Raw genomic sequence first — 71780 nt, 5'->3', positions numbered from 1 at the left:
GAGAAGAAAGGGTTGTGAGGATACACAGGAACCGAAACAGGAGAAATCAGTGTGGCCCGAGTTGCAGTTGCAGCATTTAAACTAGAAACGGGAAGATCGGCAAGATGATGAAGAGTTGCTTACTAATTCAACTTGCCCAAGGTTAACCAGCTAGTAGTAGCTAAATTTAGACCCTAGGACTTCCCACTCCCACGCAGTGATTTTTCTTCTGATTTGCTGTGTCAAAGAACACCTGGCCCCTCTGTTTTGCCCTTCCCCCAGGAGGTAGGTGATCCGGAAGTGAGTGTAGACAGCAGCTTACAGTCTCCAGCAGGGTGATGAAGGAAGGTGACAGGAAAGGAAACACACTGTCTTTTCCAGATGCATTTATGTTTGCACGACCCATGAGGAGCTCCATGAGAATCGGCTTTAGAGTATCGAACCCCACGTAGAAAGAACACATTTCTCAGTGACAACAAACAGAAACTCCAAGTAACTTTATTCCTCCCATACAGCTGGAGGGAGAAAGAAGATGGGGAAGTACGAATTTGGGCAAGGGGAGAAGAACAGCCTCTTAATTACTCTCACTCAGGAGCTCTGGTCTGTCCTCTGGGCTGTTTTAAATGCATAGTCCTTTATGCTAAGCTTCCACCCTCCAAAAATTCCTATTTATCCCTCCTCTCAAAAACACTCTGTGGTTGCTTTCTTAGAGCATCTATCAGCCTATCAACAAAGGAAACAGAAACCACTATAGGTATTGTAAGCAGAAAAACATGATAGGTGTTTAAGGTTGCACAAATTTTGGGATGGGGTTGCAGAAAGAGCTCTAAAGCTTTAGGCCAGAAATTACTTCTGGAACTCTACAGTTTGATCTATCATAGGAGCTACTATCTCTGAGGCCATCATTGGAACTATTGAGTTCAAGCATCCACCACTGTATAACAGGAACAGAATCCAAAATCACATCAGCACTGGAGCTACAGCCTCTCAATCTCCACACAATGGTGACTGAGGACTGAGAGGCAGGAAAGCATCCTATGACCACCGGCCTTAATTTTATCAGCAAATAGCTAAACAGCAAGAAGAAGTCTTCTGCTTTATCTCCACTATCTAAATATTGCCTAAATGCCTATAATTAACAACCCTGATTGTCTTCTAAAACTCCAGCAACAAAGGATACTAAGAAACATAATGTTTAGCTGTCCGGTGCCTTAGGTGTTATAAGGAAACCTAGAAAGAGAGTTGAGAAAGTCAAACTTTATGTTCTACCACAGGAATTTTCCACATAATACCTACTATGTCTTTTGCAAGCATCTAACCACTCCTCAATTCCCAAAGGACAGGGAATGTAGATTTTACATCCTTCAACTACAAATGTTACAAATGAGGGGTCCTTGCTAAGGATGGACAGATAATTAAATGACAGAGCACCTTGCTTGATCTAGGTTTTATTACTTTCTTTCTGATTTTTTTCATACATTTAAGTGTTGCTTCTATGTTCAGTTTTCTTGAAGGCCATGCTGGTTGTATTTCTGGTACATTCTCAAGGAGGAGCCACAGGGCTGGATATGTACTACCTGAGATTAGTACGTTGACTGTGTCTTCAAAACTAATCTCCAGTCAAGGTTGTTGTTGTTTTGTTTTGGTTTGGTTTGGTTTCCCTAAGACACATTCTGCACCATTAGACTAAACCAATAGGAAAATAATTTTCTGCAAAAGTGTCAGGCTAACAAATTTATCTTAGACAGTTTATCATTTATTTTGACAGCAGACTACCTTCCAAGTGGCAGGCAAGTGCTCTCTGCTATTCTGCATGTTTGCTGGGAGGATTAACTAAGATAACACAAGTAACAACACCTATTATATAGTAGATACTCAGTAAATACTGGTTACTTCCTTCTCCCAAGAATCCTTCGTGTGTGTGTGTGTGCATGCACGTGTGTGTCCTGCTAAGAGACAGCTAATTTGATCCATGAGGAGGTATTAATAGCTAATACATTAATTATCTATTGACATGTTATAGATTGCTCAAATGTAGCAGGTTAACACAACAATAAACATTTATTACCTTCTCACTGTGTTTGGCCAAGAATCCAGCAGCGGTATAACTGAGTCATTGTGGTTTAGTATCTCCAGTGAAATTGCAGTCAAGGAGAGATGCTATCACCTACCACTGATTGGGGTTGGAGGATTCACCATCAAAGCAGCTCATTTATACAACTGGCCAACTGATGCTGGGTTTTGGCAAGAGGTCCCAGTCCCCCTCTGTGAGGAGCTCCATAGGGCAGCTTGAATGTTATCATGACGTGGTAGCAGTTTCTGCCACAGCAGGTGACCCAAGAGTGCAACACTGAAACAGCAGTTTTTTTCATGACTTAGTTTCAAAAGGTGCAGACCATCATTGCACAGTTCACCTCTGTGACTACCAGGGGCAAGGATCCTTAAGGACCACTTTGCTGACTAGCGGCCACACCTAAGGATAGTCTAATAATTAGCTCTTCTAATATGATTTACGAGGGATTTTGAATATCTTAATGCAATATTGTGAGATATCCTTAGAGATGCTTGTATCTTTGTCAATATTTTAGCTCTGGAGTACACTCATGAGACACAGAAAAATGTGAAAAATGAACAAATTTGTCATTTAAAGCATGCATAAACATGGAGCACTCGAGGGATACCTATAAGCCTTTCATTTGAACAGACACACACACACACACACACACACACACACACACACACACACATGGATAATGTATTATGTGCACATATGCATGTAATAAAATGTTTTCACCTACAAAATGAAATAAAAGAACTTAGGACCCTGCAAGTTATGATCAAAGAAATAGAAATAATCTCTCTTTCTGAATTCCTTTATACATAGTTATACACACACACAAACACACACACATATATACACACACATATATAGTCTTCTCTCTCTCTCTCTCTCTCTCTCTCTCTATATATATATATATATATATATATATATATATGTATGTGTGTGACAGCTGTGAATTATAATCATAGAATCAAACCTTATCAACCTTGACAAAATTAGAATAACAATAATAAATATATTTGTTATTAATAGTCATTTAGTGATATTTAACAAATTAGTAAATTAATAAATTGTTTAAATTTTGATGGCTATTAAATTAATCAATTTTAAATAGTTTTATAATTATTAAATTACTTTTGAGCAATTGATCATGTTAACTTAGAAATTTTAAATTTGTGTAATTGGTCAAATTTAATTTTAAGACAGTAATTGCTAAGTTAATAAATTATAAAACAAAAATTCAATAATTAATGATTAATAAATTACTGCCTGACAATAAATAAAATTATTAATAAATAATAAAGTTAATAAAGTCAGTAAAAAATATTTTAAAATTAATGTCCTCATTTTTCTTAGCAAAAAGATAATTGTTACTGCCAAAGTATGAGATCTGGATTTTTTAAAAAATATTAAGCTCTTCATGTTTTACAAAGTAGTTTTTCTGTTTTCTTAGCCTCACAGGAACTATAAAATCATAAAATAATACTGTTACAAATAAATAACTGAAGTTTTTTTTTCATTTTCACTTTAATTCATTTCCTTTTGAAAAGGAATTAAAGTGAAATTGGTTTGAAAAACCCAAGTAAAATTAAATATAATACATTCAAAGTTTTAAAATATTTCATGTGGCATAATCCTGTTTCGAGAAAACTCCTTTTTCTGTCCATTTATCTTACTGCTTGTGAACATGGACAGAGAGCTGGCTAAAAGGACCACCCTCTCACCTCACTTTCATATCCCCTTTTCACATTTGAAAAATGGCCGTGGTTTCTGATCTCTTTTTTGTATCTTTGGTAGTTGACCTCTTCGTGGTGAACGTGCAGATGTTTATAAACTTGATAATGAGGAGCTTAAAATTAAAGAACATGATTATTTGATGGACTCCACCGTCATCTGATTTTTAGTGCACACTTCAAAGAACGTCTCCATCCTACAGCCTCAAACATCCAGGGAGATGTTACACATGGGTCATTGGTGCTTAGAGGTGTGTTTGACCTGAAGGCTCAAGTGTGAGCTTTCTGAAGCCACAGATGCTGGGGGTCACATCCAGCTGGGCTCCTCATCTTCTCCCACATCTGTAATCCCCATCCGCAGCCCTTACTGGAGCTGAACCCTCTAAAGCAGCGTGCCACTGATCACCGGGGTCTGTACCTTCTGGAATCTGACCAAATCCCACTTCTCCTTAGTGCACAATCAGTGGCAGCAGCCTTGATAATGATGGATTTAGGGACATTATGTTAAAAGCCACATAGTTGTCCTGTGGAAGGAAATGCCCTAGGGAAAAAAAAAAAGATATGCCCATAAAATTAAAAAAAAAAAAAGAAAAAGAAAGAAACAGAGCATAGAACCCCTTAACATCTAGTTCAAAGCTCTCTTAAAAGCTGATCTTAGGGAAATGATAGAATTAAACATGTCTCCCCCGAAAGGCAAGTTCTTGGTTTTCACGGCTGTTCTCCATTCATGCTCTGCCAAGGCTTCTCACTGAGCTTCTTGAGTGGGACAATCTTTTCTGGTACAGACTTGTCATGCATGTTACAGGATGTTTAGCCTCCCTGGATTTTACCCAATAAATACTAGTGGTCTCTCTCAGTCATTGCAACAGCTGAAAGATGCCCTTCCACCTCCAATCCCCACCAAGCAACTAGTTGGAAGCCCTACCACCCCAAGCTTGGGCATTTATAATTACTTTGTTTCCATTAGAGCAAGAAGAGCTCTTTTTTATTCACTGTTGAATCCCTTGTGTGGACTGGGACACAATAGGTGCTCAACAAACACTGTTGAATAAACAGTATCCAACATGGGATCTACTTGGTGCTTTAGAAATTGATGCTCTAGAAAGATCAATCGTTCCAAATATTTACTTCTGCAAATCCACTCATTCAAACCCTGGTAGTTGGAGTCTTTAGAGCTTGTGACCAACCCCAAAAAAGATAGGAGGAGGGGTGGTAGAAACTGATACTTGTTGACACTTACTACAGGCCAGGCAGGGTGCTCACCGCCCCCGTTTCCCAGATGAGGAGGAGGCTATCCCCAACATGGAACCACAGGAAGTGGCAGAGCCGGAGTCTGGCTGCCCTGAGTCTATGCTCTTTGTTCCACCCGCTGTGACCACCCTGGTGGGTCTTCTCATCAACACTCGCCCTCCTCTTAGGAGACACTTCTTCAGAGATTTCACAACAAGCTCAGTTTATTTTCTAGTTATTTCCAGACAAATTCCACCTTTTCAGAGTCTTGACTGTTTAAATACAGCCAACTTATCTGTCCTGTTGGCTCAGCCAAGCCCCAGAGGGGAGAGATGGCGAGGACCTTGGCTCCACCAGCCTCTTCCAGAATGCATCTGTGCCTTAAGGCTCAAGGACGGCGACCTCGGGGGCTTCTTTGGGATTCTGAAGAAAGCCCATTTTGTAAATCTGATTGGGCGTGAGGGAGGAGAAAAGGCAAAAACAAAGCCGGAATTGTTCAGCTCCCGTCTCCATGCCAGGTCGCCTCTGGTTCTCTCTCTCCGGTGGCTGGTCCAGAGGCTGTTTGAAAGCCCAGAGGGTTTGCCAGGAGCCACAGGGTGATGGGAAAGAAGAGCCCAGGGAGACAGAGCACTGCTGGAGAAAGGGAAGGAGGCGGGAAGGAGCCTCGCCTGGGAGTCTTTGCAGCTTGAAGGCCGTTGTCCCCTCTGAGAAGGGACACCTGGCGCAGGAGCAGCCACCTGTCTCCCCACCCGTCCCCTCTTCTGCTCTCCTCCTCCTCCTCAGCGTGTCCGGTACCACGGGCCTGCAGCCTCCTCCTGTGCTGCTGTGGCTCCTCATTTTCATCTCCACCTCCTCTTATTATTCTTTTCTCTTTATTATCCTTTATTCTTCTTCCTTTTTCCTTGGGTTCTGTCTCTGAGTCCCTGATCCTTTCACTGTTTCCTTCCTTTCTGCCAACTTCAACTGCACCTATTCTCGCGACTTCCACAAACGTCCCTTCACACACCAGGTGGGCCCTCCTCTGATCTCCTCTCCTGGGTCTTGCACAGACTCACTGTTTGGGCACTTATGGTCTTTGCTAGTCCTCTGTGGTCCAGCGCCCACGGACCCCAGGATCCCCCCACTGAAGTTTGTAGCAGAGCTCCACAAGGTGCCTCCCTAAATTCTGCTGAGTTTGATTCACCCCAACATACCCAGGTCTGGAGGGCCATCCTCTTCAGGGCTGAACAAACCAGTAACCCATCTGGACCCTCCCTCTGCCGTCTCCTTCGGGCTTACAAAGCAAAGGCCAGCAGCCATGTATGCAGTGTGTCCAAAACCCAGGAGCCTCCATGCCACGGGCTGCACATTTTTATTTCTGAAATCCTGCACCACCCACAGCTGGCTTCCTCAGGAGCATGTCATTGCTGTGACCTGAACAGCTTGTGTGGAAAGCAGGGATTCAGCTCCCACAGGCCCAGACACTGGCTGAAAATCACTGGGGTGCTTGCCACCTCCTTTCATCGGGAGATAGAGGAGGTAAATAGTGCTTAATTAAAGTCATAAATCGAGCTTTTGTTTTGTTTTGCTGTTGCTAAATCTAATTGAGCTTTGCTTGTTTACTGCATATTTGAACCATAAGCAAAAATTCTGAAATCAGTGAAAATGGTTTTCAGGACCCCATGCTCCGGTCCCCCACCCCAATTCGTGGTACTCACTATAGCCGTACCCAACTCTCAGCCAGCAGTGCTGCCCAGTTCCAGGCCCAGGACTCTACTTTTCAGACCTGAAGAAGCAGAGGAATCCACTGGGCCTCCTTCAAATGCAGATCCTGTTTCTGGAGGTGGAGCCGAGAACCTCCCAGGTGAAGCTGATCCTCAGCCCTCACCTAGAATGGCAAGGAAGTAAAACGTGTGCAGTAGGAACACAGACCCAGGGACCTAGGCCAAGGCTTCTCCCTCTTGGGTGGACATTAGCATCACCTGGGGAGCTCTGAAGACATCCATGCCCCATCCCAGGGCACCCCAGACCAACTCAGTCAGAACCTCTGGGAGAGGGGCATGGGCCTCAGCATTTTCCAATCCTCCCAGATGGAGATGACCATGTGAGCAAGGTTGAGTGCCTCTGCTCTCAGGAAAGAGCTTTCACATCCAGCTGAGGGGAAAGGGAAAGGGCCTCAACTGGACAGAAAAGAAACCTCTATCACAGCAGGTTCAACTCCCAATGAGAGGCCAGCAGGAGATAGATCTTGGGACTGGTGGACTTGGAAAAGCTCTCCAGTACCGTCACTCCCTTGAATTCCAGGCTGGTCTTTTTCCGGGAGGTGTGTTTTGCTCCACCCTGGTCTCCCCCAGCACCCACAGATCCTCCCCAAAGCAGCAACCACACCCACTACTCACCCACTATGTTTTATACCAAGTCAGGCTAAAAGGGTTCCTCATGGACAGGGAGTGTGTGAGCATGGCCAGGTTGGAAGGATGGGAGGCTCGCTGGGGAAAGCCACTGCTGGGTGGCACATTATGTCATGTTTGGAAGCTCCATGAGCAGGCCCAAAGGAGGGGCAACCCACCATGCTGCACCAGGAGGACCCAGTGCCAGGCCCTTTCTTTATGCCTAAGAGAGTCTTAAGATTCCACCCCAGCCCATTAACTACCCCCATCTCACCTGGCACCATCTCCTGCCACTCTAATCTCCTCCCTGCCTGCAAGTGGCCCTTTCTCCCGCCCCCCCCAGGGGGACCTTCAGTAGTCCCCTAATTGGGTTTTCCTGACTAAGAGGCTCTAGACAGCTCCTGATTTGATCAGTCTCAATTTCCACACCCTCCCAGGGACGGGCCTTCTGTCCCACTCGACATGGGTGTTGCTTTTAAAATACAAGCATAGGCACAGAATCAAAGTCTTGTTGTAAAAGAAGCAGTGGGTCAAGGTCCTAAAGGACATACCAAACCAAGTCCTGGAGCCTACATCCCTGCACAAAGGAAGGAAGGAGGTCATGTGTCACCCCTGCCTGCACATGGGAAGACCCAGCTTCACACCGGGCCCAATGCCTGAAAGACACGTGTGCTCATACGCACGCACTCCAAAGGCCACAGGCTGCATGAGGCTGGACTCTGAGAGCATCAAGGACCCATCAGCTCATGGTCATTGCAAGAGACAGACATCCTTAAGGATGATGCCAGGGTAGAAAGAGCCCAAGTCTAAACACAAGGAGACTGAGTCAATCCCAGGTTCTAGTTCAACTTACTGTGTGACTTCAGGCAGGCACATTTCCTTCTCTGGACCTGTCAAATGAAGAGTAGCAACATCTACCTCTCCCGCTGAATCATGGGATCATTTAAGAAAATAAATGCAAAGTGTTCTGTAACATATAAAATATCGTGTGTGCTATGGTTCAAAAACAGGGCAGAATTTGTAGACTTCATAGTCTCCAAATCCCATGAATGCTTCACTCATTCGAGTATTTATTGAGAACCTACTGTGTGTAAGATTTCATACCACAAGGAAAACAAAGAACCTGCCCTTAGGGTTTCTCACCTGGGGGTAGCTACTTTCAGATCTTCTCAGCTTCTCCTCCTATATAGCCGCAACTTGTGGGAAGATGTACCCAAGCAGCCCAAGGGCACAGCCAGAAACAGTCACCTACAGATTCAGTTTTTCTGCTCAGACATTTTTATCTTTAAAATAAAAACTTTTCCATTCAACTATGTTATAAACCGTGTTTGCTTACCTATGTAACTATTGTTCTAATTATTTCCCTTCAAATCCAAGTAGCATTCAAGAAACTGCTTCTTTGTACCATGAGCTTCCCCCACCCCCTGCCTGCTCCAACCCCCAGCTCACCCTTTTGTGCCCAGAGATGAATGTGCCAAGTTCATCAGACTCAGACATGTAGCACCTTAAGAGACTCTGGAGCAATAGCACAATCAACTCCTTTTGTAAGATTATTCATCCATCCAGGCATGGTGGCCTGTGATACCAGTGATTCAGGAGGCTGAGGCAGGAGGATCACAAGTTCCAGGCCAGCCTCTGCAACTTAGCAAGGCCCTAAGCAACTTTGCGAGACCCTGTCTCAAAATAAAAAATAGAAAGGGCTGGGGATGTGGCTCCGTGGTTAAGCACCCCTGGACTCAATCCCTGGTAACAAAAAGTAGATAAATAAGATAACTAATTCATCCCCAGGGCAAGGTGGAGAAGACCTAGGGGTGGCAGTCAGAGAGTGAGCTAGACACTGACCTGGTCCAAACAGAGCACATGGAGGAGAACTCGAAGGTGTAGTAACTGCTGTTGATGGGATGCCATGGGGCAGGGGCACAATACAGAATTCTACAGGGTCACCTATTCTAGAAGTGTCCACTGAGAAGGGTGCCCCCACCCCCTCCAACGTCCTTCCAATCACATGCTCGATCTTCAGAAGGGGAAAGGAGGTCTGGTCTTGTCCCCCAGGGCCATGGCAGACTCCTTGCATCCTTGTGCCCGAGGGTCACAGTTCCCCGGGCCAGGCCTGGTTGGATTCTCAGCTGTAGCACTCCAGCCGCAGGAGAACCCAGACACATGGAGCCATAGGCCTGCTGGCCACCAGCCATCTCTCACCCAGACAGTCTGCAGATGGCCCCGAGGAGACTAGGCTGCCTCTGACCCCTGCCCCACCCAGCATGACCCCCTGGCCCTGTGAGTCAGCCTCCTTTCAGCTCAGATGGGTCTTGGGCCAGAGCTGCCAAGAAAAGCTCAGAGACTCCCCTAGTGAAAGACAGCCCTGAGCCAACCTCTTACACAACGCAGCCCTGAGAAAGGCCTCCGTCCCTTTAGCCCAGCTACCAGCCGGTTCACCCACTCTGCCTGGTAACTGGGCTTCTCCTGACCTCCCTGGGGTGTGGCCCACCAGCCCCTCACCCTTTTTTTAATTTTATTTAATTTATTTGTTTGTTTGGTACTGGGGACTGAACCCAGTAGTTCTTTACCACTGACCTACATCCCCAGCCTTTGTTTTATTTTGATGTTTGTGTTTTGTATTTGGAGACAATCTCTCTAAGTTGCAGAGGGTCTCACTGCCAGCTCCGCACACCTGATTTCTCTCTTCCAGCCGCCTTCCTTGGCTCAGTGATCAGTATACCCTGCCCCAGCATTCCAACTTGACTGAACAGGGTCCCCTCAGAGTGATGTTGTCCCTGTGATCCTCATGGCAGAGTGGCAGAGTCTGGGATCCTTGTTTCGTGAGCCAGATCAAAGAAAATTAGAAGGTTTCCCAGAGAAAAGAAAGGTTAGGGCCAACCTCTGAGGGGCTCTTGAGTGAGAAAGGGGGGTCTATATGTCCTGTGCAGACATCATGGGAAGAACAGAAACCAGCCCTGGGGTGTAGAGGTCAATTCCATGGATACAAGGGTATGCAACCATCAGGGCTGTTCACAACAAAAAACAGTCAGACTTGTGGGCTGTGGGACCCCAGGTCCCCAGGCAGCAGGAGACAGAGGTACTGTCAGAGGTACTAGAGAATGTAAGAGGACAAAGGACATCCCCCTGGATCCTAAGATTGTCAAAATGTATAGAAGCCTTCCATGCATCCATGGCAAAGTCTTGGACAAAAACAACCAATTCAACAAATATTTTTCAGAACCTGCTAATCACTGTTCCTTCCCTAGAGCTGCTGGAACCTCCATAATTCAGTTGGTTAGAGGGGGACATAAAAGAGGCCACTCTGGACTCACCCCCAGATGATCAGCTCACTGTTGTGCTTAAACCCAAAAGACCAGGAGACCACAGCTCTATACTAATTCACACCCACAACTTGAGAAACCCCTCACAGCCTGGACCCTTTCCACCCATGGCGGAGGAGCATGCTGGAAGGGATCTAGCCTCTTCCCTTTGGCCATGGGCAGGTTTTTTCATTTCCACTAAGAATGAATGGTCTTATAGAGAAAAGAGCCAAAGAAGAATTTTAAAATTAGCACAATGGAGTAGGAGACACATTTTCTAAACATTGGGAAAAGAATCCAAGTGCTTGGCTTCATCTTGGATTGCTGACACCCCTCTCCATTTGATACCAGGGTCCACACTGAGATTTCCTGGCCCAAATCAGGAATTTTCTCAGGCATTGCTTTGGCTACTGTGTGATTCTCTTTTTTGCCTGCTTAGCCAGATCTTGACAGGAAGGCTAGACCCTAGAGTCCCCAAGGTGGAGAGGACAAGGGCAGCCACTCTGTGCTCTCCTGGGGTGGACTGGCCCTGGCTCCCTACCACCCAAATTCAGTTTTTGTAGGCAAGTCCTGCACCTCTCAGCTCTGCTCTTTCCTGGGGAGCTCCTGGGTGCATAGTAGGTACAGACCCAACAAAGAGGACTCTTCCCAAAGAGAATGAAGGAGCCAGTCTGTTGGGTGAGACTGGCTTTCTGGAGAGATGTGGGATTGATCCAAATAGCCTTTCAGTCAGGATTTCTGAGGGAGAAGAGGTGTGGGCAGCCAAGGAGAGCGTGGGAGTGGGCCAAGGAGATCATTATATGTTCTTGGAAGTAGGTTTAATGGACTGGCTCTAAGCTGAGCTGGAAACGGGCTCTGAGGCCCTCAGACAGGACGTGGCTGGGCCAGGGATTCCATGTCCAGTTCTAACAAGTGGCGACGCCTTATGGAAACTCTTGAGAGACGTTGTGTTTCAGAGGAGCCAGCTTGTACTTCATCTGATAGCTCTGGCCATCTTTCCCCTCAATTTGGGAGCACAAGAAGGGAAATGAATATCACCAACTGCCTACTATGTGCCAGGAACTAAGTCAGCAGTTTTACCGTCCTGAGAATCCCAGATTGCCCTCTGAAGAGGGCGATGAGGAGGCTCACGCAGCTAAAGCAGCCAGGCTCCTTCCAAACACAGCGACCTTCTGTTTATGAGGCCATTTTTGCTGCACATCTCACCCTTGCCCTCAAGCCAAAATTCCCCCATTTTAACAGGATAAACATTCCCATGGCAAAGGAACACTGTGTTCCCTAGAGGAGATGTAAGCACGTCACGCCTGCTGAGGCATGTGGGCTTATGAAACAGAGGGCCGGGCTGAGGCCTGGCCACGGCCTCCAGGGCCAGACACCAGGCTCTGCGTGCCCCAGCTAGGCCCACAAGGCAGGGGGAGTCATGGGAGATCCCCAGGCAGGGAACGGGGTCTCATCTTGACCCCGCAGCAGCTATCAGTTCTCCGGGTCTCTACCTCTTATAGACCTTACGGTGAGGTGAGCTTGCTTTGGAAAAGTCAGAGAGTTTCAGTCACACGAGAAACAATTCCTGCTTTGCAATTTCAGGGCCTTGATTTCTCTGTAAATGGGAATAGTGTCTGCTTAGAGGAAGGACCCAAAAGTAGAGAAGAAAGTGCCTTTTTGGACAGTGTTTCAGAGAGCACTCGCTTTGTGCAATCATTCATTTCTTTCCTTAATTCATTCAAAATTTATCCAGGAATTAGGACAGGTCAGACTTTCTGCTGCTGGCACAAATACAGGACTTAACAAGCCAGCAGTCCCTGTTCTTAAAGGACTCATAATGTATACACATGTTTCATGGAGAAAAAAAAGTATTTCCAGTCTTGTGATTAGAGAGTAATTCCTGAATTCATTCATTCTCAACTCCTAATTGTAGACTTGAGCACATCCCTTAAACACCACCCCATGTCCTTGATTCTGTGATATATGTTGTTTTCAGAAATTCACATTCTGAGATCAAGATGCATCTTACAATTGTGATAAGCAGCGTTTTCCTCTTTCTTGTCGATACATATAAAGATTTATCTTACCGTTGATAACATCTTAAATTCAATGAAATATGCTTTTTAAATATTGTCATCATTATTTTTCGACTTGATAATAGGTTTTAGAGCCACTGAATTTAACACGAGGTCTTTCCAGAACATTTCCAGTTCATCCAGATGACACACATCCAATGTCCACATTGGATGTAGTGACCATTCCTCACTTTTCCTGAGGAAATTTTTACCAAGGGGTTAGGAGTGTTGTGTCACCTCTTGGCCACCAGAGGGAGCAAGCACATTGGAGAGGGACAGATTCCAGGCTCCTTGCAATCTACTGTCAATGAAACCTTTCCAGCATGATCCCTCCAGACCAGAGTGCAGCACCTCTCCCTGAAACCCCACCTGCAGGACCCAAGTAGAGGAAAGCACCCCAATTCCAGAGTGATGGCAGAATTGAGTGGGTTGGATATGAATGTTGTTAGAACCATACAAAAAATAGTTGTTGCTTAATGAGCTCTTCCTGGATGTGAGAACAATGTTGGTCACAAGTAAGGGGCTTCACTTTATAGAAATGCAGAGACAAAGCCCACACTCTTCTTATACTATTGGAAACTCTTGAGACCCCCAGGGATCTGTAAAGTTCTCCAAGGAATTGTTCCCACTCTAACGGTCACCACCTGTAGCCTCACTTACAATTCCTTCCTTCTTCCTTTCTGCCTTCACCCTCCCTTCCTTTCATTAAATATTTATTTATTGAGCATCTACTACAGGCCCCAGGCACCATGGTAGGAGCTAGGGATACAACAGAGAAAAGAGGAGGTCACTGTACTCGTGAATCTTGAGTTCTGGGGGATTTATATAAATTAGTACACAAATCTGCTGTAAGGAAAAACATGGGGTTCCAAAAGATGGGACAGGAGAGGGCTGAGGGAGGCTGGATCTGGGAAGGTTTCCCTAACAAGTTATAATTGAGACAAATTCCTCTAGGAAAGATGGATGGGGAGGCCTTCCAAAATGATGGACCCTGCCCACTGAGATTCTGAGCTGGAAAGAGTTCAACACCTTCCAGGGACTAATAGGAGACCCGCATGAGCCCAGGGTAATGCAGAGTCTTGCACACCAGCATAAGGGCGTGTTTTTCCACATGAAATTATTAAAGGGTTAAAACAAAGAACCAATTTGAGTGTATCTTGGTATTCATGTGACAGCTCTGTCCCAAGGAGCATGGCTTGGAAATTAAATCTGAGGGAAGGTGGAGGTATCCAAGTGGGAATTACTGGGGAAGTAGCAGGAAGTTATGGTAACTCCTTGGTGACAGTATGTTCTAGAAACAGAATTGCTGGGTGTGGAGAATAATATAGAAGGGACCATTAAAACTAACTCCTAAGTTTTCTGAAGGAGTAGCTTGGGAGAGGGGGAACTTGCTCTGGGTGGACACCCTATGACAGAGGACAGGATTTGACAAAGCAAAATTATGAGCCTCTTAACTTCTAGCCATTTCTGGAACCTCCACGTACAAGTACAGAGTAGACAATCGCATCTTTTAATCCAGTGCTCAAAACTGGGCTAGAAATGTCAGATTTGAGAGTCATCAGCACATACACGGAATACAAAGCCACAGTGACAGCTGGCATCAACTGGGAAGGAACAGCAGTGAAGAGAAAATGGTCCAGAACAGAACTCTGCAGGATGCTCACATATGCAGGAGGCAGAGCTAGCCAAGGAGAGGGGAAGAAGCAACCAGAGAGCAGATCAGCTGTAAAGCCTCACCATGTGTCCAATAGGGATGATGGAGTCTTGGACTCCACTAAGAGGTCTAGCAAGATGAGAACTGAAGCGTATTTGGATTTGCCAACATGGCGGTCTTAGGGACCTCAGCAAAGGCAATAGTAACACACTGGGATGAGGTGGGCTGAAGAGAGAGAGAAGGAGGCACTGGGTGTTTGTTCAGAAATGGAAATCACAAATACCAAGAGAAAGCAGCACCCAGGGCATCAAATTGATGTTTAGCCAGGTTCAATGGCTCGATGAAAACATGGAAGAGTGGGATCCCTGGGTCCATCCTGGTTGGGATCTCACCACATAGGCATGAGGGAGGGAGAGAGGAGGAAGCTGGCTGAAAGGAGTAAAACAAAATCTAAATTGGTCAAGGAGGGAAGGGAAGATAGGTGATGGGTGGAGCCAAGGGGTTGGAGATCTCCAGGAGGTCAGGGGGCTGGGTCAGAGGGGACACTTGAGCAGGGGAATCAGAAGGACAGGAGGTAATGACCAAAGGACAGATTTGACTTTTAAGACTTCAGAGCATGTGTGACATCAGGCCCACGCTGTGACTGTGGAAACCGGTGACTAGAAAGAGAAGGTGGAGTCAGTGGAGTTGAGGAAAACAAGGACCTGAGAAGCCAGAGATGGGGACAGTGGGTTATCTTCCAGGACACTGCAGTTGCTTAGAATGATTGGCAGGGGGATGAAGATGCCTGGTAGGTGCACCTAGAGCCTTCTGGAAAGTGACCAGAAATTCAGTAGCCACAACAAGCAGTTGGGAAGCAGGTGACCAGCTGGTGTTCACCTCTGGGATGACAGCTTCTGCACAGTCAAGGTCAGTGGCAATCTGAAAACAAGAGTGGAGAGCAAGAGTTCCCCCTCCATTGGAGGAGGAGAGTAAATGGCCTGGGGAAATGGTACCATTATAAGGAATGGTAGCAGCAGTGTTTGGAATCTGAAATCAATGTCCTAAGGGAGACTTTGAGCACTTCAGGACAGGCAGCTGGAGCAATGGGGAGAACCTTATAGACAGGAGCTGTGAGCAGCAGGTTCAAAACCACTTCTCAAAAACACAACAAAGCAAATAAAGATGTGACTGAGCTGGAGGAGACCAAACAAGAACGGCTAAAATAATAGAATGGGAAGGAGGGACGTATAGCACCACCATGGTGGCTGGTAGGAAACTGGGTGAAGCAGGAAACTGGGGGCCTTAAGTAAAGGAACTTCCACGAGCCCTGGTCCTCAGAGTGAAGGGAAAAGGAGCCAGACACAGAGGAGAAAGGACCTCCAGCCTGGATGCACACAGCTTCCAGTAGAACATGCCAGAGCTTTGTGCTCCTTCTGGGGAGGGACAGGGGGAAGGAGTTAGAAAGGGCTCAAAGGAGAATGGAGAAAGGGGCCATTGCAGGTTGACTGTAAGCAATGCCATCTCCATAGCAATTTGGAAAATGAGTTTCTTTTAGCTCCTCAATTGGTAAAAGATCTACGTGCCTACATCAAGGGGAAAATATATGTACAACTAACTACCACAATAAGATAGTATAAAGGGCAACATGAAAGGTGAAGAAAAAATATTTCAGTGATCAGCAAAGACAGAGAGAGAGAGAGAGAGAGAGAGAGAGAGAGAGAGAGAGAGAAGAGAGAAGAGAGAGAGACTTCTGCTAGGTATTGTGGCACAGAATTGTAATCCCAGCAACTCAGGAAGCTGAAGCAAGAGGATCAGAGGTTTGAGACCAGCCTTGGCAACATAGTGAGAACCCCTAAAAATAAAAAGGGCTAAAAAAAGCAAGAGAGAGAGAAATGAATTACAGTAGATGGGGTAGAGAGAGAAGATGGGAGGGGAGGGGAGGGGAGGGGGGATAGGAAGGGGATAGGAAAGGCAGCAGAATACAACAGACACTAGTATGGCAGTATGTATAAACGTGGATGTGTAACCACTGTGATTCTGCAATCTGTATATGGGGTAAAAATGGGAGTTCATAATCCACTTGAATCAAATGTATGAAATACGATATGCCAAGAGTTATGTAATGTTTTGAGCAACCAATAAAAAATAATAAAATAAAATCAAAAGGGCTGAGATGGAGCACCCAGTACTGCAAAAAAGAAAAATGGGGGTGGGGGAGAGAGAGAGAGAGAGAGAGAGAGAGAGAGAGAGACTTCTAGCAAGGTGGTTAGGGAAGTCTTTATAGAAAAAAATGGAGTTTCTTCAGGACTAGAAGTATGGGGAGATTTTTGAAAGGAAAAGCTCACATGGCTAGAGAAACGGCCCCAGCCCCCCGACAGCACAAGCTACTGAAACAGCAGACCCCACATGTGTCACTGTTCCCCCTCTGTCCCCCCAGACCTCATGCCTCCTGAGCTGTCAGTCCGGCCTCAGGCCAGTCCTCTGGACCCATCCTCAGTCACTGTCTTCCCTTTCCCTCTCACCAGCTGCATGACCGATGAGCAGCTGCCCCTCAAGGAGATGTCTGACAACCACACCAGCCCTCTCCTGCCAGAGCCTCTTCCCAGCAGACACAAACTCTACGAGTCAGAGCCGAGCAGCCCTACCTGGCCATCTAGCCCCCAGGATACACACCCGGCCCTGCCCCTGCTGGAAATGCCTGAAGAAAAGGTGAGCCATGTCCAATCCAGGGTGCTCTCCAGGTGAGGAGTTGCAGGGAGGGAAGTGAAAGGTGCTGCTTTCCGGGCCTCCCAATGGACTCCATGATCAGTCCTACCTGGCCCTAGACATAAAAGCGTGGCTGTCTGTGGAACATGACCGTAAAGTGCAAGCAGACAATGCTCACACTCACACTCCAGGCTTCCATCTGTCTCCAAAATCTTTCCCCTTAGATTTTCTCCCTGAGAAAGTCTCCAGAATAAAGGCTTTTTCCAGAATGTGGGCCCTGGCACTCTCTGGACACAGGAGCAGGAGGTGGACTGGATAACTTGTGACAGTGGAGAGGGACACAACACTGAGTCTTTCTAATGAGATAAAATTCATATGCCATAAAATTTATCCTTTAAAAGCTTATAATCAAGGGCTTTTAAGGATATTTATAGAGTTGTGCAAACATCACTACAATCTACTTCCAGTATATTTACCTTGTCTCAAAAAGAAAGCCCGTGACCATTAGCAGTCACCCCCCTTTCCACCCTCCCCACCCCCACCTCTAGCAACCACCAATCTAATTTTGGTCCCTATGATTTTGCCTATTCTGGATATTTCACATAAATCCATACAATATGTGGCATTTTGTGACTGGCTTCTTTCATTTAGCATGTTTTCAGGTTCATCTATGTCACAGTAAAAATTAAGACTTCACTCCCTTTTATGACCAAACCATATTTCCCTGTGTGGACACACTACAGTTTGTCTATCCACTCATCAGTTGATGGAGATTTAGATTGTTGCCACTTTTTGATTGTTATAAATAATGTTGCTATGAACATCCATGCACAAGTTTTGGTGTGGGCGTATGTTCTCATTTACCTTGGGTATAAAGCTAAGAGTGAAATTTCTGGATCAGGTAACTCTATGTTTAACATTTTAAGGAACTGCCAATCCTGTCAAAGCAGGTGGACCACCATACATCCTCACCAAGAGTGTCCCATGTTTCGGTTTCTCCACATCTTCATCAACTTGAACTGTCCATCTTTTTTTTTTTCCCTGATTGTATACAAAGATTGGGATGAAGAGGTCCCATATAGCCACTCATCACAAATTTTCAATTGTAAGAGGCAATAGATCTGATGCACACATACAGACCACAATTTTTTTTAAAATACTGTGGTAATTGCATTTCAATGTAATTGGTTTTCTTATTTTATTTTATACATTTCCAAACATTTTTCTGCAAAGAAGTTCATAGGCTTCACTAAACTGCTAAAATGGATCCCTGGTACAAAATGTTAAGACACCCTCTCATGAGGGATATGTGGCAGTCCCCGGAAAGGGGGGCTTGCATGGAGTGCTCGGGACAGCTTTAGACAATGAACATGTGTCCCACCCTTTGTGTCATGATCTTTTACCTTTATCAAAAAAAAAAAAAAAAAAACTGAAATGTCCCTACTCTCAGAAGAGTATATTCTGATGTCTCCTTGTGGCTTTTCTTGGAAGGATCTCCGATTATCTGACGAAGACAGCCACATTGTGAAAATTGAAAAACCCAGTGAAAGGAACAAAAGGAAAGGGAGCAAGGTGTCCCACAGGGGCTCTGCAGACCGGGGAGGCTTCAGCCTCTTCCAAGCAGTGAGCTACCTCACAGGGGAGATGGAGGAGTACAGGAACTGGCTGAAAGGTAAGCAGACGCCAGCGAAGGAGCCATGGGCCGGGCCAGAGACAGCCCTTGCTCCCGTTTAGAGGAGGAAGCTACTCCCTCGCACCCCATCCCAGGGCTCCCTCAGTTGAGGGGCGCTCCAGCCCCAAGTCGCTCCAGATACTCATCACATACCACACTGAGCTGCATTCCCAGGGTCAGAAGGAAATGTCCTCCACGGACTTTAGTCCTTTGTAAGTTATCCAAATAAAGGACAATGACATTGGCAACATGTAAACCCTTTCCCAGACAAACCATTTGAATAGCCATTCCTTCACTTGCTCCACAGCTATTTTTTACGTTGCTTACCAAGAGCCAAAAAAAAACAGGCATCATTTTTCCCAAGGTTCCAGGGTTTTTTCCTTTTACTTCTTCCTGAATTAAATGCTACACCAAACACCACACCCTCCCCGTCCCCACTTGCCCCCCACCAGCATGGGTTGTCCTAGAAACCAAATCGGGGAAGGAGGCACACTGTGTCTCCCCTCTTCTATACCCGGCTTCCTCTGGGCCCTGAATCAATAATGATTTTCACAGCTGGGCTAGAACAATTTCTTTTCCCACTTTCCTTTCTTCAGGCTACTTTCTTTGCTACTCAGATACCAGTCCTCAACTGAGTCATGCAGCACTACACAAAAAGAGTTTCCCTCCCTCCCACCCCTTCCCTTGGACCAATAAATTTTCCTTGGAGTGCTCCTGGGGTTTTCTTGCCAACCGAGCCAATGGCTGGAACTCTGTTAAATTAGTCCCAGGACAGTGCCTCAGTCTTTATGGCAAAAGGAACCGTCCAGTCTTGGGCTGGGTGACCCCCCGCACCCTTCCCCTTCACTGCCCCACCCTAGGCCAGGCTGAATTAGGAGAAACATCCTGGCTGAAGCATCCCTGTATGCCTTGGTTGCCATGCCAACCAGTGGTCCAGTGGGGCAGTGCAGGCTAGACCCTGCGGATGGCTCTGTCTGTCTCTTGCAGATAAGCCCCTGGCCTTCCAGTTCGTAGACTGGATCCTGAGGGGAGCCGCTCAGGTGATGTTCGTCAACAACCCTCTCAGTGGGCTCATCATCTTCATTGGGCTTCTGATCCAGAATCCCTGGTGGACCATTGCTGGGGCTCTGGGGACAGTGGTCTCCACCTTAACTGCCCTCGCCTTAAACCAGGACAGGTGAGTCCCTCTCTAGAGGTCTCTTGGAAAGATGTGTGGGGCACAGCCAGGCGAGTCCCCTGAGAGCTAACTTCATACAGGTCACTGGAGGTTCCTACAGAATGAAGTTCACAGGCAGGGATGGCACCCGGTTCAATGTGACTGTGGAACTTTCTGGAAACTCTCCCTCTGAGAAAGGTGTAGAGGACATGTAAGCTGTTCTTCCCTCGTGGGGCCTATGATCTAGTGATCAGTAGACAAGATTGACAGGCAACAGATGCCTCCGAATACTACAGGATAGTGCACACCAGAGATTTCAGAGAAGATAGACATCTCTGCCTGCTGGCAAGACTGGGAGGCACTGTTGAGGTAGACATGTTGGGTATGGAGAGAAGTTGAGAAAAAGGGAAGGGTGGTGTGGGAGGGAGCCTCTGAGGAACAGGACAGACAGGGGCAGCAGGAAGAATAGAGACAGACGTGGGGGAGCCAGCTACTGTGAGCCAGGGCAGGTGGGTGCAGAGCCAGGTTATAACAGCAACCAGCATTTGTAGAACTAGACTGTTTCTTCAGACTTCTGTTACGTTTTACTCCAACAGTTCCCAAACCTTCCTGATCAGAATCTCCTGGGATGATTACCAAAAAAACAGTTTCAGCCCCTCCTCCCTCCCTCCCTCCCTCCCTCCCATAGCTATTCTGATTCAATGGATCCAGGAGGAGAATTTTTAACAAAATCCACCCAGAAGCTTCTGGCATCAGAGAACTTTAGGACATGAATACAGGATTATCCCATATCTTAATGTTTTTCAATTTGGAGTTTATGGAATCGTTAATTAATTACTGACAGCAATTTTTAAAATTAAGACCAATAGAATAAAATTAATCTGACTAGAGCAATCCATGTGTGATAAAGGTAAATATTATTTTGTGAAATATTTGCTTGAATTCTGTTGGAATGTGGTGAGGGAAGAATTTGATCATAATATAAAAGGTCTTTCTTTGCATCACAGTGAATCTCACCATTGTGTCCATCCATAAAAATGGGGTCCTAATTAGAATAAGATATATTCCATGCTTATATTATTATATCAGAAAGGAATCTACTGTCATGTATGACTAAGAAGAACAAATTTTTTCTCTCAAAAAATTAAAAAGGGCTGGGGTTGTAGCTCAGTGGAAGAGTGCTTGCCTCGAATGTGTGAGGCACTGGGTTTGATCCTCAGCACCACATAAAAATAAAATAAAGATGAAAAGAAAAATTATAAAGCACCACTCTGCCTTGTCACCCAAGGCTCTTAGCACTGTTTACCAGGGCAGATGGTGAGGGCATCAGGTTTTATATTTTGCAGGGTAAGGGGGACCTGCAAGACAAAGGTGCTCATCTAAAGTGCCACAGGCAGGGGTGGCAGGACGTGGGCTTGGACATATGACATGTCATGCTTGAAATCATGCTGTCCCTGTCATTGCACCTGCAATGACAAAATGGCCAGAGGTCTCATGGTAAACACAGAGCAGTGGCAATAGTCTGAGCAGCCAACATCACGCCCTCCAGGCCCACCTGGCCTCCCACACACCACCGAGGCAAATGCTTGGGTCAGCTTGTCCCCATGAGGAGCTGCTCATGCACCTCTAAGGTGGCCAGAAGGCCCACTCTGGCAAGCTGGGCAGCCATGTGAGTTCAAGTGGAAGAGAGACTGCCTTCTTTGGAGGGCAGGGCTTGTAGGTAAGGAGACAGTGGGCTCCCACCAGAATTTTGTGTCAGCTTCAACTAGGGGCCCCTGTTCCTCATGCCCACTTCCCTATCAGCTCATGGGCAGCTGGCACAGAACTGGCCCCCAGATGGGATCAGCTCCTGCCCACTGCTTCCCCAGTGTTTGCTAGAACTTTCCTGGGCTGAACACTACCCAGTCCTCTGCCTTCTTCACTGTGACCAGCACCTCCCTCTTTTCCTATCATCCTCATCTGTCATATCTGTGGCTCTTAAACCCGTCACTTCTTGGTTTGACAGTCGCATGCTCTGCTTTTTCTCATGACTATATATACTGGTAAACTCGTCAAGCCATTCAGAGTTGCATCAGAGACTTCAGTTTTACACCAGGCCCACCGAATCCTCCCAGACAACCCAATTAAGAATTCAGATAAAAATCCAAGCCCTCAGCTTGGCTTCCAGAACCTTCTTTGAGGTCCCCTTGCTACCCAGGCCTCCGAGTCACTCTTATCCTCAGTTAAGCACTCTCATGATTTCCGTGATTGACACCTAGTATACCTCTTCCTATCCAATCCTGCCATTCCTTCAAATCTCTCCTCCTCCAGGGAGGCATTAGATTTTATTAGATTGTTCTTTGATTTTTTTTTTCCTGAGTCTTCTCTCCATGGAGTATTCAGGACAGCAAGGCCATTCCCAATATTCCATATTACACCACAGCACCTAAGAAAAACTCAAGCTTCCTTGCTGACAGGTAATCACCATGTTTTACCCCATAGGTCCAAAGCCCCAGGTCCCCTTCACAACACACCTGCCTATCTCCTTCCAAGGACTCCATCCCTGTCCCCAAAGAGCCACTGACACAGCTAGCTGTGTGTCCTAGCCATAACCTCACCCCACTACTCCTCAACACCCCAATGTCTCCCTCCTCCTTCCGCACTGGTCCGAGACTACACTTTGTGAATAAGAACTCAGGTCAACACACTGACTTCAGTGTGGCCTGATGGAGTTTGGACCTGGTGAGGAGCTTTTGGGCATTGGGATAGAACCTAATTTTATATCCCCAATGGTCAGGGTGGGGATGTAAGGCAACGGGTTTCCTTTTGATAATTAAACCCAGAAGCCAGCACTTTTGGCTAAAGAGAGAGGGCGTTCTGGAAAGAGATGGTCCACAGGAAGCAGCTGTCGAAGCAGGCTTGAGATGTCCCTCTAATTTTGTCTCCCCTGGACTCTCTCACCTTGACTCCTGCTACCCTGGCCACACCAAGCCCCTGGGACTGCAGAATCCCCCCGTACACAAAAGGGGCCAGCCAACTTTCAACAATTTCCCTAAAGCAGCTGGTATTGACACAAAGAGGACTCCATTCTAACAAGATACACAACTGGAAAATATGGAGAAAACAGAAATACACTATAGAAAAAGATTCCCCCCAAACAAGGGTTCTGCTCCTGAGGGGGCCCCAGATGTCTCTGCTGGTGCCCTCGTGCCCTCCCAGGCCCTGGTATGTCTCCAGCTGCCCAGAAACTGCCTGGCCTCGGGAGTAGCTAAAGATCCAGCTGGTCCTGTGTCCAGTACAAGGCACTTGTGTCCACAGCTCTCCTGGCAGGACCCCAAGCCTCACGCACTCTCCCATGTCTAGTTCAAGATCTCCTGGTTACTATGGAGGGGGAAGCTCCTCCTGACTTCAGTCCTAAGTCATGGCCCCCCGCTGGGCACAAGCCCTCCTCTCAGAATTCCCTCCCTTCATCTCAGGGAGCTGGGAGCTTCCAGAAGCCTCGGCCACCCAAGAGCAGCCAAAACGTGATTAGGATTAGTACTCACACATATTCATTCAACAAATGCTGGTTGGGTAACTACTGTATACCGCACACTGCTGAGGTAGGTATACCAGTGAACACAGACAGGCCCTTGCCCTCAGGGAACTTATAGCCAAGTGCCAGAGGACAGATCATAGGCATAAGGCTCATTCTCTGGCAGGGATCTTGTGTAGGATTTGTCCAGACCCTTCCCCCTACCCCCTTTCCTGCTCTCCTCTTCCAGCAGAGCTATTGCAAAGATGAAGGGCAATGTCACTCAGGATCAGGGAGAGAGGTTTAGTACAGCAAACTTCTCTGAAATAGAGACAATGGACCCAAGTTTGGTTCTACACAACTCTGCCCGCATCCTCCAACACATACCTGGGTGGGGGTGCTTGTGGGTAAGATGATTCAGCACCTGCACTCCCTGTAGACATACAGAGAAAGAGCCCAAAGCTCAGTCCGAGAGACCATGTCTCCATCTGCCTCCCTTCATTCCTCCGCCCTCTCTCTGGCCATTTTCCCTTGCAACACACACACACACACACACACACACACACACACACTTTCCCTGCGTCACACCTCAAACGTCTAATAGATTTCCTTCTGTACCTGGCAGAATGAGATGCCCCCAAAAGATCAAAGGAAAAGTGCTGGAACTGCCCAACTGCCCAGTATTCATTGATCGAGCTGACCTTTTAATGTATCATTAGTAAAGTTATCGTCTAAATTACCTTAGAATTCTGGGGGGAAGAGCCCAATAGGCTACACCAAATTTCAACTCCAACTTACTGTTTCACCCCTAGATCAGCCATTGCCGCAGGACTGCATGGCTACAATGGGACGCTGGTGGGACTGCTGGTGGCCGTGTTCTCTGAGAAGTTGGACTACTACTGGTGGCTTCTATTCCCTGTGACCTTCACAGCCATGGCCTGGTGAGGCGCCTCCTTCTTTCTGCATACAGATCCGTGGAGCCCCAAGATGTCTGTGCCTTTCACTGGACAAGGACAGGCCGTCCACTGTCAGTGGACACTGACACTCAGTGTCTTCATGAACAGGCTGATTTGTGTAGCAAGACACCATGAAAGCTCAGGAGCTCAGGAGCAACACAAGGGGACAGCATAGAAATGTGTTGATAAGCTTCCTTGAGTGACAGGCTTCATAATAAAGGCTAACTTTGAGTAGCTCCTAAAGGCCAGGCACAGCGCTAAGCAAGATGGGGGTGTGTGTGTCCCAGTTGACAGAAGGGAAGACCTAGGCACGAAGAGGTCAAGTAGCCTGCCCCAGGTCATGCTCTATGAATGTCTGTGATGCTTTCTTTCTGAGTCCAGAGTGGGCATATCAGACCCCAGGCTGCGTGGCAATCATCTATTATGTAGCCTACCCTAGACCCAAAAGCTGAAAATTCACTTGTGATAGAAACAGAAGGCTTTCTTGGGACAAAATGGCCCTCTGTAATCTGGAATATTTGAACTAGAAGTATCACTTGTGTCTTCCTCAAGGTGGAAGGGGTTTTAAAAAAAAAAATTCATTGAGTGCAAGGTATGTGCCTGTCACTCACACACATGACTCTTAGTTCATCTGAATTTACAGCAGGTCGGCAGAGGGCCCAGAGGGTCTCAGTAGTGTGCCTGCTGTCACGGTGAACCCTTGACCTCCACCCCTGACTTCCTGTGTGCATTCTACCCTGGCCTCAACTCCGCTCACACATGGTGATTTATTCCTGTTCTCAGTGATAAATCAGACATGGTGACTTATTTTTAACATCTCTAAGAAATAAATTCTTTCTTTGGTTTTAAAGTCTGGAGTTCCTAAAACCAGTTAGTTTCATTTAGCTTAAGTACTGTTTCATTACTTTTTAGTAGTGCTTGCAAATAAATTACTACATTAACCATTCTGGGCAATTTATTTTTCTTCTTCGGATTTCTTTCTGAATCTGTTGAGACAAAAAGATAAGGCAGTCATTTCTGAGGGGATTTCTTTAATGCTCACCCCCTGTGAGGAGCAGAACTTGTCCTCATTTGCATAAGTGTGCTTTATAACTATATAGATTAAGCCCCTCAGCCAGGTGGCACTAGGTGGCAGTTAGACTTCAGTGTCCCCCACTTCCCAATTTAAAAGAAAAACTACATTGATACTCTACCCTGGGCAGAGCATTGTGCTTCATTAACTCTACTTCATAATCCATTCATGTGGTCTTTCAAATGTATCTAAGTAGGGTGGGTATTGGTAATGCCATGTCCCGGATTTATTCAGTAAACAAATATTTGTGTTGATTTGACTATTGGTTGAGTGCAGGGATATTCTAGAAGCCGAGGATAGTAAGGAAAGGTAAAGAGCTCTGTTCACAAAGAGAGAAATGAACTCATAAGCTAATTAATAAAAGGAGGTCATTTCAAAAAACGCAGTATGTAGTTTGGAAACCAAAATAGAGTCAATGGAACCAAGAGTGATTCTGGCCATGGGTGGTCAGGGAAGGCCACTTTGTAGCTGGGACATTCAAAGATCTAGAGAAAGGGTTGTCACAGGTAGAAAACCCAAACTGGGGAAGTGTGATGTGTTCAAGAAGTAGAGAGGGGACCAGTGGGCCAAGGCCCCCAGAGTGCTGGAGGAGGCGCAGGAGGTGAGAGCGAGAGGAGATGATGAGGGCTGGCCCCCTGCTCCCTGGAGAGCCAAGAAGTCTTATGATTTTTATTACAACTGTAGTAAAACACAGGACACAGGATTGACGGATATAATTTATATTTAAACATATGCCTCTGCTTGCAAAGCAGAGCAAGAATGGATGAGGGAGCACAGTCCCGAGTCTGCTATAATGAGCCACAGAGAGATGAGAGCAGTTGGGACTGGAGTGATGAAGGAGAAGACGCTTCCATCAAAGGAAAGAGGCAGAGTATGTGGGTGTGAGGTTTGGTTTTGGTTTGGTTTGGTTTTTTTGGTCGGAAAAATGAAGCATTTCTCATTTTGTCATTTGTATTTTTTTTAAAGGAGTAAAACCCGGTGGTTGGCTGAAAGTAAAAGGGAAGCAGATATTAAAGATTTGAGGGAAAGCTGAAAATGTGAAATATTCCTTAGTGTGTTGAAGAGTTTGTGTGCAGGGGAGGTGCGGTAGGGTAAGGTAGACCCCCTTGAGATTCATGGTCATGAATTGAGGGTGGACTGTGCAGGCAGATCATGTGATTGCATGTTAGGTATCTAGGGTGGCTGGTCCCTTCCAGAAGAAATGAAAGTGAAGAGAGGTTCATTACCTAAAGTTGCTCATTTGACCTGTAAGCATAGTAATGAGGATTTGTATCCAGCTCCATCTGTCTCCAAAATCCATGCTCTTTCCAAGGAAGAGGCCAAGAAGACAGAAGGTACAAACAACTGAAGGCTCACTTCACCTGGCAGTTCTCAGAGTAGCTCTTAGTGTTCTTGCTGAGTCCGGGCTTCCACAGGACCCACACACCATACTAGCCTCCTCCTAGGTCAGACTCCTAAAATGCTATCACAGCCCAGGACAATAGCTGATTGTTGAAAAGCAAGAATTGCATTTTTTTTGAGAATGTATTGGTTTCATTTTCTCCATTTAAGAAACAAGGAAATGCTTAAATTATTTATAATGTATTCTATTTAAAATGTTTCAATATTTTCAATTTTTGTTTCTCATAGCTGTAAATTTAAGTTGAACATCTCATTTCCAATCCCAAAGCAATGGACCACTAGAATCTTGAGGGAGTCAGGAATGACTATAACAGGAGAGGGGAGGGCAGAGGGCACAGTGGCCAGAGCAAAAGGGACAGTGTCAAAGTAAGGGTACTCACAGTGATCGGCCCTCTGTCTCTTCCACCTTCAGCCCAGTTATCTCCAGTGCCCTGAGCACCATCTTCAGCAAGTGGGACCTGCCAGTTTTCACGTTGCCCTTCAACATCGCTGTGACTCTGTACCTGGCAGCCACAGGCCACTACAACCTCTTCTTCCCCATGACGCTAGTAGAGCCTGTGTCGTCGGTACCCAATATCACCTGGACAGAGATTGAAATGCCCTTGGTGAGTTTCCCAATGGCAATGAGTTGAAGCCCCTCAATTCCATGGCAGATCCTCTTGCTTCCCAGCCTGTACCTTCCCCAGGTGCTCAGCTTCAGCTTCACCAGACACTGTCCTTGATAGTACAGAAAGCATGGCTGCCACATCCGGATACCCATTCAACAGAACATATTGAGCATCTGAGATGTGCCAGGCAATTTTCCAGATATTGGGCATACACAAGGAAGAAAGCAACAGCCCTTTCCTCCTGAAACTTACATTCTATAGAGGGGAAGAGATAACACAAGTGAACAAATAAGGGCTACGTTGACAGTGCAGGATGGTGTGATTGTGTGAAAAAAAAAATATTAGATAAGATAGATAAAAGAATAAGAGACTAAAACAAATGTTTAAAATTAGGATGTTACAGGTGTTACCAGTAGAAGACAATGGTTAAATTTTCACATACTCTCTATACTAATGATTCTCAAGCAAAGGTGATTTTTGCTCCTTGGGGACATTAGGCAAGGTCTGAAGAAACCTTTTTTTGTCAAGACCAGAGAAGTGCTTCTGGAATGCAGCAGGTGGGAGCTGTGTACCCTGCTCAACATCCCATCAATCACAAGACTGCTTCCCACCACGCTCAGCAAAGAATTCTAGTCCAAAATGTCTATAGGACCCAAGTTGAGAAACTCTGCTTGATAGCCCACCATCACAAATGTACAGTTGCTGAGAGTATACTGTCACCCATCCTCTGGCCTTTGGGAATAAGGACCCATTGTCCCTGGCCCACATCCAAGAGTCACTATTTAAGCACCCACCATAGGAACATGTGGCTTGACCAGAGAGAAAGGCCCACTCCACGCTGGGAGGCCAGACAACCCAGTCAGTGCTGAGGGGACCTGTGTGATGTGGGTCACAGAGAAGAAGACCCTCTTACTCCTCCTCAAAATAAACAATGAGAAAGCAGGTGGACCAAATCGGGATATCCTGAGGCCCAAGCTCGCCCTCCAACTCCTCGGCAGCCCACCACTCTAACAAACAGCATCCTTCTCTCCCACATCCGCCAGATCTGAATTTTGAAGAATCCATGCCACTTCCCTGTTTCTCTAAAGCATTGCAGGGGAAAGACTTCGTTTTGTTTAACCAGCTTGTTGTTGTTCGTGAGAATTATAAGGAGTATGAAGAAGACCAGGTGCTCGGTAAATTTCCACCACACACCTGACTGCGCTTCACCCCAGGGTGTCAACCGGGCCTGGAGAGCAGGGTTAGGGGAAGACTGCACAGTTCACCAGGCTAAAATATGGACCCTGGCACAGGAGCTTCATTCATTCATCTGCATATGGCTCTATTCCAAGGCCCCTTGTTCCCTCATTCCTCTCATTCTTGATTGCTTGAGCTTACCACTGTGTTCCCGGATGGACAGGTAGAAGCTGGATTCCCCCCAGCACTCCGCATCCCCTAGACATTGGAAGGTCATTGGGATCTTTGTTGAGTAGACTTCTAGCCTGTTCCACATGTAAGCTGAGTTCCCTGGTCTGGTACAAAGCATTTTCTGGAACCAATATGTAACAGTGGGTAGGGCCTACCTGCCATTCCTAGCATAGGTTTATAAGCTAATCAATACATATTTTTATGCACATTTTGTATACTCAGTCATAAAACATCCTATCCTCTAAGAATCCTATGACTCAGAGAAATGAGCTACAGAATTTTAAAGATGGAAGGACCTCTGCTAGGCCAGCCTCTTCCTGTTGCAGAGGAAGACACCAGAGCCTGGAATGAGGAAGTGACACGCGTATGGTCACACAATGAGTTCCCTCTGGAAGCTGGAGTCCTGTATCCCTAGGCCAGTGCTCACCCTCCTCTACCCCTCTCTGTCTTTTCCCCTTTTGACCTCAAAGGATTGCAGAGATATGGACAATTCAGCCTGAACAGAGAAGGACTATTCAACCTCTGTCTCAAATCAGTCATCCCCAAGCCCTCCACCACCAGATCACTCTCAAGGCTCAGGGGTGTTGGGGCTGCGTGCCGTTCTTCAGCTGTTCCAGAACAGTACTTTATCACTCTGCTAAGTGGAAGAGCAGGGAAAACACCTTCTCCTCCTTTCCAGGGGTAGAATAGAGAGCACCTAAAAGGATGTATCAGCCATGTGGGGGTGGTAAAGACCTGACTAACGGTCAAGTTCAGAGGCTCTAGCTTAGGGAAACTCACTCATCAAAATAACCTAGGATATCTCAGCTATTTGTAGATATTTCTAGGATTCCAGGAGGTTGAAAGGAAATCCCCTACTGCCCTGAAACCCCAAAAGGCAGTCTGAGAAGGCCATGCATTCTGGTCCCCTCCAAGCAGAAGCTGTGTGTTCCTCAGAAGCATCTGTGCCTGGCCCCCATGTTGGGTCCTGCCCACCTGGGTGCATGAGGTTGCCAGATGCCTGGTAGGTGGTGGAGTGGGGAGCTATTTGTTCCAGTTTTTGCCCTCCCCTGTTCTCACACTGGAGGGCACGGTCATCCTCCCGTTCCACCTCATTGCCCCCTCCAGGAATGGCTCAGCAGTGGCCCACAGGCCCCGTCTTTGCATTATCAACTGATGCTCCAGTGACTCGGGTTCTGTTGATTTTGCAGCTGTTACAAGCCATCCCCGCTGGGGTTGGCCAGGTGTATGGCTGTGACAACCCCTGGACCGGCGGCGTGATCCTGGTGGCTCTGTTCATCTCCTCCCCGCTCATCTGCTTACACGCAGCCATCGGGTCCATCGTGGGGATGTTAGCAGGTAAAGCACGGCCCCTGCTTGGATCCTCAGAATAATCGTTGTAGGGTCCGTTCTCCCCACACACAGCAAATATTCTAGATGTACTCTCTTCACTGGAGTTTCAAACACGGTCAGGGGTAGGAACTTAGTTTTCCTTTTCCTGAGTCTCTAAAGGGTACAGATTGCAATGTAGGGAGACTGCAGTGGCCTGTGGGGGAGGGACACAGGAAAGTCCAAGCTGGACACACGGCCAGCACTTTGGAGTTTTGTGTAAGCTAAAAGGAAAAGTTTTCCCAAAATTGAATCAGCATTTCACAAGTGCGATTTCACCTTCCTCCACCTTTGTAAATACATAGCCAGATATGTTCTGTACCACAAGAGCCAGAAATGAGGAAGGGAACATTGGGAGTAGAAGCCTGTTTTTTACTTATTCCAATACTATTCCATATTCAAAGACATTTGGAAGCAGCCACTTGAAACATTTTTAATTGGAAATACTCTCACACTCATCAAAAAAAATCACAAAAATAAATGATACCAGAAGTGCCCACTGAGTCTTTACCCAGACTCACCTGTTGTTTGCATCCTACCCCTGTGGATATGACTCACCTCTACATGTGCCTATAGTTGTAGACTCATAATTTTCAGCCATTGGACATGGAATTTTTAAAAATCAAATCTCTCTTGCTAAAAATGAAGCTTCTCTGGCTAAAGGAGTGGGTAGGCTTGACTCCCACTTCCGCTGCCCATCTGTCCAGCAGTAGTCACACCTCTGTGTGAAAACCCTGCCTTTGAAAAACTGTTTGGAAACCACTGCTTTCTTGCCATTGTCAGTTTCCTGAGACCCGAAGCCATCTGCAGAGATTCCTTTGATAGACAAGGTTGTAGGTATAGGGTGAAAAACCAGAAAGGAACCTGAGACCTGGCACTATCCTCTGTGGTCCAGAATCACTCAGAAATACCACATCTCATTCCACAGCCCTGACGGTGGCCACGCCCTTCGAGACAATCTATATGGGCCTCTGGAGCTACAACTGCGTCCTCTCCTGCATCGCCATCGGGGGCATGTTCTACGCCCTCACCTGGCAGACCCACCTGCTGGCACTTGTCTGTGGTGGGTATTCGAGAAACTGACAACAAAGTCACTTCTCTATTCCTATTCCTAGCTCCCTTGTTATGTGCCTGAACAAGCTCATCCCCCAGATCCATAGGAACAAGATGTTTATTGTACCCCGGCTCCATGCAAGGCCATCATGGACATGGGGAGGGAATAAAAGAATGTAAGACTTTAATATCTTCTCTCAGAGAATGCACCGTCAGGTGGGAGATAACTGCAAAGATGTCAAACAGACATGCCCCATGTCAGGGCACAGTGCAGACACTGAGGCTGCAGGGAAGAACACAGGAGCCCTGCTCTTGGTCTGGGCTCTGCCAGGGCAGTGGCTGGAGGGGGATGCACAGGCTCTGGGAAGCTGACTGTTGGTCCTTGTAACTCCACAGCTCTGTTTTCTGCATACATGGGAGCAGCCCTTTCTAACATGATGGCGGTGGTAAGTTTGGACTCTCTCAAGCACCATCCTAAAGTGTTCCTGCCCTATCAGAGCTTCCGGATGCTTGGGTTCTTGTGCAAGGTCCTGAGTGGATTATGGCATCTGGTACTTAGTGCTTCAATCAAGGCTTCGCTAGGGTTTATCCAGAGAAGAATTTGTGCATGTACCTCTAGGAAGAGTGTGTGTGTGTGTGTGTGTGTGTGTGTGTGTGTGTGTTGAAAGAGAAAACAACAGAGAAGGACGGATGGCACTATAGAGATGATGTAGGAATCTATGTCAAGACCAATTTTTAGCTCGAGTATTAAGTGATTCTGATTTTGCCCAAAGGGACCACCTCAAATTCCTTGACCCACTCCTCAGACATTGAATCCAGGAACAGCAGTGCCTTCCCTAGATAAGGATCCCCACCCTCAACCCCTACCACATCCTCCTCCCCCAGTGTCTCTGGCCCAACACAGGAGCCTAGAATCATTCTTCAGACCCCGATGCTTTATTTCCAGGTGGCTGTGCCACCAGGCACCTGGGCCTTCTGTATCTCCACCCTCATCTTCCTGCTTCTGACGACCAACAACCCAGCCATCTACAAGCTCCCACTCAGCAAGGTCACCTACCCAGAGGCCAACCGCATCTACTACCTGACAATGAAAAGCAGTGAAGAAGAGAAGTCTCCCAGCGGTGACTAGCCAGCTCCGGGCAGAGATGCTCTGCCCGGACCTTCTGTTCTCAACTCTGGGTCAAGCAGCTCAGTGCTTCCTTCTTTGCCTTTTCTTGCACCTGTATGGAATCAGACACACCTGTCATTCCCCGTCCCTGCGGCTGATCTCTCTCTGTCCAAATCCTCACAATTGTCCTCCTAATGGCCACGTTCAAGGAAGTCAGGGATGAGACTGCAGAGTTAAAGGAAGAAGCATGTTTTGCATGTTGTTGTTGTACAACAAAAATATTAAGTCTTTTGGAAAGGTGACTCAAAGGTGATCTTCTTGAACGGTTTAATAAAACATAGCTGCTATAGAATTAAACTTGCTGAGCGGCTCCTGGGCAGACATGGAGTAGGGGACACGTGCTAGAGATGAAGGCACCCCAGGCGCAGAGCCAGTGGCTGATGGGCACCTCTGGCCACACTGCTGGAGTTTTCAAATCAAAACAGGGACAAGCAGGGGACTGAAAGTGTCTAAATAAGAAGTTCTGGTCATTCAGGTTTTCCCAAACTGGTGATTACTGCCCCTTTCCCAACACTCATGTTCAAAAACCTGTTTCTATATTATCATGTGAGAGCAAAATACCGGAGGGCTTACCCTAGCTGGACTCCCTGGGTCTCCAATGCCCCTTTCCCACCCTGAGGAATTTATAATTGCTTCAGGATCCACCCCCAGTGCCCCAGACCTTGGGACACTGGACTTCTCCCGTCATCTCCCACCCTACATTTCGCTGAGATCATTTATCCTTTTTAGTTTTCCTCTTGCAAGATGCCTTTTCTTTTTGCAAAGAATCCTATACCACACATTCCTGGTAGTTCTATTATTTTCCACTGGGGTTTATTGTGAGTCCTGGGATGTTACCTTTTATCATTCTTTCTTCTGTTTTCCATCTTCCCCTGCCTGACAACCTCTATTCTGGTTTGTTCGTTCCTTGTTTAGAACCCTTCCTTGAGTATATTCTTCAAATAATACAAGAGAAAATAAGGTAGCATATTCCTGGACTCTGTGTCCACAGAGTTTCTTTCCCCTGATAGGAGAATGGCATTTTGACTGGGCACTGAGCCCCTAGGGTGCATGCAGCCCTGCCCCTCAGATGTCTATACATGTTCTTTCATTTTCTCTCAAGTGTTAAAATGAGAAATCTGAAGCCAATCTCATTCTTTTTCTTTCCCCCCATCTCCCCTGTCTTCTCTTTCAGGAACTCCAATATCCATATGTTAGGCTTCCTCGAACCCTAGTCCAAGTTACTTATCTTCTTCCAGTTTTTACCATGCATAATTTTGCCCTGCTTTGACATATTTCTTCCACTTGAAATTTCAGTCACTGATTCATTTCCCAACACTAAACTTTCTTCCTTAGATTCAACTGATAAGTATAATTTGGGAAATAGATATATAGATATATATAGTCTTTGTTTTAGAAAAATCTTTGGGATTTGAGCTAAAATGAAACCCCATGTATGTTCATATTAGTCTTTTGTTTTTATCTGTCTCCTTTTGCTCCCCAAATCAGAGTTACCTTCTGGTAACTTGTAGCCCTAAACTTAGGCCCATTCCCCTTCTTCCATCCCAAATGGGCCCCTGTGCTGATGGCCCAGAATCATCTGCCAGTGTTTGTGACCTGAGAAACTATCTTCTGCCTGATCTCATTCACTCACTGACCGAGGAAACACTGTCTAAAGAAATATTAATATGTTACTAAGTCCCAGGCTTGACAGTAACCGAACCAGTCGCTGCCTTTGAGAAATTTATTTTATGGGGATTTGCATGACCAGGTGAAGAGTCTCACCTGAGATAAAGATGAGGCTGAGCCTGCTTACGTCCACAACACTAATCTTCATCTTGAGGAAATTATCTGGTCGGGTTGGTCTTTTGTTTAGGAAATGTATCAGGCGTGATTTTAAGGGTTCCAGGAAAATAACTGTGCCCCTTTTCCTGTCCCCTGTGTTCCCATTACCTGCTACCAAAGCATTTCCAGCCATCCCTTTGATTTAAGGCTTTGAACCTGTTAAAACGTAAACAGCCCTGGGAGGGTAACAGAGTAAGCATGATCAATCATTTGCATCTTAGGTGGCAGGAGCCATTTCTGAGAATAGGTTCGATGAAAAGGGAGGGGAGAGCACAAAGAAACATGAGCAGCATATTTTAAGATAGTCTTTGGGAAGAAAAAAGAAAAGGGCATCCTGAGATAAGGCCAAGCTGGGTGAAGGAGGGTCTGGAGCACATTGTCCCACCAGAATGACTGTGAAGCTGGTTGTATTTGGCTTGAAAAGAAGATTTGGCTGAGGTCATGGCTGTGTGCAGTAAGAGGAAACACGTGTGGAATAAGTCAACTAGACGTCCCCCCAGAACATGGGACACAGGGGTGGGAGTGGTGAGCAGGCCCCCTGAATCCGTGGAGAGGGATGCATCATAGCAATGGCTGAGCCTGAGCACAAGTGTCCTATGAGACTCTCAGTCCCCTACTTGGCATGGCAGGGCTGAAGGCCTGCAGGGGACATTTGCTTTGGGTGGAGTTAGACCAAATGACCACTGCAGGTACTCTCCTCCAACTCCAAATTTCTGTGATTCTGTGGCTCTGAGCTCCTGCCAAGGAATAAGGTGGAAAATCTCTAAGGTGAAGAAAACTCATGGAGACAAAAGTTGAAAATGTACATTTACATTTACAGCTTTTCCTAGAGCTTGACCAGTTAGCCATTTACCAAAATGCTCAGCATGGTTGCTTGTGTAGATACAAACTGGAGGACCAGTGTCACTCAGCTGGCCCTTCTGCCTTGACCTGCTCCTCCCCGACCGTCTCCCCTCTGGAGGGTTCTTCTTCCTGTCCATCCTCTAAGCTCTGACCATCACTTGGTCCTCCTGGCCTGTGTCTGTGGCTGCATCAAACGGATGTGCCCCAGTTTGTTCATGGTCCCTGTGTGAGTCTCAGCTTTGTTCTCTTAGGCCCTAAAGGTTGTGAGGGCCTGGGGACAGCTATCACATAAAACCAGGTGGGGAATGAAAGTTTCAGTGTGGGCATGATTTCTACTCAATAAACCGCAGTCTCACTTGGCAGCTTTAAAGGTATTCACATTTTATGTGAGATTTTTTTGACTTGCCTGGTTTTTCTCGCCTCTAGCCATTCAGAGCAGATAGAGGGACCCATAGGGACCCCTTCTACCTCTTGTGGAACTAGAAATTCTAAGGCCCCAAGGAGGGGGTGGGAGAGTGACAAGTCCTTTTTAACTCTTTGCGCATTGGTAACTAAGAGCCCCCAGTTCCCTGCTACAGCCACAGGGGCTGCTGGCGCCCAAAGAAGCAGCAATTTGCTTGCATTTTACAAGCTTGGGATTGGTTCTCTCCACAGGACCTTGGCCCGTTCCCCTGGAGGAATCTGCCTGCCCTGAGTTAACTCTGGGAATTCGTTTCATTATTCTCCCTCCACAAGGTCAGAAATGTAGCATTGTGAAGAAAACATCATTCTGAAGTGAATTCTGGTTGACTGAGCCTTTGAGGAAAGAGTCTCTTGCACAAACAGATCTCTTAGATAGTCCTCAATACCTGGGTTCCAGGCTTTGGAACAACCCACAGGGAACAAGTTTCCATCTCAGCTTTTTGCTGCCCGGGAAGCGCTGAATTACTCTGCCCTGGGTCTCATGTGCCAATGTGTATGACAGACACTACACTCCTAGGAGCTATGGTTCCTTTCAGCTCAGGACTCATGATGAGCTTCCTAGATGGCTTCTCCAGGGGACATCATGTCCTTTTCAGCTTGGTTCCATATTCTTCCCAAGTGGCATCTGTCTGTTATGTTTGGGTAGGTGGATGCTCAGGGAGCCAGAGTGAGCTCACTACAAGAAGTTCAGGAGCCCTTAGAAGAGGCCAGAGAAAGATGGCAAGGGGCTAGCATCAGGGCCTGAGCCAAGAGACTAAGTGACGGGGGACAAAGAAAAGGTGAAGGCTTGCGTTGTCCGCAGAATGCCAAGGCCCTGAGCCAGCACACCCAGGAAGGGCCCTGTGCTGGGAACCACCTGCTCTTGCACACTCCGCCTCTCCCTGGAATGCAAGGGCCTCCTGGATGCTCCTACCCTCTCCTGCCTCCAAAGCACTTCCCTAAGCAGGACCCCTCTTCAGCAGTTCCGAAACACCTGGTGCTGTGGGACGGGGACCTTTGACGTCAGCGGGGGAGTCTGTCTACTCAGGTGTAGCTAATTTCCTCAGTGTGAGGTTCTGTTTCTCATCCTGAGTAGGGCCCACACTCCACCTCTGAGTGTATATTTGGGGGTGGGGTGGTACGTCAGTCTGGGATTGATGACCCATCATACTAGCCAAACAAAGCATGTTTGGATTGGGCCCCCTCCCCAAACTCCAGCCCACCAGACCGCATGGCCTCATGGGACTTGGGAGGGCCTGCTTTCATAATATATAGACCTCAGAGTTCTTTCTTGACACAGGGGTTAGGTCATGCCCTTCTTGCTGTGAGAGGGTCCCGCAGAGCCCTCCCGGCCCCAGTCGGCAAGAGTTAGGAGGAAAGATCTGAAAATTTCCATAGAACCAGAAAGACAAGATCTAGCATAGGCTGTGCAAAAATTTCCATGGAGACGCTGATGCTAAAACTGCTCCCCAGTCTGCACCCCTCCTGGACGGGGAATTAAAGGAGCTTATTGAGGTTGGAAGGCAAATTGGCCCCCAGAGGAGACAACACTTAGATAATTGCTTTAAAGGCAAATGCTAGAGCTAGAATTCTAATGAGAAGAGGTGACACCTCAAGACAGCAGGGAGGCTACTAGACATCCCAGCTCTGCCCTTTAAAGGAAAGCTGCCTGGTCCCCCAGCTGGGAACCATGGTAGCTGGTGCTCACCTTCCCTTGGGGGCTTAGGAAGTCATCTTTTGGCAGGAAAGCCAGAGAGTGAGGGAGTGTTGCAGAAGGGGCATTTGTCCCTCCTGTTCCTACTCCTCCTCCATAGTGCCCTTCCCTAACTGGCAGACTTAACCAGAATGGGTTTAGGGGATGCACATTGGTGAGTTTACAGAAAGTCAGCAAGAGGATGCCTGGAGGGCTCAGGGAAGTGAGGAAGTTTGAGTTTAGGAGAAATCACAGCACCTGGAGCTGAGGACCACAGATGCTGCCCATTTGGAAAGAAGCTTCTTCCCGCGTCCTGATGGTCTAGATTCCTCCAGCCCTGTACAGGAAACCCAAAGGAGCCCAGGTAAGAGATGCTGGGGAAAAGAAATGGACCCCATAGATCCCCAGCCAACAGCAACATCGGGCATTTCAAAGGAAATGTTTTAACTCTTTCTTCCGTTGAACTGCATCTGGGAAAGACTGTCATGGAGTGAGAAGCTCACTAAGAAATCCAGACAGAAGATAGGTCTTGGAAACTTGGAGATGGAATGGCTCTTGAGTATTTGTAGCTTAAACCCTGTATTTTATAGATGAGAAAACCACGGCTAGCCAGAGATGTGTCCAGGGGACTAAAGAGCCTGAGCAAAAGTCCATGATCCTAACATGCAACCCTGGGTGCTACATGCTCAGATGGTGATGAAACCAGGCCAATTTACCAGCCTTCTATCCCCCCCCACTTGCCCACTGGAAGGGCTTTATAGCATTTGTCACCCTTCCCACAGGCTATGACCCCCAGCTCTGACATCACCAGTATGGCTCCCAGGGCTGTGCTGCATTGGGTTGAGCCTCTGGGAAGTAACTTCTGGCTAATGAGGTAGCATTGAAAATGTTCTGCAAGGACTCACTACCTGCTGCTTCCAGAGCTGAGCACTGCTCCTTGTCCCTGGCTTGTCTCCTTAGGTCCTATATGCCTTCTGCAGAAGAACAGGACCAATTAGTCTCCACGCACATCTTCACCTCACAGCTCCTCACAACCGAAGTCCTCGGTACCCCCCTCACATACCCATCTGAGATTACCATAGACTTATTCTGTGTAGCTACTGGGAAGATGTTTCTGGAAGACAGATGCAGGCCATAAGAAGCAACATTGCATGATATTGAAGTTATCTGAGTCAAAAGTGGATAGCCTATAAGGTTGGTGACCTCCTCCAAGACAGGCAGCTGGTGATATGAGCCTTGGCACACTTGCTGGCAAAAGCCATCCTGTAAGGCTTGGCTATGTCTGCGGCTCTGCTTGTGCTCAAAACCCTGGCTTCTATGTACCCCTTCTCTCAAATGTGTGTGAAATCTACAACCTTCTGTGAGGCTGGGAGAGAACTTAAGTTTACTCTTAAGTGTCAAATCTGGCTGATTGGTATTGGTTTTATGGATAACTGGGTTAAAAAGGATTCTTAGGCTGCATCTAAACTTAGTGGAAAAAAGCTCTGTACCCAAATAGCTATGTCTACCACAGAAAATGAGGGGAGGGTACAGAAAAGAATTGCAGGAGACAGAGTATGGAAATGTTTCCACAAGAAAAAAAAACTAACATACAATGGCCCAGAATTTTCCTTGACCTTTTCATGGGTGTCACAAAAGTGATGACACATGAGTGTTTATGATTTTGTGCAACTTTTGTTACTCCTCTTGAAATATGAATTATTTCATAATTTTCTTAATTTAAAAAGTCACAAACCCATTGCTATTATTTAGAAACCTCCAACTATCAGTAAAACACCTATTTGCAGGAATAAAGAATTAAATCAGGAGGTTGAAACCTGGTTTCATCACTAACTAGTTAGGTAGTCTTAGGTAAGCCACTCCTCTCTGGGCCTCAGTTTCCTTCTGCCAAAGCCTGGATATTCAGATCATTTGGTTAAGGAAAAACATGTATTGCAAAGTGATTTCTGTAGGTTGGAAAGTATTTATGGAGTACTTTTCATGTGTGTGGCAACTATCAGTATAAAACGCTACTGTGCACTTGCACAGGTGCTATCTAGAGTACTTTCCCCACACCATGGGCAATCGGAGAAAGTGGATTCATGTGGGCCAGCAAGTCAGGGATAGCTTTCTGGGGGAGTAGAACATGACCCAGATGATGAAGCATACCTAGAACTTAGGCAAGAGGAAAGAGGAGGAAGCACAGAGAGCAGTGAACAAGTCAGCATGGGCCCAGTAGGACGCATGTTGGAAGAAAAGATGGTGAAGTTCACCATATTGTGGAACATCTGCAAAGTCCAGCAGAGGTGTTGGAGCATTATGCTCTTGGCAACAGGGAACTATGCGGATTATTGAGTAAGAAAGTGACATAAAGACATGATCAAGCAATAGAAGAACCAGAATGGGTTGAAAGGAGAAAGACCAAAATCAGGGAGACTGGTAATGTGGGCATGCAGTTGTGAGGGCATGGTCTGGTGCAAAGCAGAGAGTGCAAAGCCATTCTAGAAGATGGGTCAGGAACCCACCCCAGTTACAGATGGGGTGCTCTTTGGACTCTCTTTAATTTCATTTATGAGGTTGTCTTAAAGTATTGTGAAGCTAATTGAGATTTCAACTCCTTTATGATTATTAATGTCTTTCCCATGAAGTAAATCAAAGACACCAAAAGAAATAAATCCAGGCAATTCCATAGGTCAGCTGGGAGCTGGGCAGGGAAGGAGCAGAGAACAAGTTGAAATCATCAAGTGTGAGGCTTATTTTACAGTTATGGTGACTCCTGTCTCACCTTCCTAAAAAATTTTAAAAATCAGGTACCTAAGAAGCTGGAGTTTCCAAACAATTTATCTCCAAATGTTCCTATAGGCCAGGTCTTCCTCTTTACCTCGCCTGCTCTCAACCCACCTCCATCCAGTTCTATTAGGAAGGTGCAGGCAGAATGTGGGGTTTTACTTGAGGAAATGGGACTACAGTTCTAGAAAAATAAATTCTAGAATATGCTATTGAGCCCTTGCACTCGAAAGCAGAATTAACTGACAGACCAAAAATAAAACCCTCATGGGAAGTAATGTTTAGGAAAATAAATCTTAAGACTACGAGGCAAAAGACAGAGCAGACCTATATAACACTTCCTCCTGGCCTTGTCAATAGCTGTGTGACCACAAGCAAGTCACTCCATGCTCTAGGCCTCAGTTTCCCAATCCATAAAAGCAGAGGGCTGGACTAGAGAATCAGAAGTCCATGCTTCTGATAGTTATCCTCCAAACTATCAACTAAATACAGAAAAAGAGGTCACAAGCATCCATTTCTTTGTGTGTGTGTGTGTGTGTGTGTGTGTGTGTATGAGAGCTTTGCACTAGCTTTGGGCTAGTCCTGGAAATTACATGCTCTAGTGCAAAGCTCGAATTCCACATAGGGAAACATCTGCCCTAATTGTGGCCAAAGCATAATCATGTAGAACATTTTGTAGGAAAAATCAAACTATATTGATGTGTTACCTCAAAAAAAAAAAAATCATTGACGTTGCAGCTAGGAAATTGCCCTGTAGTGTGTGGGTGTGTCCCCAAACAGCAGAGTGAGGGAATAAGAGGCCCAGGGAGCAGGGGCGGATGACAAACACAACTCAATGGTAGATTGCAGATGCTCCATGTGTCGATACTGCGTGTGATGCATGGCCAGCACTGATGCGCCTCCAGGAGAGGGCGAACCCTGATCCAAACCTGAAAGACAACCTGTAGAAGGTATGTAAGCGTTGGCCTTTTGGGGTTGATTTTAGAAAGGCAGACCAGATCATTTTCCTCCTCTGAAAGACATCAAATAGGGTTCAGGTGTGTTTTGTTACTTCAAAAAAATTGTAATAAGCCTCAAAATTTGATTTCACAGGTGGGCTCTTCCGTAGAATCTTTTTTTACCACTGATAATTTGAAAGGCTGGAATCTCCTGTGCTTTAGGGGTCAGTAGAGGCAGGAGCTCTTGGGGACCACTGTTCCCCAGAGAAGGCGTTTCTGAAACCAATCAGTGCAGCTCAGACTGTTCTCTCCTTCTGAGTCAATGGGAGAAAGCATCACGGGAGGCTTGCTGTTAAAACACAGGAGGAAGACAGTCCTGGAGGGCAGAGACCATGCCCCTAAAGTGGTCCTGAATGGCCCCTGTCATGAAGCTACTTGCATAGGAACACTTCATGAACCTGTTGAAGGAGGGAAGACGGGCCGTTTCCTGCACTAAGTGTCATGCCAGGGAGCAACTCGGCCACTGAGGTGACCTTCAGGTTACTGAGAACAGAGCTACACCCCTGAGTGCCACAGCACCTGTGTAGCCATGTCCAAGGAGCAGAGAAACAGGATGGTCAGTATCCTGGGGGCCCACATCTGTTTACTGAACCAGGCCACTTGAGTTCTAGTTTCTGTGTGTGTCTGATGTTTGGGAGAGGGGAGACATGAGAAAAGCACTTATTGAGCACCTGGTGTGAACAAAATTTACACTTGGGATAGAGGCCCAGCCCCACCTGCAAGCAGTCTTGGGCTTCACGGCTAGATGGAATACATCCATGGAATATCTGGTGATCGAAACAAATTGCATCAAGCCAGATCTCCATCTTCCTTGACCTGTTTTCTTCTCTCTCATTAACTGAGTTCTTCCAGCCCCTCTTATAGGACCACTTTATCCTCCACCATCTATAAACTTCCATCCTTTTATCCAATTGATTCAAAATAGTCATCCCTCATCCTACAACTTCCAAAACCTACACAACTCCACTATACATTCTGTCAACCTCCAAAAGACTTCCACCTCTATTTCAATATTTATCAATCATTTAACATTTGCCATAAGAAATATTATTTTTAAAACAGTATTCATACACTGGGGTACCCAACGACTCTACTATTCAGAAATTAAAATTTGCAGATTCAACAACACTTCTGAGTGCCTAAGGTATACCTGATAAGTACCAGGGATGCTAACGGAAGTTAGTATGATCCTGGCTGTCAAGGACTCACCACCCTATAAAGGTGACAGTCGGGAACAAACAATTAACCCTCAGCTAGGTAAAGGGCAGCACAGGTAGGTGTAAAATACCAGGAGCCTGAGACAGAGGATGGATCCTTCCAGTGCCATCTGAGGGGAGTTTGTCCTCCCTAAAGAGGTCCCCAAGGGAGACTCACTGCCAAATTATTTCCCAGAGCATTTTGCAAGCATTATCTCATTTTATTACAGAATGAAAAAGAAATGGCAGGTATGCCTCTGAGATGTCTGTCTCATTCACAGGTAGGATTTGCAAGGTCAGCCCGACAAAGCCTGAGCACAGTTTCCAGGGAGAATGGCATGCCTGCACTTGAGGAAACTGTGAGGTCACATGACTTGCAAAAGGCCAAGCAAAAATTAGTGACTTCTGGTTCTCAGTCAGTGTTGTTTTCTTTTTTTCCCCACCACACCAATGATACATCTCATTTCTAGAACTTTTGATAGACATGCTCATAATATTCTTGAAATTGCCTTTATCCATTATGAAAGTCTTGAGAATTTGTCCCAGAGGCCAGCAGTAAATTGCTATCACCTTCACTTTAAGGGTTTGCCAGCCTTGGGAAGCTGGTTATTTCATCTCCAATCTTCTTTGTGGCATTTGTTCCCACCTCTCAATCTCAACCCTCCCAGACACAGCCCGAAGGGCTGCAGCCCAGCACTTCAATATCACCCATATGACAAAGGTGCCTCTTAGTGTTTGTTTGGCTGAGGTTTTATTTTTATGTTGTTTTGTTTCATGGCTTCTGGGTTCTGAGCAGGCACAGAATCGGAGCTACTAAATATGCAGACCAGGGGGACAGAGGCTGAGCCACCAGGCTTCTGCAGCCACCTGTATGATGTAGGACAGATGAGGCTAGATGCCAGAGGAATTCTCGGGAAGCAGGTTTATTTAAGCTGCAATGGTCCAGAGGGGCTGATTCCTAAAAATCTCTGGATCCCAAGTCTGGAAATTCTTTTAGATTTCTACTCAGTGGGATAGTTACAGGACAGTGGGAGTGGGTGGGAACATAACAGTTACTCTTTGTCCCATATTCTTAGGCTAGAGAGAGGTTTCACACGTTTTGTCTACAAACCTGGCATTTACAAGAAAGAGGAAGCTTCAAGCCACATTTGAGCTCTCTGCAGAACTCCTGTGAAATCCTGTTGACAGTCTTGTAAAAGTCTTTCTGACAAGAGAAGCAGCTTAATTATGGTGGGGGAGGGTTCTTTAGGGTGGGGGGTACGTGCTCTGCTTTATGTAAGCCCTGCCTGATGGATAAGCTCAGCCTCACCCGCACCTCGGCCAGCAAGCCCAGCTCGCCCTACCTCTGCTAGTATATAACTCAGTGAACAAAATCTAGGGTATCTTAACAACCGGCAATTTTCCCTTTGGATTGACAAGACTTTTGGATAAATGTTGCTTTGGTTTGTTAAACTGAAGGACCCTCTTTGTACATATGAAAAATAACACAGGCTCATAGGCAGCATGTGTTGTGCCCTCTGATATCCAGGACCAGGTCCCAGGGTAAAAAGGAAGGTAGACAGGTCTGTGCTGCACCGTGCAGCCAGCCCTGGGTGGAGAGAGCAGCAAGCTGAGCATCAAGAGACCTGATTCGATTCGAAGATCTGCCGAGATTAATGAGCTGTGTGTCCTGGAGAGTTGATTTCCTTAGACAGGGGAGGCGGGCTGTGATCCCTAAATTCCCTTCAATTCTGTGTTTATGATGCTAAGGTTAAAATATAGCTCTGCCAAGGAGATGGCTGGGTGGCCAGCCTCGTTATACGAGGAACAAGAAGCAATGGTCCAACAGAGATGCCCTCCCAGTCTGACAGATGTGTGCCGGGGATTGACATTATGGGAGAACACCCTGCTTTGTCAGGTGGTGCAAGGATGCCCCTTCCATTCTCAGCCTGCATGAACCCTGTCTGCAGAGGTGTCTGGGGGCAAGCTGACTTCCGGGTGTCTCTGCGGTGCAGAGTTGACTTCCACTCCCCAGCTTGGGATGAGGCTGAAGGCTGACCCACGCACAGGATGCCTAACAGTAACTGCTTCTCCACCTTGAGCCAGAGGGAAGGGACAGTCTTTTGTTACCTTTCAATCTAAAAGACTAAGCAAGGCCTCATTCTTTGTTCATGCATACCCACAGACTCTTGAGGTTTTGTTCCTCCTGTTTTCTGAGCTTTGTTAAAGTTGTACCTACAGGGGCTGGGGTGGTGGCTCAGGAGTACAGTACTCGCCTCGCACGTGCGAGACCTGGGTTCGATCCACAGCACCACATAAAAATAAATAAGTGAAATAAAGGTATGGTGTCCAACTACAACTAAAATAAATAAATAAATAAATAAATAAATAAAGTTGTCCCTAGAACAGTGTGATGGAGACCAGTGTTTTCAGATTTCCATGTACCTCCAAATCAGCAGGGTTTCTTGCTTGAAAGCAGATTTCAACCCAGCAGGTTGGGGATGAGACATTCCTGGCAAGCTCCCTAGTGATGTCCATGAAGTTGGACCATGAACCAGACTGGGCGTTGAAGATGCAGAGAAAAGGAAAGAGTCCCCATTTGTAGGTTGCTACAGAATACTCAGTGCTCATGTGTCCCTAAGCTCAATTTACCATACCAAAAAAAAAGAAGAAGGAGGAGGAGGAGGAGGAGGAGGAGGACGACAAGGATGAGGGGGAGGAGGAGGAAGAGAAATCATCTTTAGCCTCAATTTTTCATCTTTTGGCAATATCATTTTCTATCCTGTGTGTTTCAAGGTACCATTGAAAGAGCCAACTGTGTTCACTTAGAAAATGTGCAAATGTAATAGTGTCAATGTTTTCCACTCTCCCAGGCAGCTACTGGAGAATGTGATTCTGGTATACTAAAGAATCTCTAACAAAGTGTGTTAAACTTGCATGCCCTAGGAATCACCAAATATTCCAGTAAACGGACCTTGAGCAGGCCTAGGCACATGCACTTTAACAAAGCACCCAGGTGATTCCATGCTGTGAGTTCTCAGACCATGCCTTGAAAAATCTGTTCCTAGTGGTAAGAGTGCATTTTCCATCTTTTGGCAATATCAACGCCCACCTATCCATTTCAAGGTGGGCCAAGTGAGTTCAGTGTGCAAATGTAGCCATGTGAACGTTTTCCACTTCTCTGGGCAGCCTCTGGACCACGTGCAGTCAGTGGAGTGCTTTATACAAAGACTGTCACTACTCTGGATTAGACTGTCACACTCTACTTCCCAGCTTCTGGGTGTGGTTTTTCCTGGCTCTCTGCTTGGCGCTCAGGGGTATGGACCAAATGAGGTGCTGACCTGTCTCTTTTCGCCCCTGGCTAGGTGGCAGTGGGGAGCAGTCACCACCACCAGGCCCAAAGGCGGAAGAGGGCTCTGAGGCTGTGCTCCCCAGGCACAGGAGCGTGTTCCACATCGAGTGGTCGTCCATTCGGAGGAGGAGCAAAGGTGTGAGCACTCTCCCCCTCGTGTGCAGTCCCTGGCTTCCTCATCTCTAATAAAACAGGGGCAGTGACAGTACCTGCTTCCCAGGGTGGTGGGGAGACCCATGAAGGTCAGGTTCATTCTTTTTATGTGACCACTGACCAAAGCCACCATTTTCCTTGGTCTGAACACACCCTGCCTACGGGCCAGGCTGTGGGCTAACACAGGGCTAGGCCAGGGGTCTCAGCCTGGCTGCATGTGGCAATCCCCTGTATCCCATCCCCAAAGCTTTAATTTAATTCATCTGAGGAGTAGCTGGGCTGGCCTGGGTCTTTTAGAGCTCTTTATGAGATTCTAATTTACCACCAATTCAAAAACCACTGGTCTGGGAGATTATACTTGAAAAGGCCTCATCTGAGACAGTGGTGGGAATACCAAGGCCAAGGGAACAGGTAGAGGGGAATGGCGAGGAGGGGGCCGGGGGAGCAGCCAAAGCTGAGCAGGTGAAGAAGCCAGAGACCTGGAAGATGAGGCAGGTTCTGGTAAACAGGGGGAGTCTGGAGAGATCAGCTACAGTGTGGAATAACCTAGTGGAAAGTCAGAGAGCCAATCCAACTTCACCCAACCCCCAGAGAGGGGAGCAGATTGCCCAGGGTTTCAAAGCTGGCCAGAGGCACTGCAGGGGGTAGAGATGACTCTGCAGATAGTTCCCCCCTCACAACACATGCCTCCCTGAAGATGCATCAGTATTTCCTTCCTCCAATTCATCTAATCTCACCCTTGCACACCAGAAGTCAGCAAGGCCAGAGAAATGGGCCTGGGGAGGTTATAGGAAGATTTACAAGGTGGAGAGAGAATTGCGGAAAACTGAAGGGCCCCCAAGCCCTTTAGTGTGTCTTTGACAGGGGCCTCTGACATGGTGTGAAAGAGCATTGTCTCAAAAGGTCAACAGCTTCCTTCCTAATATCTCTTGGGATGGTGAGCTGGGGGCATGGTAGAGTGGGGTCTCATGCAGAGGAGCTTGGAGATGGAGTGCTTGGGAATTCCACAGAATGGCAGGCAGAGGAATCTCCAGACAGAAGCGGTGGGTTCATCAAGAGATCACACATGATCTGAGTTATAGAACTTCTCTCTGTTCCTCCTTTCAAAACTTCGTGGCATAACTTCCCAGCCACACTGGTATTTTCAGCCCCTGCTCCTTCAAAAGTGGGAACACAGTCCCTTTGACGCATCCCTTCCTTTACACCCAGAAGTCTCAGGAGTACAGACTGGCAACCACCAATGCAGTCTCAAAAATACCGAGAGGGCAGCATCCAGCCTGCCATTCTCACACTTGACCACAAGAGGGAGCCATAGCACCAAGACGGAAACTTGCAAGGGCCATCATTCAGGGTGCCTAAAACCCTACTGAAATTGGTCATCCGCAAAAATAAGCTGTCCTCAATAATCAAAAATGTTTAGAGTCACATTACAAGAGTTTTCTAGAATTAAAAGTATACACAAAAGTGTATATGATATCTACATAGATATCTTATCCTGATCCAAACAGCAATTGCCATCTATTAAAATGCCTAAAATTCAGAGACAAACATCAAAAAATAGAGAATAAGAGAGAAAGAGAGAGAGAGAGAGACAGAGAAAACCAAAGACCAATCAGCCTGAAATCAGCCAGCTGAGGAGAGTCAGAGTCAATTTCAAACCCAGATCCTTCATGGCCAAGGCAGCCTACTGCTTCATAAGGAACAAGTGAAGGACGGCAACCCCATCCAGTCCCTTCCTCTTGCACTGACTTGTGGCGCAGGAGAAAGAACTCTGGTTTCAGGGGTCACAGGAAAGTCATATCCCTCGGGGCTCCTGTTCCCTCATTTAATGAACATAGGAGTCGAGCTACATTGGGGCTTCTTCATCAAGGGTCAGTGAACTCCCGATACTCCTCTGAACTCCCTATATTCCTTGTAAAACATCCTGTTTACATGAACATGTAAATTTTTTCCCAAAGGGAGGACCCAAATGGGCCTAAGACCAGTAAAGGAAGGTACAATATGCCCAAGAGTCTAACTCGAGCCTTGTACTAAAGTACTGCTGAGGTGCCCGAACTGATGATTCTCTTTCCTTCCTTCTTCAGTGTTTGGAAAAAGCGAACACCAGGAGAGACAAGCCAAAGAGCCATTTCCCTATCCATACCGGAAGCCCACCATTGAGCTGCTTGTGAGTACAGGGTGTCCCAAATCGGGGACAGCGCCTTCCAGTCACACAGCCTGTAGCAGATTGGGGAGCTGAGGTCTGTCAAGGAGGTTTTCTGATTTAGGCAAACTTTTCTTGAAATTCATATTTTCAGAAATGTAGGGACATTTAGATAAAATGGTCACGGTTTGCTTTGTGAACTTTCATATTCCTTTTATTTGAATTATCTCTTATCAGGTTTCCTCTAAATCAAGAATTTAGGAAATAAGATCATGCCAATTTTCAAAAATGGAATCTTCACCTATTCAAATTCATACCTTTATATTCATGGTCAGTTCAATTTTAAAGAGTAGACATGCAGAAGTGAAAACGATTTCTTCTAGAAAGAGTATGGTATATTTAAAATTCTACACATCTGTGTTTAACCTTAACCCTACTGTTTGACCTTGACCTTTGCAAATAAGAATCTCTGTATGTCTGAGCCCTCTACCACAAATGAGGATGAAAGTGTCCTCTCGTCCCTCATTAAATGAGGTGGCCTGTCAAACAAAAGAAACAGGTCCCTGAGGACCACCAACGTCAGTGTGAAAACCACAGGTGGTAGGAGGCTCTTGCCCCTCTCTTTTCCCTGGGCAGGATCTGAACACCATGGAGGAGAGCTCCGAGATTAAGGTAGAAACCAGCACGTCCAGGACTTCCTGGATCCAAAGCTCCATGGCCGCCAGCAGGAAGAGGGTCAGCAAAGCCCTCAGCTACATCACGGGAGAGATGAAGGAATGCGGAGAGAGACTTAAAGGTACAGTTTTGTGAGAGCAGCCCTAGATCTACACCTAAAAGGTCACCTTGGCCACCCCTGGAAATGCACTGGCATGGTGGGAGCTGAGGAGGTGTTTCTGTAGACTAGAATGAGCTCTATCCAGGGTCTTCCAGGAGAGCTAGGAATTTGCTGTTACATAGTCTCTTAGGATGTAAGTACAGGTACAGTTACATGTGCAAACTCTCATTTCTAAATGGCATAGTCCTGCGCTCCCAAATGTCCCACTCAGATAAACATTTGTAGTGCTGGGATCCTAGGGAGTTAGCAGCATTCTAGAAAAATGCCTTCTGGCTGACGTACAGGAGAACTGTCTCCCAGGTCAATAGATTCTCTCCGGCAATGCCCCTGAGCTCAGCTCCTGGGTGTGGCACCCTCTATGAAGCATGAGAGTTTTTCTGGAAACTTTATGCCACTCTTATGGGAGGCACAGACCACACAGGGGACCTAATCCCCACCGCAGGAAGGACAACCTAGAGACGACGTCCAGTTGGCAAGGGGTCCCGAGGTTTTGGGCAGTCAATGCTCTCCCAGGTTCTCCTTTGACACTCTTCTGTGGCAGGTGACAGCAGGTGGCTGGCTCCCTAGATGCCCACTTTGGATTTTCAGGGAGATCCCACACTCCCTGGGCCTGGCCACCAGGCCTCGCCCGGGACCTCCACACCGAGCCTTTGCCAAGTCCCTCCCTATTCTGTTTCAGACAAATCCCCAGTGTTCCAGTTTCTGGACTGGGTGCTCCGGGGCACGTCTCAGGTGATGTTCGTGAACAACCCCCTCAGCGGCATCCTCATTGTCCTTGGCCTCTTCATCCAGAACCCCTGGTGGGCCATCTCGGGTTGCCTGGGCACCATTGTGTCCACCTTGACAGCCCTCATCCTGAGCCAGGACAGGTAAGTCCCCAGAGACCCAGGGTCCAAGTGTAAGACCAAGAGGGCACTCCTTCGAGAGGACCCCTTCTCACCCCTCAGCTCAGAAACCCCTCAGAATAAGAGCACTGGTAGCTGAAGGCAATATTTCCTAGGGACATACACATTTTTCTAGAGAAAAATGCAGGGGTGATAGGGCTGTGTCCTCACCCAGTCACTCCCATAATGATGGCCTATGAAGCATGTGGCAGGAAAAGGCCCTGGGAGCCAGGAGTGGTAACGCACACCTGTAATCCCAGCAGCTCGGGAGGCTGAGGCAGGAGGATCACAGATTCAAAGCCAACTGCAGCAACTTAGCAAGACCCTTTCTCTAAATAAAAATATTAAAAAGGGCTGGGGATGTGGCTCAGTGGTTAAGTGCAGGAAGGACAACCTAGAGACGACGTCCAGTTGGCAAGGGGTCCCAAGGTTTTGGGCAGTCAATCCCCGATACCAAAATAAATAAATAAATAAATAAATAGCCTGGGAAAACCTCCACTTCACCAGCCCCATTTGTCCCCAGGTCAGCAATTGCAGCAGGACTCCATGGCTACAACGGAGTGCTGGTGGGGCTGCTGATGGCAGTGTTCTCAGACAAAGGCAACTATTACTGGTGGCTTCTGCTCCCTGTCATCGTCATGTCCATGTCTTGGTAAGTCCGTTCTGAGGTCATGGGTTCAAATCCAAAGGCCACTGTTCTTTTGACCTTGACCCTGTGACTGCCCATCTAAACTCCGTTTTTAAGTGCCTTTTGTTGAACTTGCATGTCAGAGACACCCATGGAAACCTTGACTGACATGCTGCTGCTGCAGCACAGTGCAGTACAGGTCACACTGCTGCAGCACAGTGTATAGGTCACCTATACACCAGGTCTCAGCTACCATCCTTTTTTCTTTTGTTAAGATCTAATGGGGTTTCTGCTTAACCCTGCCAGAGCCCAGAGCAAGAACTGAGGCCCACACAGGGGAAGAACCACACTACGGGGGCCTGTCAGTTTCCGGCAATCTCCTCCCTCCTGCTCCCACAGCTTTCCTCTGTCCCTGGGACCCCGACTGGGGTAGGCTGAAGGACAGCCATGGGGCAGAGCCCTCAGAACACCAGGCTCCTCTCTCACCTCCAGAAAATACTGGGCACCCTGGCCATGAGGCTAGTGAGCTTGGCCACTCAATAAACACTAGCTAAATGACTAAGTGACTGTGACTCCCTCCCCACTGCTCCCCCAACCTGTCCTCTCTCCTCCTGCCTGGGGAGGGAGCTGTATGAGGAAGTAGTGAGACTCCTGTCCTTTAAAACTTCTCCCAGAAAGCCCTCTTTCTGGAGGTGAGTGTGGGCATCCCTTCCTGTACCCTGCACAGGGAGGAGGCGCAGGGAAGGCCCTGGCCCAGGGCCAGTCATGCTCGGGAGGGACCCCAGCAGGCTGCTTTTCTCTGGGAAGGTGCAGGGGTCTCCTGCTGCTGCGTGGCCCGGTGGGGGAGCCAGGCAGCTTCCTGACCACCATGTCTTGTGCTTCTGCCATCAGCCCCATCCTCTCCAGTGCGCTGAGTACCATCTTCAGCAAGTGGGACCTGCCAGTCTTCACGCTGCCCTTCAACATTGCTGTGACCCTGTACCTGGCAGCCACAGGCCACTACAACCTCTTCTTCCCCACGATGCTGCTACAGCCTGCATCCTCTGTGCCCAACATCACCTGGTCGGAGGTCCAGGTGCCCTTGGTAGGTGTCATGGAAGGAGGAAGGGCAGTGTCGGTACAAGCTCAATATCAAAGTGGTATCTGTGTATTGTGCACACAAGGAATATCCTGAGTGATAATTCCTGACAGTTATGCAATCCAAGACATGCTTTGCACACATCTCATGACCTACCCTCCTTGCCTCCTTCTAAGGGCTAAAAGGGTTATTTCTGGTCCCACCTGTTATAATACAGAGAGCAGAATGGAGACCAAGTTTGGAGACCCACCTGAGATCACACAGCAAATTAGTAAGGAGCAAACTCCAGACCCCTGACTCCAGGCCTGGGTTCTTTTCTTTTTTCCTTTGTTGAAAAGTATTTGTGAGCAGGGCATGGTAGGAAGCACATGCCTACAATCTCAGCAACTCAGAGGGCTGAGGCAGGAGGATTGCAAGTTCAAAGCCAGCCTCAGCAATTTAGCAAGGTTTTAAGTAAATTAGCAAGACCCTGTCTCTAAATTTAAAAATGTTTAAAGAAGGGTTTGGGATGTGGCTCAGTGGTAAAGTGACCCTGGGTTTAATCTCGGGCACCAAAAAAAAAAAAAAAAAAAGTATTTTTGATGCTTTACTCTGATTTTAATGCAAGTGTGTCTTTTCTTCCCTCAATATCATTGAATCATTAAAAATGTGCACATTATGCTACCATGTATTGGCTTAAAAAGTCACAGTTATAACCTCCAGCGCTTATTTCATTTGCTCTTTGAGGCTGGCTCATGTTTTAAAGCGCAGGTGTTCCCCCAATATGAACTATATATAACAGAGCTTTCAAAATTGTTTTTTTTTTCCCTCTTTAACAAGTATTCTGTATAAAATGCTGACCTCTGGAAGTCTGCCAAGATAATGAATAAGAAGCTACACTAAAAGCACTAAATCAGCTTGAGAAACATGCCCATCAGCCTTCTTATCTAACCAGGCACGTTTTCCCCGAGGCCTCCTACTTTCCATTACGCTAAAAGGCCCCCCAGTCTGACAGTCACCCTGAAACTTCATTATTGGCCATTCATCACCACAACGCCACTTGGGCTTGTTGAAAGAACTTTCAGATATAATGAAGCCTGGTGTCTCTCCACATTCCACAACATGGGTCAAAAGAGCCCTCCATTTGCACTAAGAAGCATCATTAGTTAGCAAGGAAACCTTTGTGGTAGCCCCATTTTGTTGATTGTTATGTTTTTTCCAAGAACCTTCTTGGGTCAGAGGTGAGAAGAGGTGCTGTGTTGGGGTTCAGCTCCCCAGATTTCCCAGTCGTGGTATTTTCCCAATTCAGTTCTTTTGGAAGCAAAATTACTCAAGCAGTGTTATGAGATGATGTCAGAAGTTGCAAGTTTAAGATATTACATTCTCTGCACCACATTTTCAATTGGAAAAATATTTTCATCACTTTATAGAAATGAAAAAAAAAAGAAGAATCCTGTATACATAATTTAGAAATCCAAAACTCAAGGCAGGGGGAGCCAATTTGTGGTGGTCATTCTTTAAGAAACACCTTTCTGGCTAACTGAATGAATTATGATAATGATTCATTTATTGGATCTTCTTGACAATTCTAATTAGAGTCCAGTTTCTGAAAAATATGTGGTCAATGTCAGAGCAAGGGTCTAAAACTGCCAACAGGTTTGAGCCTCCCTGAGTTCCTCTGTTCTCATGGCCATTAGAAAGGCTCCTCAGCTGTGGTAACTATGCAGGGATCAAACTGCCCAGTACCACTGCCTCTGTGTCAAACTCTGTCACCTGTCCCCTTGCTCCTGCATGGCCATGCCAGAGCTCCTACCCTGTTCTCCATCCTGGAGTGCAGGGTACTGGCCTGCAGGGTTAGCCCACTAGGCCTGTGCTCCTCTCTCTGTATCCTCTCACTAGGTGTGAAGCCCATGAGCTGCAAGTTCTCTGTCCCCTGGCACCCACAGGGAGAGTCTTCTAGAGGGCTCAGATTGACAGGAGACTTGCCATAATAGATACACAAACTCACCCCAAGATTCTGCTTCTCCCCAGCTTACTGTCCCAGGGGCAGGCAAACCCAGCACATGCCAGTGTGGCCCAAGCCAATTCCACTCAGCACTTTCCTGTACCAAGGGCCTTTGGCCAAACCCTCCAAGACAAAGGACCCAGTGGCAGTCACCAGGGAAGCCTGCATCCTAGTATCCTCTTCTCTGACTCCAGGGCATCTGTGCAAGTGCCTACAAGGTTTCCAACTTTCTTGAATGCTCTGTCACTCTCGAGTCCCATTGGACCTCAAAATACCTGGAGAACAGGGTACCCCAGGTTAACCAACGAAGAAAGCAGATGGCGGACATGCCACCTTCTCCAGGCCCCTTCTGTGTCTCGTTGTTCAGCCAGACAAGACTCATGTCACCACACCCAGACGTGTGGTTCTTGGAAATACACAAGTACACTTCCCATCTTCTAGTTAGCCTTCTTGACATCTTATTTGGTTTGAAAAACATTATGTAAGTTTTGATCAGAAATCTATTGCTTTGCTAATGAATAATGCCCTCGAGTGAAAGTTTTTCAGTTTCTCTTCACAAGGAGGATGAGAGTCTTACCCTCCTTTTCCTAAATGAAGGAAACTCAACATCCTGACCCCTGGGTGTTCCAAGAGCTCAAAGTTAAGATGATCCTTCTTGTGTTCCTCTTCGAGTTGACCTATTTGAGTCACCTTGGAAACCAGTGGCAGTATGTGTTGGTGCTGAATCTTGGAGCTAAGGTTGAAGGCATCTCTTTGGCTTCCCTAATAATGTGACTCTGTCTCCACAGCTTTTGAGAGCCATCCCCGTTGGGATTGGCCAAGTGTATGGCTGCGATAACCCCTGGACTGGAGGCATTTTCCTCGTGGCCCTGTTCATATCCTCACCTCTCATTTGCTTACACGCAGCAATCGGATCTACCATGGGGATGTTAGCAGGTCTGTGTCATCGCTTTCCCTTGTTAATGAGCCATAGGGACCCTAGTGCCTGGAACCAGCTGTAAAGAAACCAGGGACGTGTGTCTTTATCGCCACACCTGCACATTCCCAGAATTCCAAATTCCCCCTCCTTCCACTGCACTGTGTTTCTCCACTATTGGTGGCAGCGCCCTCTAGCTCCTCCAGGTAAAAGTGGTCCTTGAGAAAGACTGGTGCCAGTCACTGACACCGTAGTGTAAATTTAAAGTTTGGGAGAGATTTCCTCTAGGCATTTTCAAAATCTTAAGATCCCCAATGACAAAAAGGAGTTGGATTTGTTTGCAAAACGATTCCCTCCCTCCCTTCCCTCCTTCCTTCCTTTCTTTCTTCCTTTTCCTCTTTGGCAGGAAAAGGACATTCTCTGGACTGTTTAAATCAGATTTCAGTCTTTTATCAGAGGCTCTCTGCAGCTCCTAACAGCTTAGCCACTAGAATTCATGTAGCCCTGTGGCTATTTATTCTGTTTTAGATGTAGTTTCACTGAATAAAATCAGAAGTCCTTGTGTGTGTGTGTGTGTGGTGGGTGTGGGACAGGCACAAGAGCCCCATAGGATCCGTGACTCAGTACTGACGCCTGCCTTCTCTCCCAGCGCTCAGCATTGCCACTCCCTTTGATGCCATCTACTTCGGCCTGTGTGGCTTCAACAGCACTCTGGCGTGCATTGCCATCGGAGGCATGTTCTACGTCATCACCTGGCAGACACACCTCCTGGCCATTGCCTGTGGTAGGTACCTCTGACAGTGTCCCCATAAAAGATCCACCCTGTGAAAATTCTGCTAACTCCCCAAAGATAAATAGGGGGATCTGTTTGCTTTATAGCTGGGCTTTTAGTTAAAACTGTCTTCAATAGCTGCCGAAGGATCAAATGGTTACATGCAAAACTATTTTCTCCATGGACACAATATTTCAGCCTCATGGTGGCAGGTTTGTTTTGAGGTTATGGCTAGTTCATTGTTGAATTATTTCATTGTTGAACTGCGAATTTCCTGAATAGTGATTGGAGCTGACAAGTGTCTTTTAAGCAAGTTAATCCTTACACATGAAATCTGGCGATTTACATCACATACAGCGTTGAAACTTAAACATCCAAACATTGATCATAATCCTTTCAGATGATCCCTCTGAGTTACATGCTCAGTGCCCCAGGAACTTAGATTAACCCTAACAATTGGCATATTTTTATATTTTCATCCTTGAACATTTTTTATTTCTTGATGTTTTATGAAGGAAAACCGAATAAAACTCCTTTTGAAACAGAGATTTAAAACAGAGATGTCACTTCAGCACAGCATAGATTCCGGAATATGATCCCCATTAACTTAGAGAATAAGTTTACAATCAAAAGCTTCCCAAATATTCTTTTCTGGGGAAGATGTTCTGGATCAGATATCACCATTGACTTGTTTCCTTAATATAATTAGTATATATATTTTCTTTTCCCTTTTTTTTCTTTTTTATTATTTTTTAGTTGTAGATGGACACAATATCTTTCTTTTATTTAGTTATTTTTGTGTGGTGCTGAGGATCAAACCCAGTGCCTCACATGTGCTAGGCAAGCGCTCCACCACTGAGCCACAACCCTAGCCCCCAAGATATGTTTTCTTTTGTACTTTATGATAGTCACTGCAAACATGAAGAAGGCGAACCCTGAAGTAGGTGTGAAGGGTTAGTGCTGCTGTCTTTTTCTTCCTTCCTTTTAAAAATTATTTTGTGACCCCAAAAATCTCCATTGTTAAGCCAGGCACTGTAGGTACTTATGTAATTACTTTTATTTGCTCATATTGACGAAATAAGCTTAGCACTAAAGAGGCATTTTAAGTGTCACCTGGCTAGCCTACACCAGCTCTCTGAGGTTGGTTTTTTTCCACTTTGTGAAGGTGAAAAAAAATTCCTCAAAGAACCAGGGCCAGGATGAGGATGTGACAAATGAGGCAGCTCAAATGCAAAACTGCAGGAGGTGCTCACTGTCAGGGTCCTGCAGGGGATGAGGTCTACATGTCTCCATGATCCTGAGCTGGAAGGCCACCTTAAATTTTATACCTCACTCACCTCTCCAGAGTTCCAACCTCCAAAAAGGTTAACATGTCAGATGTTACACCAGGATTCTCAGCCAAGGGTGATTTCCCCCTTACCTGGGGACATTGGCAATGTCTGGTGGCATTCTTATTTGTCACACCTAGGAGAAGGAAGGGATTTCTACTGGCATCTCCTAGGTAGAGGCCAGGGCTGCTGGTAAACACCCTACAACGCAGACACATTTTAGCGTCCACAACAAGGATTGTCCATGTGCCACAGTTGTGAAAGCTGGCACGTGTCATCTCATTCAGTCTTCACTACAACTTCAAACCATGTGGGTCCAATTACCACCCCCACTTCACAGATGGGGAACTGAAGCTAAAGGGAGCAAAATACATTGCCCAAAATGGGGTCTGTAAAGACTGTCTGTGCTCCTTGAAGAGGATCAGACTCCTTCCTGAAACCAGCGCTTTCTCTTCGGGCTGAAAGATCCAGAATAGTCATGGTTCTTTTCTGCAGTCACACAGAGAGGGACAAGACAGGCGAGGTGGAAGGCTCTTCCATCGCAGCCTGCTCTATCTGTCCCACAGGACAGGCAATTCTCCCTCCCTTCAACCCAGACGGGCTACATGTCCTCCGCCCTCTCTTCTGACTATCCTTCCTCCTCCCTCCTCACAATGCAGGCCCTGCGATCGCAGATGAGCAGACATAAGGTTTTCCGAGAGTTTCCTGTTGGTAACAAATCAAATTTGATCAAAGATATCAAATCTGAGAATAACTCCTCCAGCTCCTGGGCCAATAGCTGAATCTGGTGTGTTGGGCTCTCAGGCCACCGCCTCAGCCTCCACCTCAGTCTCCACCTCAGCCTCCACCTCAGCCTCCACCTCACCCTCCACTCTTCACCAGCCACGCCCAGAGCCCCACTCAGCCTTCTGGCTCCCCTATAATTGGGGGTCAGGTGGCATTGGGTTGACCTCTGACCCTTCCATCTGCCCTGCTCTTTCTAACCTCAGCTCTGAGAGGCCGCTAGGCACAGTGGATAAGAGCCCCACCTTGGAATCAGGTGACCAGGGCTCAGTCACTTGTCAGCCGTATGGTCCTAGGCAAGTCCCTTGAACTCTCAGTGCCTGATACTAACTGTACCCACCTCATAGAGCTATTGTCTGGAACAGATCAGATAATTCATGAGAGCAATGAAAGTAATTCCCAACACCTAGGGAGTGCCCCGCAAAGTGCTGACTGGGTTCTCAGTAGTCAGTAACCTCTATTAATTAACCAGGGTTCAAATGATGCAAAGGATGCCTGGGCTCCTCCTGTTCCCGCTGAAAGAAACTGGCAGATGTGATGCATGCAACTACTGCATGCCTGCGACCTCCTCATAGAGGTCATCTCTTAATCTCTCCTCGCTTCCATCTTGAAACCCTACCCCAAACAACAGGGACTCCTCCAACTCAGAGACGGCATAACAGTCGCTCTATGAAAGCTCTCTGAGCCTCAGTTTTCTCATTTGTGAAATAAAGACAATAATAGTGTTTCCATCATAGGAATGCTGAGGGACATGGTTGATGTTCCTACTAAGGGGGCACACGGTGACTATTATGGGTTCGCTCTTGTCAGTGTCCTAGGGACAATTGGGATGTTCTCTGCTGAGAAGTGAAGGGCTCAGAGGCAGAGCCAGCTCATTTCCATCACTTCTCACCCCTTAGCAGCACCTGGCTCTGGCCAGTGGGCAGCATGGTCAGGCCCTCCTCTCCAGCACCCAGAAGTCAAGGCCGTCAGCAACATTTGGTGCCCCAAGAGCTGACAGAATGCAGCTTCTCCCTGGAAGCCCATATTATGTTAATGCTTTGTCATGAAATACTCCAGCAGGGAGTTCGGGGACTCGCTTGCCTTTGCTGTGTAGTAAAATTTTCATTTATGGTTTATGCTGTTAAATGTTCCTTTACTGGAATGCAAGGTGGTGGGGCCCAAGAGAACTGTAACAGCCAAATTCTGGCCTTTTTTAACAAAGTTCATCTGCCGACTTAGCTGTACTGGTATTTGCGTGGAATTTAACACTTTTAAACCTGCCAAGCAATGGAAACATAACTCAGTGATTTTTTTTTTTAAATCTGAGATAGCATTAGTGGCATAAAATTAATGAAGAGAAAATATGTCGACCGAGCCTGAGAAGCTGTGAAATAGTTATTGGATATTTATGGACGGTTCTTTCTTCCAGCACTGTTTGCGGCCTACCTGGGGACTGCCCTGGCCAACATGTTATCTGTGGTGAGTCAACATCTCTGGGCTGCAGATGTGCCCACAGTCCCCTCTCAGCTTCCCCCAAACTTGTTCAAAACCCTCCTTCACAAACCTTTCCCAATTCTCCCTCTTGTCTCCAACCACATACCTAGAACATAGTAAGTGCTCAAGAAATAGCAAATGAATGAAGCCCTAAGGTCACAGCCTCCAGCACAGGGGAAATTAGATCTGGGGCTTTGTATCTGAATGGCAGAAACTCCCAGAGCTCCCTGTTACCCCCACAAGATGAAAGGAGTTGGTTCTCAGAAGTTCAAATGTCAACTGTTGCTCAATCAAATCCCATCGTCAGTGAGCCCAGGGAGCTTCCTGTAGGGCAATTAGAAGTGTGTTCTCTTATAAATCGAACTCCTTTCTCGTGTACTTATTCTTCAGGACTATTTTTAAATCTTTATTATTTGTTTTTTATAAGTGTCTATAGATCATCTGCCCACCTGGCTTGTGGGTCAGTGTGCATCTTTGGCTCATAGCAAATAGCATAGTTCATGGGAGTGAGGGGGTGTTGCTGGCAAAGGCCTCAGGACACAGGGAGAGTCAAGCATTAACCAGCAGAGAGAAGCCAGAGTGGGCAGCTATGCCCAGCAGCTCCAGGGCCCCTTCTGTCTGAGCTCCCATTGGGTGGTACGTGAGGTCAGGAGGAGCTACTGGCCAGCCCCAGGCCGGCACATACTCCTGAGGGCTCAGCATGCAGTTGCTGCCTCCTCTTCTTAGATAAGGTCTCAAGGGACATATCATATGAACAACCAGGAAAATTCCTGTTGCTCCTGCAGGTGGGATGGAGAGGACATTTTGCTCATGGCTATCAAAATTCCTCCTTCAACTCTAATGAAAATGGGTGTTTTGAACTTAACCTAGGAGAGTATTTTCTAAGCAGTGGAGTTAGCCTTCCCTGATACTATCATGTCTCCCCCAGTGGACTGAGTTCTTCCTCTGGGGTCTATCGCACGGTGAGCACTCTGGCTATGACACTTGACACATAGTATTGACACATATCGGTCATCTTCCAGCTTTAGCCCATGCACTCCTTCAGAACAGGGGCCCTATCCTATTCTTCTCTTCATCTATGTACCTAGTACAGTACCCAGCACATAATAAATGCTCAAGAAATAGCAAATGAATGAAGCCCTAAGGTCACAGCCTCCAGCACAGGGGAAATTAGATCTGGGGATTTGCAGAGGACTGTCAGAAACACTGAGAGCAACAAGAGGGTGCAGTCTGACCTCCATGCCTGCTGCCTTTTCTGGCACCATCCATTCACCCACGTGCCTTCCTTGGACAAGGGGCCAGAAGAGATGCCAAGCAGGAAGCTATGGTTCCTGGTCACCGGTATTTCCAGTGGTGATCAGCCTTCACCTCTGTGGGCAGAGGAGTTATAGATTACAGCGCTCAATTTAGACATTCAAAATGAAAACAAGCTGATGTCCTGGGTGCCTCCTGTTTTTAAGACACTGTGCTGACCACGGACAGGGATACCAAAGCATGCAGGCTATTAACTTACCCAGAAGTCATTTCCAATCTTGTTGAGGAACAGGGTATTAAAATGTTGAATGACATTTATGAGACCATTCAACCCTCCTCAGAAGAGCCCTTATGAGCCATACTCCTTTGCTTTCTAACGGGCACATGTATATGCAGCCCCGGGTCTTCAACAATCCTGCCATCTGCTTGATGTAATGACTATGTCCCGAGGACCATTTATTGAGCATTTACTATGCAATAAGCACCATCTCTCCAAGTAGGTATTATGATCTCTGGTTCACTATTGAGGAAATAGGTCTCAAAAAGATTAAATGATTATCACAAGGTGATCAGAGCTGAGATTTGGATCTGAGTATGTGAAGCTCAATGTCCTTTCCACCATGGGACTCCAAGGGACGCATTCCAGAACACCTTGTGCACCTTGTGCTTTGGAAAGACTCATGGAGCAGCGTGTATCACTCAGGGTATCCCTGCAGCCTCTTTTCTGTTCTGTTCTTATTCTTCCCCCAATGCCCATCCAATGGTGCCATCTTGACACATATGCATAACTGGCATTATCACTCCCATGGTTCCACCTGAGGTTCTTCCTGCTTATAACAACATGATATTTGGGGAAGAGGGGACATGATTTGATCTGCTTCAGAGTTGAATGTATAGGCTCTCTGTTTGCAAGCAATGCACTCAAGCTATCTCAAAAGACTGAGGAAACGCATCCAAAAGCCTCAGGGCACCTCAGGGAATGAAAATCCTGTCACCATCATGAGGAAGGGACGTGGGGATGGAAGAGCCCTTGAGAGGAGAGGCAGCTGCTCTTGTCTCCAGCTCCCAGGGACAAGGCTATCATTCCTCCACTCCACTCCACTGGGTCGCGTCTGTCTGGGAAGGGTTTCTCTGTGGCACGAAGCTTCTCAATGGCCAGCTGTCACTGTGCAGTTCTCCAGTCCCTCCAGTTCATATAAGACCTATGGACACTATCTCTGTACCTTTCAGTTCACGTTCTCAGAAGTAAAGAATCCACGCAAGTTCAAAGCCAGCCTCAGCAAAAGCGAGGCGCTAAGCAACTCAGGGAGACCTTGTCTCTAAATAAAATACAAAATAGGGCTGGGGATGGGGCTCAGTGGTTGAGTGCCCCTGAGTTCAATCCCCACTACCAAAAAAAAAAAAAAAAAGATCCATTAGCCCAAGCCACCTGCCTACGGGAAGTGGTGTTTGAGTAGGGTGCCCATCTCAAGTCCAGTGAGTTGTGACCAAAGACAAAGGTCTTGAACTTCTAAATGTCTGCCAAAGGCAATCCTTCCATAACAGCTGGTGGGAAGAGACACAGAACTGTCGCGGTTCCTAGAGTTGGAGAGTGGCCCAGCCAGACTCCCCAAGACAAAGCACACCTTCCACACAGTGGCATGGTAACCACACTAGAGTTCCAGGGCTGCATTGCAGGAGAGAGTGCTCCCTGCTATGAGGGAGGCTAGTGCCATGGTCATGATTTTATTTATATTGGCTTTCAATTAAGCATGCCCTCATCAGTGCCCCCCGGGGACCCCTTCCTCCACCCAGGACCAAAGGCCATTGGTGAGGGCTGATTAAACAGGCGCTAGCACCTCATTAACTCAGGCTTCTCTTTGTGTCTCCCCTCCCTCCAGTTTGGATTACCACCCTGCACCTGGCCCTTCTGCCTCTCAGCGCTCACCTTCCTGCTCCTGACGACCAACAACCCTGCCATCTACAGGCTCCCGCTCAGCAAGGTCACCTACCCAGAGGCCAACCGCACCTATTACCTGTCCCAGGAGAGAAACAGAAGAGTATCTACTACAACCAAGTACCAGGCCTACGATGTCTCCTAAGTGGCCCTTTCCAGCAGGCTACCTGTGTCCCCAGGCTAAAGGTCACTTAACCTCCCCTCTGTCTGTTCTGTGATTCTCCCTGCCAAGCACAGACCAAAATGTGTGTGGTCACCTTCAGGAGCCTCCCTAAGATGCACGACACTTGTCCACAACATGTTAGTTTAGACTTGACACCCACAGCTGGCTCTATTGGCCCAAGAGCTCCCTTTGAGGGGAACTTGCTGTCTTCTGCAAAATAAGCCTCATCCTTAAAGAGAGGTCACCCAGAAGGGACAGAGATGGGTGACATGATCACCCAGCATAGTCATTTAATGTAGCAAAGCACAGTCCAGGGAAATGTTCATTAGCATGGAAAGCAAGAGGCCTGATCCCCTCCCAGCTCTGCCACTAATGACCCCCAACTGTCTCAGGCTCAATTTCTTGTTGACAAGGGTTTCTTTATGACAGGGAGGGACTCTAAAGTCTCTTCCACCTCAGAAGTGTTGATTCTTCTCTGTCTCCTATAAACTGATCAAATTAGCATGACCGGCAAGTATTACCTTAGGTTAAATAATAGAAGAAGCAGCAGGACAGCGCTACGGCTCTCCAGAGCTTGACTCTCAGATTAGAGAAGTTCTCCAGATTTGAGGTTAGGAACCTACTTTCACCAGAATTGCCAACTGCCTTTCCTGACATAACAGAAATATTTCTGGAGATGTCATAAAATGATCTCTTGCAACACTTGAATCACAACATAAAGAAGTGTCTTTCCTTTTGTAAAATTCACAATCATAATGTCATTAAACTGCTCTAACATTGTGAGTTGGAAGCAGGGTTTCCCTCCACAGTCACGTGCTGCCCACTGGAAGGGTTTTCCTGGGTCACACCTGTCTGGAAAGAGACAAGGGTGGGATAAAAACTGTCAGAAGAGGGTGTGGTTTGCTGATGGAGAGAGTTACACAGAAATGACCTTGGACATTGCTTTCTGTTTGAGCCGAAGTGCAGATTCTGGTGACCCATGTCTCTTTGAGCATATTTATCCTTGTGTGCCCAGAATACAGACCCAGCTCCTCTTGGATGGCCACTAACTTCCATTAGTCACTCTGGGGATAGCACGGACGGAGCTCCTAAACCATAGGACTCCTTTGTGGGAAGCCATGTGCCCCAGCCCTCCCACCTCTCTCTCAGCGGAGGGAAAACCTCTTCTTGCCACAGTGACACACACACACACACACACACACACACACACACACACACCACTTCCAGTTTAGCATGATGGGACAATGACATAAGAAGGGAGTGGGGGATGGAAGAAGAAGAAGAGGACAAACCCCTCTATGAACACAGCTTTAAGAAAGAACAATTTACACCGGGCCTGGTGGCACACTCCTATAATCCCAGCCGCTCAGGAGGCTGAGGCAGGAGGATCACAAGTTTGAGTCCAGCCTCAGCAACTAAGTGGGGCTCTAAACAACTCAGTGAGATTCTGACTCAAAATAAAAAATAAAAAGGACTGGGGGTTTGGCTCAGTGGTAAAATACCTCTGGATTCAATTTTCTAGTACAAAAAAAAAAGTGCACTTTACCAAATCCATCCTTTACAAAAAGTTTGTTTCTCCCTGGGTCTTCTCATTCCCCCATCTTCTACAAGGTCGACTGGGCTGTATGTTTGCCTTCCAGTCGTAGCTAGCCCATTAGGACTTCCCCAGGAAAGCGGAGCCCTTCTCCATGGAAACAAGTCCTCCACGCAGGAAAGGGAATGACTCACATTCCAGAGCTCCCTCTGAGTTTGCCATCACACCTTGAGGCCAAGAAGGTCCCAGGCTGTATTTTAATGACCATAGAATTACACCTCTCTGAGGAGCACACATCCAGGACTTTCCCCAGAAAGCTGTTTGCTCTCAATTCACTCAGCTGTCCCAGAACCTCCAAGTGATGACATCGAACTATTAAAGTACCCGTTCTCATGCACTTACCACCAAAGTCTTATATAATCTGGTTTTATTAAGAGCAGGAAACCCTCCACGTGCATGCCGTTCTGATTACTGACCACTAATAAAACCTCTCAGCTGTTCTAAGTATTCCAATACCCTTGCCTATAAAGCAAGCTGAATTGGCGCAGATTCCAAGCAAGGTGGAAATAGATGGGGTGAAAGAACTCAACCTATGAAAACATGCAATGTCTATAAGGCCCCAAAGTCGTCAGTCTAGTCCAACACTTCAATTAAGCATCAACCGTGGAGTTGGAGTCAGCTCCACACTGCCTGAGAGCCAACTGAGCAAGCGACGCCATTCAGTGATGTCATCCTGGCAGCTTGAAATCAGCCATGGAGGGAGTATTTACACCACAGAAATTGCCAAACTATGAATCTGGGTGTACACACAAAACCATAATATACGTTTTGCAGGACACACACCAACAACAACAACAAAAAAGTGCTTTGGAATGTAGGAGGGAAAACGGTGAGGTTTACAATTAAACACACACACATGGCTTCATGAATTCTAGAGAAAGGCTTTGTATGGACCAATGAAGATAGCATGCTAAAGACTAAGGCACGTGCTTAACTTTCTGTTAGAAAAAAATTAAAGGAGAGGGGTGGACACACACACACACACACACACACACACACACACGAGTTGTTTTTGTCATTTATCTCTTCTGTACAGAACTAGCCCACCGATGGTACATAGTATCCTTGAGCTGGTTGAGGAACTGGCTGATAAGATACCACCCCACCCCTTCTGTCCTGCCCTCTTCACTTATCCTGGCTAGAATTTGAAATCTGTTTCACAACACAACCACTTACTTATAATAGACACAAGAATCTCAGGCAGGCAGCAGACACAATCTTGTCTCCAAAAATGGCCGCCTGTGACCTCCTCCAACCTTTGGTAATGGTGTTCAGGGAAAGAATGTTTCAGAATTGTCCACACCACTTAACCCTAAACTTTTCATCATTATATGGGCAATAACTTCAAGCCCAGGCATGCCATCTTCCGCAACCATCCTTTCCTTATGGCACATCTACACTGTGGAGCCCCAAGTCATATGATAGCCTCAGGTGAGACCAGTAGATGGTAGATCAGTAGTTCTCAAATTTCCGAAAGTATCGAAATCACCTCAAGAGCTTATTTAGCACAAATTACTGGGCCCCATTCCAGAATTTGATGCAGTAGGTCCAGGGCAGGGCCTAGGCATTTGGATTTCTAAACCTTCTCAAGTGGTGCCAATGCTGTGGGCTTAGGGGTCACACTTTGAGAAACATTAGTGTAAACTTAGAAATAAGATACTGTCCCCAATCACCCTTTCCCCTTCACTGAACATTACAATGCCCTGGATGCAAACTCTCATGCATACAAGAACCATCTGCAAAGATTGTTAAAACATGGATCCCTGGATCTCAGCCCCAAAGATTTGGAATTGGAAGATCTGGATGGAGCCAGGAATCTGAACCTCCCACAAACTCTTAGATTATACAAATACTGCTGGATCAAGGTCCAGACTTCAAGATCATTGCATCAACTCTCAGCCCTGGCAGCTTAGAATTGACACATGGGGCCTACCCCAGACCAACTCAGCAGTGGGCCAGGGAACAGGGGTGTTTTTAAAACTCCTGGGGTATGTTCTAATGTGCAGACAGGATTGAAAAAACCATAGTGTCTGTTCTCTGAGCCCCAACTGGTCTCCAAATCGGTCACTCCTAGAGGCTATTAAGCCCTAAGCCTCCATCCTCAGTCTGCAGGTGGGTTTTGAGTAAAGGGCAGAAGGCCCAACATGAAGAACAGTGGGAAGTGCTGGGCACCTGGAGGCAGGAGGAACAGGCACACCACAGAGATCCTGAAAAACAGTCTTATCTCTTTCTCAGTGTTGTTGAGGGATGTCCCTGCACCCCAGCAGAGACTAAATAAAGAAAAATGAAACCACTAACCAGAAACATCCTGCTCAGTAGGCCAAGCAGACAAGCAAGGTTTGGCATTGGCCCCGGAAGACTATCAACTGAGCACCTTGGCCCAAGAGAGGAAACGGAAGGCACTGAGGCAGTCCACAGCCCAGCCACACAGTCCTCAGATGGGCAGCTCAGGTCTGGTGGAGGGGTGTGGCCGCAGGTGGGATGCAGCCGTGTTCAGCCCTGTGAGCAGGTAGGGGATGAAGGGCTATAAGATGGGAGGAGTTGGGGTGACAGCAGCAGCTGCTGCTGCAAGTGGCCAGGCAAGTGGGGAAGGTACAAATAGGAGAGTAGCCCCATAGAGGCCCTGAGCAGGTAGGCACTTGAGATGAGAGGTCAAGGAGGTGGAGAAAAGCAGAACACAATGACGGGCAAAAGAGCAAGTACCCGCGGGCCAGGTGGTACTAGAACAGGAAGGAGGAAGAGGGGGAAAATGGGCAGGTTTTGGTGGAGAAGTGAGACTCCAGCCATCTGCAAACTGCCTGGTGAGGCCAGGAGTGTGACAGGGACAGGAAGGAGCGCTCACTCCTTTTGCCAGCATCTGTTTCTTGAGGGGTCAGTCTGAGTCACAAGGATCCACCATAATGTTGGAAAGAGGGACTGTCCCATGAATGTGGCCTGAGCAGCCATGGCAAGGAGCGTCACAGGGCAGGGAGGTAGGCACTCATGCAAGTGGGACACGGAAATATCCCGTGCCCAAGCCACAGCCTGGCCCCATCAGATCTCTAGGCAGACCCAGGCATGTGTGGTTTCAAAGCTCCCTGGGACATACGAAGGTTGCCGTGGGGCCCATAGGTGTGGAGTGGTCCCTACTGTCAGGTAGGCTACAGGGAGGCTGCAGGGAGAATTTTCTGGAGAGTTCTCAGCTAGGAGGACCCTCAGACAGCATGGTTTGTCGAGTGGTAGTTGTCCCCATACCTGGGTCAGAGGTGGCATGCAGTTACATGCACTTCTTGAGCTCTGGGTCTGGAGACTTAAGCTGTATTCCAGGCCCTCTACAGACCTGTGGAATCCTTTTCTGCTTGTCTATGGGCCATTTTTGTTTTAAGCTCCTTGAGAGACATCCATGCTCTGCTGGTTTCCGGCAACCCTGATGTAGACCAAGACAGAGAGCTCAGGACACAACCCCGAGGAGAGGGTCAGGAGGGTAGGCCAGGGCCTCACACAGGGTGGTCTCCCTCATCACCCGTCCTGGGCAGCCACTGCCCCCAAGGGCCAGCTTCCCCACTTCAGGGCCCCACCTGGCTCCTTGACAGGAACAGACTCTGATCCCAGCACAGGGCTTTGTATGGTCTCTGAGTCCCCACACTTCCTGATTCTCCATGCCTGCCCCCTGCCCCAAGTATAGTGAGAGGGCAACATCTCCAAGACCACGCTTCCAATGAGCTCAAGTTTGGGATTCACTCTTTCATGAAGATTTGCTTAAATTTTTTTGAGGATGTGCTTATTGACTTGAGTGCTAATGGATCTTTTGGACTTGCTCTTTGAGAATTAGAACAACAGAGTGATCGGGTTTTTGTGTTTGTGGAATTGCTTCTTTTATCTTACACCAAGTCAGAACCCATATGAGACAGTTCACCTATGAATTCCTCTGGGTATCTTTTAGCGAGTGGATGCAGGAGCCACATTTTTGGATTGCCGCCAAAGTATCAATTTTTTAAAAATATAAACAGTAAACAGTGTGTTGTGTTGTATTGTGTTGGCTTGGTTTTTGGAAGTGTGGTCCAAGAACCATCTGAATCAGAATCACTCAGTGATTAACAATGCAAATCGCTAGGGCCCCTCCAGACCAAATAATCAGAAACTCTGCAGCTGGAGCCTGATTCTGCACCCTAAAGCTCCCTGGTGATTCCTGTGCACATCAAAGTTTAAGAACCCTACTTATCCTTCAACTGAGAGAGAGGGGGAGAGGGGAGAGACTAGTTGGTTGTGTGTAAAAGAGATTGGGCACAGAGGCTGACAGATACTTAGGACCAAGATGTCTCTTCCTGTACCCAATCCCCTTCCCCATAAGCACTGCCCCTTCTGTGTCCTTTTTCATGCGGACCTGCTGCGTAGTCTGTGTGCCATCACTGAGCTCAGGCACACTATGGGCACCTTGGCTTGTGATACCTCCAAATTGTCACCAGAGGGCATCAGAGAATCTCCAAAAACCTCTCAAGGCTCCCCTTGTTCTTGCTCTCCATTTCCATGGCAGACTGTTCACTCTCCACAACTAGGATCCCAATCTGTCCCCACTTCACTGTCACTGATTCTCAAAGGACACCGAAGCTTGTGAGAGTGAACAGCTGCTAAAAAAAAAAAAAAAAAAAAAAAAAAAAAAAGCACTAACTAATCGTGAAGCCTGAGGAATCTACCTTATGCTTCTAAGCCTGATTTCTCCTCCTAAAAGGGAATTATCACAGACCTATCACTGGAGTTCTTTTCAAAGTGAAATGAGATAATAGAGGAAAAGCTCCTCAACCATATCCTGGTTATTATTCTACCATTAGGCAGTGATGTCAATTGCTGTAAAACCAGAAACCTTGAACTGCAAAAAATAATTTTTTAAATTTTATTATTAACAAATCAAAGTTCAGTCGTGGCTGTCTTTCATCCATATATTCCAAAACTTTTCCACCCTCTTTATAATTTTTGGTCTCAACCTGTATTTTTCATGCAGCACAGTTCACAACTCTGCTGGTGAACAGAAGAGCAAGGTTAAAAAAAGAGGAATGGTCTCCAGCAGGCCAGGCCAGCCCCTCAGCTCACACCCGACCCACCTGACTCTCTTTCTTTAGGCTAGGGGGGTTATTTTTAAACCAGTGTAACTCAAATTTTGTCCCCTAATTCATTATGCTATACGCAGCATTGCAATAATTTATTCTGTGAAAACAATTATAATAGGTACTCTGATGGCAGAGGATGATGTGGAGTTAGAGATGATGGAGTTGGTGGTAGTGGAATTGGTGGAGGTGGTAATGGTGAAATCGGTGGTTTTGGTGGTGGTGGTGGTGGGTAGGTGATGGTGATGCTGGTGTAGTATTGGTGGAGGTAATTGGTGAGGGTGGAGGTGTTGGTAGCATCGATGGGGGTTGATCGAGGTAGTGGTAGACTCTCTTACTTAGCATCCTTCAGAAGTTTCTCTTGCCTGAAGGATCAAGCCCAAACTACTGAACTAAACAGATGAGCTGTTCATGACCCAGCTCCTGCTTACTTCTTCACTCTTATTTCTCATCAACCACACACACACATGCACACACACACACACACACACACACATACACACACACAGTCTCTCTCTCTCTCTCACACACACACACACACACACACACACACACATACACACTAAGTTCTTCCATACTTGAAAATCTCTGAGCCTCCATCCCAATGCAGAATTTTATTCTGTCTTCATTCATTGCTACTCTGACCACTTCTTTCTTCCACCTCCCGAAGGAGATACTCCCATTCAGTCTTCAGAGCCCAGTTTCAATGTCCTAGCATCTTTTGCATTCTTCAATACCTCGGTGGCATTTGGGGACACTTCATCTGTAATTTCTCTGGTGTGGCTTGTAAGAAACTCATGCCATCTCTCTGCCTGCCAGAGGTGGCCTTTCAAATGTCCTCTCCAAAGGCCCATTTAGATGTATCCAAGAACCTTAGCCAGTTCCCATGCGGACCCTGCAGTCACGCCATTGCAGTCTTACAAACACGTTGTGAAATCAGGTGACAAGAGTAGGGTGTGCTCTAGGCTCAGACAGCCTGTCACAAGTCTTTTTGTTTCACTTTGTTTTGTTACATCTTATTAAACTAATATCTTCCTAGAAAAGTGAATTAATCATCAGTGTGTCACTTAGTCAATGAATTTTGCATAAATGAACACACCCATGTAACCAGCACCCAGCCCAAGCAAGAGAATATCACTAGCATTAAGAAGCCCCTCAACAGTTTTATTTTCTAAAAATTGGTTTTAAACTACTGATGTAAATATGAGCTGCCACATTTCAAATATGTGAGTAGATAGTAGCTTTTTCAAAGATCTATTAAAAGTTTCAGAAGCCAATGCTTCCGAGGAAGTCGCTTTGGGGATCTGGATACGCAGTGTTCCTTTCCAAAGCAACACCCGAGCCCTTAGCTAACCTGGAGCTCCTGCAGGGGAGAGCGGGTATACACACTACTTGAGTGAAAGGACCGATGATGTTTGGAGAACACCACGTTAACTGTAAGGACATTCCGACAGAGGTTCGGGGAATGAGACAGGAACACCTACATGGTGGCCTGCCAACTCCAACATGTCTCTCTATGGGGGATGTTATAGGTACCATCTCACCGATTCCCTTGAGTGGGTCACTCCATTTGAAAGCAAAGGAAGCTGAGGAAAGACAACAGACTTGTCTCAAATCCACAGATTATGATGTTCAAAAGCCCCTTAGAAACAGGATTTCAGTCATCTGGCATCCTACAAAGAACAGCATAGGCAAAAACCCTGGGTGGAAGAGAGGACAGTTCCCAGGGGCCCTGACACCACCTAGGAGAATGAGAGTTAAGGATGCCTCGAGGGGCAGGGTAGCACCTTCTTCCGGAAGCAGGGTCCTGGAAACCAGGTGGAGGGGCTTTAATGCAGGGTTTTGTGCCTCATCCCGACTGCCCTTCCCTGCATGATGGCTGGGAGTTCAAGGTGGGGACCTTGCGCTTCTTGTATAAGTGCATACATTTTCTTCTGTATTTCTGAGGACGCCTTGATGTTTCACGAGGGTGTTTCGCAGTCCTCCTGCGCTGGAAATGTACTGGCTCTGATATTGACACATTCCCATGGCCCCCAGCGTCACACAGTGTTTGGGACAGCACCTGACCTCCTAATCTGACGGGTTTATAGGGAAAGGTCAAGCCCCACAGCTCACACAAGCTGCAGGACAAGTCTGTGGCATTCAGAGTGTGCACAAGGATTCCAGAACATTCCCTTTATCTCAAGAGGCCCTTGTGCCCCAAGGAGTATACCCCCAGATTAACTCCCTGCCGAGCTGCCCAGGGGCCTCACTCTGCTCTGCCCTTTGCAACTGCTGAGGGAGTCACCACGTCCCCTGGAGGTGCAGCGGGACTGGCGCCCTCACAACGAACCTCATCAGTCCTGGACAGGTCACCTCGCCAACCCTTGGCTTCCTCAGCTTCTATAAGGAATATGATGCCACCTGAAGGGTTGAAGGAGCATCTGCCCTCATCTCATCAAAAATACAAGCTCTAAAGGACACTCCATGGCCAGCAGAGCTGAGCAGAGGGACCTGGTAGAGGGTAGCTAAATAAGCCTCCGGGGAATGGCTCTGCTTCCTCATCCTCCTCCTGCCTCTGACAGCTCCCCTGCTGTCCCAGAAGACCCTCCCTGGCCTCATCTTCCCTGTCCCATCTTTGTCAACAATGCCCAAGATTCTTTACCAGACTAAAGACCCACATCTCCAACAGCATCGTGGGTATTTCCAAACGTCTCAAACGCATGTCACAAAATAGACTCCACCCATCTCTTCTCTATTTCCAAATTGTGACTTTAAACTTTTCATGACATTTATAGACTCACCTTAAAGTGCACATACCATAAGTATACAGTACTTATGTCTTATAATAAATCTTATAATAAGACTATTCACAAACTGAAACACCCAGGGCACCAGCACCCAGATGAAGAAATAAACATTGGCGGCACCCCAGAAGTCCCCTGTGCCCCTTCCAGTAGGGACCAAAATCCTGAGTCCTATCAGTTTAGCCCAGTTTAAACTTGGTATAAATGGCATCATTCAACCGTACTCCCCTGTGACTGGCTCCTTACACTCAACACTGTGAGATTGACCCCCAGCCTTGGGAGGAGTTGCATGTGATTATTCTCTTGCAGGGCGAGGGTATCACTAGCTGTCTACTCTAGTGAAGGGCAATTGAACTCCTCTCCATTTGGGGCCACATGGGTGCTGCTGTAATGCAACATCATTGTGCACATCCGCAATTTATTGCTTAATTGTACATCACCTGGTAGCATTTAAGAGAGTCTGACCTAT

At 46.9% G+C, this 71780-nt stretch overlaps 1 protein-coding gene across 1 annotated transcript; it reads left to right on the top strand.

Moving 5' to 3' along the window:
• Positions 1–16894: 16894 nt before the first annotated feature.
• Positions 16895–61832, top strand: Slc14a2 (solute carrier family 14 member 2). Its single transcript, XM_026398610.2, has 19 exons — positions 16895–17074; positions 18563–18743; positions 19731–19920; positions 24205–24333; positions 27234–27426; positions 30027–30174; positions 31133–31267; positions 31654–31703; positions 32204–32378; positions 45531–45653; positions 47755–47837; positions 48450–48609; positions 49328–49517; positions 50056–50184; positions 51052–51244; positions 54011–54158; positions 54788–54922; positions 58433–58482; positions 61632–61832. Exons 1-19 carry the CDS (start codon positions 16895–16897, stop codon positions 61830–61832), a joined length of 2793 nt encoding a protein of 930 aa, XP_026254395.2.
• Positions 61833–71780: the final 9948 nt, after the last annotated feature.

The sequence above is a fragment of the Urocitellus parryii genome, chromosome 13, assembly GCF_045843805.1.
Source record: "Urocitellus parryii isolate mUroPar1 chromosome 13, mUroPar1.hap1, whole genome shotgun sequence".
In the NCBI taxonomy this organism is placed as follows: Eukaryota; Metazoa; Chordata; class Mammalia; order Rodentia; family Sciuridae; genus Urocitellus; species Urocitellus parryii.
Note: the sequence above shows the minus strand (reverse complement) of the source record. Positions and strands in the feature narration are given on the sequence as shown.

Bases quoted from the DNA above. Each gene is read 5' to 3' on its own strand.
- Slc14a2 (XM_026398610.2), top strand. From the start codon at position 16,895: ATGACCGATGAGCAGCTGCCCCTCAAGGAGATGTCTGACAACCACACC. The intron at 19,921-24,204 runs GTGAGTCCCTCT...TTTCACCCCTAG, and splicing joins CTCGCCTTAAACCAGGACAG to ATCAGCCATTGCCGCAGGAC. The intron at 31,704-32,203 runs GTAAGTTTGGAC...CTTTATTTCCAG, and splicing joins TTTCTAACATGATGGCGGTG to GTGGCTGTGCCACCAGGCAC.